Source organism: Balaenoptera physalus (assembly GCF_965194825.1).
Source record: "Balaenoptera physalus genome assembly, contig: HAP1_SCAFFOLD_387, whole genome shotgun sequence".
Lineage (NCBI taxonomy): Eukaryota > Metazoa > Chordata > Mammalia > Artiodactyla > Balaenopteridae > Balaenoptera > Balaenoptera physalus.
In genome coordinates this window covers 400,012-472,100 of record NW_028126298.1, presented here as the reverse complement: position 1 = coordinate 472,100, position 72,089 = coordinate 400,012, and the positions used below count along the sequence as shown (strand labels likewise).

Below are 72,089 nucleotides of genomic sequence, written 5' to 3'. Positions count from 1 at the left end.
GTTGTGAGTAATTTCAGGGACTTAGATAGCGAAAGTGTCAGTGCCGGAATTGGGAGTAATGTCAGGGCCTTAGTTACGGACAGTGTCAGTCCCTGAGTTGGGAGTAGTGTCAGGGACTAATTAGGGACAGTGTCAGTGCCTGAGTTGGCAGTAGTGTCAGGGCATTAGTAAGTGACAGTGTTAGTGCCTGAGTTGAGAATGGGGTCAGGGCCTTAGGTAGGGACAATGTCAGTGCCTGAGTTGGAAGTAGTGTCAGGGCCTTCTGGACGGTGTCATTGGCTGAGAAGGGAGTAGTTTCAGGGTCTTAGTTAGGGACAGTGTCAGGGCATGAGTTAAGAGTAGTGTCAAGGCATTAGATAGGGAGAGTGTCAGTGCCTGATTTGATAGTAGTTTCAGGACCTTACTTAGGGACGGCGTCAGTGCCTGAGTTGGGAGTATTGTGTGGGCCATATTTAGCGACACTCTTAGTGCCTGAGATGGGGGTATTGTCAGGGTCTTTGCTAGAGATTGTGTCAGGGACTGAGTTAAGAGTAGTGTCAAGTCCTTAGTTAGGGACAGTTTTAGTGCCTGAGTTGGGAGTAGTGTCAGGGTCTTAATTAGGGACAATGTTAGTGCCTTAGTTGGGAGTAGTGTCAGGGCCTTAATTAGGTAGAGTGCCTGTGCCTGAGTTGGGAGTAGTGTCAGAGCCTTAGTTAGGGACAGCGCCAGTGCCTTAGTTGGCAGTAGTGTCAGAGCCATAGTTACGGACAGTGGCAGTGCCTGAGTTGGGATTGGTGTCAGGGTGTTTAATATGGACAGTGTCAAGACCTGAGTTAAGAGTAGTGTCAAGGTTTTAATTTGGTAGAGTGTCAGTGCCTGAGTTGGGAGTATTGTCAGACCATTAGTTAGGGACAGCGTCAGTGCCTGTCTTGGGAGTATTGCCAGGTCCAATGTTATGGACAGTGTCAGGGCCTGAATAAGTAGTATTCTCAGGTCCTTAGGTAGGTACAGTGTCAGTGTCTGTGATAGGATTAGTGTCAGGGCCTGAGTTGTGAGTAGTTTCAAGACCTTAGTTAGGGACAGTGTCAGTGACTGAGTTGGGAGAAGTGTTATGGCCTTAGTTAGGGACAGCGTCAGTGACTGAGTTGGGTGTAGTGTCAGGGCCCTACTTGAGGATGGCGTCAATGCCTGAGTTGGGAGTAGTGTGAGGGCCGTAGTTAGGGACACTCTCAGTGTCTGAGTTGGATGTACTGTCAGGGCCTTTGTTAGGGACTGTGTCAGGGCCTGAGTTAAGAGTAGTGTCAAGTCCTTAGTAAGGGCAGTGTTAGTGCCTGAGTTGAGAGAAGTGTCAGGGCCTTAGATAGGGACAGTGTCAGTGCCTGGGTTGGGGGTAGTTTCAGGGCCTTAGTTAGGGACAGTGTCAGTGCCTCTGTTGGGAGTAGTTTCAGGGCCTTAGTTAGGGACAGTGTCAGTGCCTGAGTGGGGAGTAGTGTCAGGGCCTTATTTAGGGATAGTGTCAGGGTCTGAGTTGGGAGTAGTGCCAGTGCCTTAGTTAGGGATAGCGCCAGTGTCTGGGTTGGGAATAGTGTCAGGGCCTTAGTTACGGACAGTGTCAGTGCCTGAGTTGGGATTAGTGTCAGGGTCTTTATTATGGACAGTGTCAGGGCCTGAGTTAAGAGTAGTGTCAAGGCCTTAATTTGGTAGAGTGTCAGTGCCTGAGTTGGGAGTATTTTCAGACCCTTAGTTAGGGACAGCGTCAGTGCCTGACTTGGGAGTAGTGCCAGGGCCAAATTTACGGGCAGTGTCAGGGCCTGAGTAAGCAGTATTCTCAGGGCCTCAGTTAGGGACAGTGTCAGTGCCTGAGTTGGCAGTAGTGTCAGGGCATTAGGAAGTGACAGTGTTAGTGCTTGAGTTGAGAATAGGGTCAGGGCCTTAGGTAGGGACAATGTCAGTGCCTGAGTTGGAAGTAGTGTCAGGGCCTATGTTAGGGACAGTGTCAGGGCCTGAGTTAGAAGTAGTCTCAGGGCCTTAGTGAGGGACAGTGTCAGTGACTGTGTTAGGAATATTGTTAGGGCCAGATTTAGGAGTAGTGTGAGAGTGGTATTTAGGGACAGTGTCAGGGCCTGGGTTGTGAGTAGTGTAAGGGCCTAAGTTATCAACAGTGTCAGTGCCTGACTTGGGAGTAGTGTCATGGCCCTAGTTAGGGACAGCGTCATTGCCTGAGTTGGGAGTAATTTCAGTGCCTTAGTTAGGGACAGTGTCAGTGCCTGAGTTGGGAGTAGTGTCAGGGCCTTAATTAGGGATAGGGTCAGTGCTTGAGATGGGAGTAGTGCCAGTGCCTTTGTTAGGGACAGCGCCAGTACCTGGGTTGTAAGTAGTGTCAGGGCCTTAGTTATGGACAGTGTCAGTGCCTGAGTTGGGATTAGTGTCAGGGTCCTTAGTATGGACAGTGTCAGGGCCTGAGTTAAGAGTAGTGTCAAGGCCTTAAATTGGTAGTGTCAGTGTCTGCGTTGGGAGTAGTGTCAGACTCTTAGTTACGGACAGCGTCAATGCCTGAGTTGGGAGTAGTGCCAGGGCCTATGTTCTGCACAGCATCAGTGCCTGATTCGGGAGTAGTGCCAGTGCCTTAGTTAGAGACATCGCCAGTGCCTGAGTTGGCAGTAGTGTCAGGGCCATAGTTAGGGACGGTGTCAGTGGCTAAGATGGAAGTAGTGTCAGGGTCTTAGTTATGAACAGTGTCAGTGCCTGAGTTGGGATTAGTGTCAGGGTCTTTATAATGCACAGTGTCAGAGTCTGAGTTAAGAGTATTGTCAAGGCCTTAATTTTGTAGAGTGTCAGTGTCTGTGTTGGGACTAGTGTCAGACCCTTAGTTCGGCCCAGCGTCAGTGCCTGAGTTGTGTGTAGTGCCAGGGCCTAGTTTACTGACAGTCTCAGGGCCTGATTTAGGAGTAGTCTCAGGGCCTTAGTTAAGTACAGTGTCAGTGACTGTGTTAGGAATAGTGTCAGGCCCTGAGTTAGGAGTAGTCTGAGACCGGTAGTTAGGAACAGTTTCAGTGTCGGAGTTGGGAGTAATGTCAGTGCCTTAATTGGGGACAGTGTAAGTGCCTGAGTTGGCTATAGAGTCAGGGCCTAGTTAGAGACAGTGTCAGTGCCTGAGTTGGCAGTAGTGTTAGCGCATTAGTAAGGTACAGTGTTAGTGCATTAGTTGAGAGAATTTCAGTGCCTTAGGTATGGACAATGTCAGTGCCTGAGTTGGAAATAGTGTCAGGGCCATAGGGACAGTGTCAGTGGCTGAGATGGGATTAGTGTCAGGGTCTTAGTTATGGACAGTGTAAGGGTATGAGTTAAGAGTAGTTCCAAGGCCTTAGTTAGGGAGAGTGTCAGTGCCTGAGTTGGGAGTAGTATCAGGGCCTTAGTTAGGGACAGTGTCGGGGCCTGAGGTAGAAGTAGTCTCAGGTCCTTAGTTAGGGAGCATGTCAGTGCCTAATAAGGAGTAGTGTCAGGGCCTAATTTAGGGACAGCATCAGCGCCGGATTTGGGAGTAGTGTCAGGGCCTTACGTAGGGACTGCTTCAGTGCCTGAGTTGTGAGAAGTGTGAGGGTCGTAGTTAGGGCCACTGTCAGTGCCAGAGTTAGGGGTAGTGTCAGGGCTTTTGTTAGGGACTGTGGCAGGACCTGAGTAAAGAGTAGTGTCAAGTCATTAGTTAGGGACAGTGTTAGTGCCTGAGTTGAGAGTAGTGTCAGGGCCTTAGTTAGGGACAGTGTGAGTGCCTGAGTTGGGAGTAGTGTCAGGGCCTTAGTTAGGGACAGTGTGAGTTCCTGACTTAAGAGTACTTTCATGGCCTTATTTAGAAACAGTGTCATTGCCTGAGTTAGGAGTAGTGTCAAGGCCTTAGTTAGGGCAAATATCAGGGCCTATGTGAGGAGAAGTATCAGTGCCTGTGTTAGGTATATTATCAGCCCCTGAGCTAGGAGTAGTGTCATGGCCTTAGTTATGGACACTGTCAGTGCCTGAGTTGGGAGTAGTGTCAGGGTCTTAGTTAGGGACAGTTTCAGTGCCTGGGGTAGGAGTAGTGTCAGAGCCTTATTTTGGGACAGTGTCAGTGCCTGAGTTAGGAATAGTGTCAGAGGCTTTGTTAGGGACAGTGTCAGGGCCTGAGTTAAGTGTAGTGTCACAGCTTTAGTTAGGACCAGTGTCAGAGTCTTAGTTAAGACCAGCATCAGGGCCTATGATAGGAATCAGATCAGGGCCTGTGTTACGAGTTGTGTCAGGGCCTTAGTTAAGGACAGTGTCAGGGCCTGAGTCCTGACTTACTCCTTACTCTCCTCACTAAGGACTTTTGACACTACTGCTAATTCAGGCCCTGATAATGTCCCTAACTAAGGTCCTGACACATTCCCTGGCTAAGGTCCTCAACTTCTCCTAAGTCAGACCCTGATACTGTCCCTAACAATGGCCCTGACAGTACACCTAACTGAGGCCCTGACCTGATACCTAACAAAGGCTCTGTTGCTAGTCCAAACTAAAGCCCTATAATTGGTCCTAAATAAGGCCTAGACACTAATCCTAACTCAGTCCCTAAAAGTGTCCCTAACTAAGGCCCTGACAGTATGCCTAACTCAGGCAACCATACGATTCCTAACAATGGTTCTGATGCTAGTCAAAACTAAGGCCCTGAAATTGGTCCTAAATAAGGCCTTGACACTAATCCTAACTCAGGCCCTAGCACTGTCCCTAACTAGGTCTCTGACAGTACTCCTAACTCAGACCCTGACACTGTCCCTAAGCAAGGCCCTGACACTACTCCTAACTCAGTCCCTTACACTGTACCTAACAAAGTCTCTGATGCTAGGCCTAACTCAGGCCCTGAAACTGTCTGTAGCTGCCATTACTATCTAAAGTCCTGACATTATACTGAGCTAATATCCTCACCTATGTCTTTCCAAGGTCCTGAAACTGTCCCAAAGTAAGCCCTGACGCTGTCCCTAAGTGAAGACCTGAGGCTGTCCCTATCTCAGGCCCTGAAGCTTTCCTTAACTGAAGCCTTGAAGCTGTGACTAACTCAGGCCCTGATCATGTACCTAACGAAGACCTTAATGCTGATCCAGCAAAGACGCTGATGCTGCTCCCAAGTCATGCCCTGACAGTGTGCCCAGCTAAGGGCCTGACATTAGGCCTCATTCAGGCCCTGTCACTCTCCCTAAGTCAGGCCCTGATGCAGTCCCTACCTGAAGTCCTAACACTGGTTCTGAATAAGGCCCTGATATTCTGAGTAACAACGGTCTTCACACTAACCTTAGATCATTTCCTGACACGATTCCTAGCCTTTAACCTAAGCCTGTCCCGAGCTAATGTCTTACCTCTTATGCTAACTAAAGACCTTATGCCTTGCCTACCTCAGGCACTGAATTTAGTCCCAAGGCTGCTAGACTGTCCTTAACTAGGCTTCATGCCCTTATCGTCACAGTTCTCTGTGACCACTGTCATCACAATGCTACACGCCCTTATCATCACAATTCTCCATGACCCCTTTCATCACAATGCTCCATGGCCCTTGTCATCACAATGCTCCATGGCACTTGTCATCACAATGCTCCGTGAACCCTGTAATCACAATGCCCCATGGCCACTTTCATCACAATTCTACCTGACCCCTTTCATCACAATGCTCCATGACCATAGACATCACAAGGCTCCATGCCCTTATCATCACAAGGCTCCATGCCCTTATCATCACAAGGCTCCATGACCACGTTCATCGCAATGCTCCACGCACTTATCATCACATTGCTCCATGACCCCTTTCATCACAATGCTCCATGGCCCTTGTCATCACAATGCTCCATGACGGCTTTCACCAAAATGCTCCATGACCCCTGTCATCATAATGCTCCATGACCCTTATCATCAAAATGCTCCATGGCCCCTGTCATTCACAATGCCAAATGACGCCTGTCATCACAAAGATCCATGGCCCTTGTCATCACAATTCCCCATGACCACTGTCATCAGAATGCTCCATGACCCCTTTAATCACAATGCTCACAATTACCCCTGTAATCACAGTGCTCCATAACCCCTTTCATCACAATGCTCTATGCTCCAGTTCATCACAATGAGCCATGACCCCTTTCATCACAATGCTCCGTTACACCTGTCCCATGACCCCTTTCATCACAATGCATCACAATTACCCCTGTAATCACAGTGCTCCATAACCCATTTCATTACAGTGCTCCATGCCCCCTGTCATCACAATGATCCATGACCCCTGTCATCACAAGACTCAATTAATCCTTTCATCGCAAAGCTCTAAGCCCTTTGTCATCACAATGCTCCAGTACCCCTTTCATCACAATGTTCCATGCCCCATGTCACCAAAATACTCGATACCCCCTGTAATCAAAATGATCCATGACCACTTTCATTACAATGCTCCAGGCCCCCTGTCATCACAATGACCTATGACCCCTGTCATTACAATGCTCCAGGACATTTGTCATCATAATTCAACATGGCCCTTGTCATCACAATGCTCCATGCCCCCTTTCATCACAATGCTCCATTAACCCTTTCAACACAAGGCTCCATGGCCCTTATCATCAAAATTCTCCATGGCGCTTGTCATCACAATGCTCCATGCCCCTTGTCATCACAATGCCCCATGACCACTTTCATCACAATGCTCCATTACCCCTTTCATCACAATGCTCCATTACTACATTCAACATAATTCTCCATGCCCCCTTTCATCACAATGTTCCAGTGCCCCTATCATCATAAAGCTCCATGACACTTGTCACCGCAATGCTCCATAACCCCTCTCATCAAAATGCACCATGACCCCTTTCATCACAATGTTCCATGCCCCCTGTCATCACAATTGCCAATGACCCCTGTCATCACAATGCTCAATTGCTCTTGTCATCACAATGATCAATGACCCCTGTCACCGCAATGATCCATGACCCTTTTCATCGCAGTGCTCCATGACACCTGTCATCCCAATGCTTCATGGCCTTTGTTATCACAAATCTACATGACCCTTGTCACCACAAGTGTGATGACTGGTGTGATGGAGCATTTTGATGAAAGGGGTCATGGATCACTGCGTTGACAGGGGTCATGGAGCATTGTGATGATAGGGGCATGGAGCATTGTGATGAAAGGGGTTATGGAGCATTATGATGAAAAGTGCCATGGAGCATTGTGATGACAAGCGTCATGGAATATTGTGATGACAGTGGTCATGTAGCATTGTGAAGACAAGAGTTCTGGAGCATTGTGATGAGAAGGGCATGGAGCATTGTGGTTACAGGGACCATGGAGCATTGTGATGACAATGGCAGGGACCATTGTGATGACAAGGGGTATAGAGCATTGTGATGAAAGTGGTACTGGAGCATTTTGATGAAAGGGGTCATGGATCCTTGTGTATACAGGGTTCATGGAACTTTGTGATGACAAGGAGAATGGTGCATTGTGATGACAGTGGTCATGGAGCATTGTGATGACAAGGGCATGCAGCATTGTGATGACAGGCGTCATGGATCATCATGATGAAAAGAGCCATGGAGCATTGTGATGACAAGGGCCATGTAGCATTGTGATGACACGGGCATGTAGCATTGTAATTCCAGGGGCCGTGGAGCATTGTGATAACAAGGGAATGGAGCATCGTGATGACAAGTGTCACGGAGCATTGTGATGAAAGGGGTCCTGGAGCATATTGATGAAAGTGGTCATGGGGCATTGTGATGAGAAGCGGCATGGAGCGTTGTGATGACGTGGGTCATGGAGCATTGAGATGACAGGGGTAATGGAGCATTTTGTTGACAGGGATCATGGAATATTGTGATAACAGGGATCATGGGGCATTGTGATGAAAGGGGTCATGCAGCGCTGTGCGTAATGGGGCCATTTAACATTGTGTTTACCAATGCCATGGAGCATTGTGATGACAGTGGTCATGGAGCGTTGTGAAGACAAGAGTTTCGGAGCATTGTGATGAGAAGGGCCATGGAGCATTTTGATGACAGGTGTCATGGAGCATTGTGATGTAAGGGGTTATAGAGCATTGTGATGAAAGGTGTCGTGGAGCACTTTGATTACAGGAGCCATGGAGCATTTTGATGACAAAGGCCATGGAGAATTGTGATGAATGGGGTTAAAGATCATTGCAATGACATGGGTCATACAGCATTGTGATGAAAGGGGCATGGAGCATTGTGAAGACAATGTTTATGGAACATTGTGATAAAAGGGGTAATGGAGCACTGTGATGAAAGTTGTTATGGAGCATTGTGATTAAAAGCGCCATGGAGAATATTGAAGACAAGGGCCATGGAGCATTGTGATTAAATGGGTTATGGAGCTTTGTGATGAAAAACGCCATGGAGAATATTGAAGACGAGTCATGGAGTGTTGTGACGACAAGTGCATATAGCGTTGTGATTACAGAGGCCAAGGAGCATTTGATGACAAGGCCATGGAGCACTGTGATGACAAATGGCATGGAGCATTGTGATGAAAGAGGTATTGAAGACTTGTGAGGAAATGGGTCATGGATCATTGTGATTACAGGGGCCTTAGGGCATTGTGATGACTAGTGCCATGGAACATTGTGTTGACAGGGGTCATGGAGCATTGTGATGAAAGGTGTGGTGGATCGTTGTGATAAAAGGGTCATGGAGCTTTGTTATAATAAGGGTATGGAGCATGGTTATGACTATGGTCATGGAGCATTGAGATGAAAGTTGTCATGGGGCATTTTGATGACAAGGTTCACGGAGCTTTGCAATGAAAGGGGCCTTGGAGCATTGTGATGAGAGCCGTCATGTAGCACTGTAATTACAGGGGACATGGATCATTTTGTTGAAAAAGACCATGGAGCTTTTTGATGACAGGCATCATGGAACATTGTGATGAAAGGGCTCATGTGGCATTGTGACGACAAGAGCCATGGAGCATTGTGATGAAAGTGGTCACAGCAATTGTGATGAAAAGCACCAGAGAGCATTGTGATAACAAGGGTCATGGTGCATTGTGATGAAAGAAGTCCTGGAGCATTGTGATGAAAAACACCATAGAGCATTGCGATGACAAGTGTCCTGTAACCTTCTCATGACACGATTCATGGAGCACTGTGATGACAAGGGCCATTGCAAATTGTGATGACAGGTGTCATGAGGGATTGTGATGACAGTGGTCATCTACCATTGTGATGAAAAGTATCATGGAATATTGTGATGACAGGGGTCATGGAGCATTGTGATGAAAGTGGTCATGGATCATTGTGATGACAAGTATCCTGGACCATTGTGATGACACGTTTCTTGGAGCATTGTGATGACAAGGGCCATGGCGAATTGTGATGACAGGTGTCATGGGGCATTGAGATGACAGTGGTCATGGAGCATTCTGATGAAAATGGTCATGGAGCAGCGTGAATTATAGGGTCCATGGAGCACTGTGAATAAAAAGGCCATGGAGCATTGAGATGACAGGGTTCATGGAGCACTGTGATGAAAGTTGTCCTGGAGCATTGTGATGACAAGGGCTTGGAGCATTGTGATTACAAGGGCCAGGGAGCATTGTGATGAAATGGGCAGGGTACACTGTGATGACAGGGGTCATTGAGAATTGTAATGACAACTGTCATGGAACATTGTGATGACAGGGGTCATGGAGCATTGTGATGAAAGTGGTCATGAATCATTGTGATGACAAGTGTCCTGGACCATTGTGATGACACGGTTCTTGGAGCATTGTGATAACAAGGGCCATGGCGAATTGTGATGACAGGTGTCAGGGTGCACTGAGATGACAGTGGTCATGGAGCATTGTGATGAAAGTGGTCATGGAGCAGCGTGATTATAGGGGCCATGGAGCATTGTGAAAAAAAGGCCATGGAGCATTGAGATGACACGGGTCATGGAGCACTGTGATGAAAGTTGTCCTGGAGCATTGTGATGAAAAGCACCATGGACCAATGTGATGCCAAGAGCCATGGAGCATTGTGATGACAAGTGCCATGGCGAAATTTGATGCCAGTTGTCATGGGGCATTGTGATGACAGTGGTCATCTAGCATTGTGATGAAAGGGGCCATGGAGCATTGTGATGATAAGTGTGATGGAGCATTGCTATGACATGGGCATGGAGCATTATGATGACAAAAGTTCTGGAGCATTATAATGACAAGGGCAGGGAACATTGTGATGACAGAGGTATTGGAGCATTGTGATGACAACTGTCATGGAACATTGTGATGACAGGTGTCATGGAACATTGTGATGACAAGGGCAGGGAACATTCTGATGAAAGGGATCATGGAGCAATGTGATTACAGGGGCCATGGAGCATTGTGAAGAAAGTGGTCATGGATCATTGTGAGGACAAGTGTCCTGGAACATTGTGATGACACGGTTCATGGACCATTTTGATGACAAGGGCCATGGCAAATTGTCATGACAGGTGTCATGGAGCATTGCGATGACAGTGGTCATCTAGAATTGTGATGAAATTTCCATGGAGCACTGTGATGACAGGGGCCATGGAGCTTTGTGATGACAAAGGCCATGGAACATTTTGATGACAAGAGTCAGGGAGCATTGTGATGACACAGGCATGGAACACTATGATGACAAGAGTTCTGGAGTATTGTGATGACAGGGGCATGGAGCATTCTGTTCACACGGGCCAAGGAGCATTGTGATTACAAAGTTATGGAGCATTGTGATTGAAGGGGATATGGAGAATTGTGATGACATTGACAGGGAACATTGTTATGACACGGTTCATAGATCATTGTGATGACAAGGGCCATGGTGAATTGTGAAGAGAGGAGTCATGGGGCATTGTGATGACAAGGGTCATCTAAAATTTTGATGAATGGTATGATGGAGCACTGTGATGACAGGGGCCATGGAGCATTGTGATGACAAAGGCCATGTAGCTTTGTGATGACAAGTGTCATGGAACATTGTGATGACACGGGCATTTAGCATTATGATGACAAAAGTTCTGGAGCATTGTGATAACAAGGGCATGGAGCATTGTTATTACAGGGACCATGAAGCATTGTGATGACAAGGGCAGGGAATATTGTGATGACAAGGGTCATAGAGCATTATGATGACAACTGTCATGGAACATTGTGATGACAGGGGTCATGGAAAATTTTGATGATAGGGGCCATGGAGCATTGTGATAATGTGCGTCATGGGGCATTGTGATGACAGTTGTCATGGAGCATTGTGATGAAAAAGATCATGAAGCAATGTGATTACAGGGGCCATGGAGCACTGTGAATACATAGGCCATGGAGGTTTGTGATGAAAGGGGTCATGGATCATTTTGATGAATGTGGTCATGGATCATTCTGATGACAAGTGTCCTGGAACATTGTGATGACATGGTTCATGGAGCATTGTGATGACAAGGGCCATGGCGAATTCTGATGACAGGTGTCATGGGGCATTGTGATGACTGTGGTCATTTACAATTGTGATGAAAGGAATCATGGAGCATTGTGATGACAAAGACCATGGAACATTCTGTAGGCAACTGTCATGGAGCATTGTGAAGGCACGGGCATGGAGCATTATGATGAAAAGTGTTCTGGAGAATTTTGATGACAAGGGCATGGAGCATTGTGATGACAGTGGCCATGGAGCATCATGATGATAAGGGCATGGAGCATTGTGATGACAGCGGTCACAGAGAATTGTGATGACTGGGATCATGCAGAATTGTAATGACAAGGGTCATGGAGCATTGTGATGACAGGTGTCATGGAGCATTGTAATGACAAGCGCCATGGAGCATTGTGATGACAGGGCTCATGGGGAATTGTGATTACAGGTGGCATTGGGCATTGTGATGACAGGGGGCATGTAGCACTGTAATGAAAGTTGCCTTGGAGCATTGTGATGAAAAGCACGATGGAGCATTGTGATGACAAGGGTCATGGAGAATTGTGATTATATGGGTCAAGGAACATTGTGATAACAAGAATTCTAGAGCATTGCGATGAAAAAGGCATGGAGCTTTGTGAATACAGGGGACATGGAGCATTGTGATGACATGGGCAGGGAACATTGTGAGGACAGGGGTCATGGATCATTGTGATGAAAAGTTCATGGAACATTGGGAACACGGGGTCATGGAGCATTGTGATGAAAGGGGCCATGGAGCATTGTGATGACAGGCGTCATGGAACATTGTGATGAAAAGAGTTCGGGAGCATTGTGATGACAAGGGCATGGAGCATTGTGATTACAAAGGCCATGGAGCATTGTGATGACAATGGCATGGAGCATTGTAATGACAAGTTTCATCGAGCATTGTGATGACAGTGGTCATGGAGCATTGTGATGAAAAAAGCCATGGAACATTGTGATGAAATTGGTCCTGGAGCATTGTGATGACAGCAGTCACGGAGACTTGTGATGACAGGGATCATGCAGCATTGTGATGACAAGGGCATGGAGTTTTGTGATGACAGGGTTCCTGGAGCATTGTGATTCCACGGGCATGGAGCATTGGGATGAGAAGAGATCTGGAGCATTGTGATGACAAGGACATGGAGCATTTTTATTACTGGGGCCAAGGAGCATTGTGCTGACCAGGACATGGTGCATTGTGATGAAAAATGGCATGGAGCATTGTGATGAAAGGGGTACTGGAGCATTGTGAGGAAAAGGTTCATGGATCATTGTGATGACAAAGGTCATGGAGCTATGTGATGAAAAGGGCCATGGAGCATTGTGATGACAGGTTTCATGGAGCATTTTGATGATAGGGTTTAACGGGCATTGTGATGACTGGGGGCATTGGGCATTGGGATGATAGGGGGCATGAAGCACTAGGATGAAAGTTATCCTGGAGCATTGTGATGAAAAGCCTCACAGAGCATAGTGCTGACAAGAGCCATGGAACATTTTGATGACAAAGTTCATGGAGAAATGTGATGACATGTGTCACGGAGCCTTGTGATGTCATGGTCATGGATCATTGTGATGACAAGAATTCGGGAGTATTGTGATGAAAAGGGCATGGAACACCTTGATTACAGGGGCCATGGAGCATTGTGAATACAACGGCCATGGAGCATTGAGATGACAGGGATCATGGAGACTGGTGATAACAGTGGTCATGGATTATTGTGATGACAAGTGTCCTGGAACCTTGTGATGACACGGTTCACAGAGCATTGTGATGACAAAGGCCATGGAGCATTGTGATGACAAGGGCCACAGAGAATTGTTATGAAAATGGTACTGGAGCACTGAGATGAAAGGCGACATGGACCATTGTGATTACAGGGATCATGGAAAACTGTGATGACAGGGGTCATGGAGTATGGTGAAGACAAGTGCCATGAGGTATTGTGATGAAAGGGGTCATGGAGCATTGAGATAAAAGGGGTAATGGGACATTGGGATGACAAGGGCCATGGAGCATTTTGGTGAAAGTGGTCAAGGGTCATTGCGATGACAGTGGTGATGGGTCATTGTGATGATGGGGTCATGGAGCATTGTGATGAAAGTGGTCATGGATCATTGTGAATAAAAGCACCATGGAGCATTGTGATGATAATGGTCATGGACCATTGTGACGAATGGGGTCATGGAGCATTGTGATGAAAATCTCTATGGAGCATTGTGATGTCAAGGGACATGGAGCATTGTGATTAAATGAGTTATGGAGCGCTGTGATGAAAGTGGTCATGGAGCATTGTGATTAAAAGCGCCATGGAGCATTGTGAAGACAAGAGTCCTGGAGCATTGTGATGACAGGGGCATGGAGAATTGTGTTGACAAGAGCTCTGGAGCATTGTGATGACAAGTGCATGGAGCATTGTGATTAGAGGATTCACTGATCATTGGGAGACAGTGGTCGATGAGCATTCTGATGTTAGACGCATGGATCATTGTGATGACAATGGTCATGTAGCATTGTGATGACAAGGGAATGGAGCATTGTATTGAAATGATTACTAGAGCATTTTGATGAAAAGGCCATGGTGAATTGTGATTACAGGGGCCATGGAGCATTGTGATGACAACTGCATTCAGCATTGTGATGAAAAGGGAAGTGAAGCATTGTGATGAAATGTGTACTGGAGCATTGTGAGGAAAGGTGTCATGGATCATTGTGATTACAGCGATCATAGAGCATTGTGATGACAGGTGTCACGGAGCATTGTGATGAAAGGGGTTATGGATCATTGCGATGACAAGGGTCATGGAACATTGTGATGAAAGTGGTCATGGATCATTGTGAATAACAGCGCTATGGATCATTGTGATGACAAGGGCATGTAGCATTGTGATGACAAGTGGAATGGAGCATTGTGATGAAAGAGGTATTGGACCATTGTTAGGAAAGGGGTCATGGATAATTTTAATGACAGGGGTCATGGAGCATTGTGATGAAAGTGGCCATGGAGCTTTGTGATGAAAGGGGTCATGGAGCATTGTGATGAAAGTAGTCATGCAGCACTGTTTTAAAAAGCGCTATTGAGCATTGTGATAACAAGGGACGTGGAGCATGGTGATCTAATGGGTTATGGAGCGTTGTGATGAAACTGGTCATGGAGCATTGTGTTGAAATGGGACATGGATCATTGCGATGACAGGGGTTATGGAGCATTGTGAAGATAGGGCCATGCAGCTTTGTGATGACAATGGTCGTGAAACATTGTGATGAAAGTGGTCATGGAGCATTTTGAATAACAGCACTAGGGAGCATTGTGATGACAAGGGCATGGAGCATTGTGATGACAAATGGAATGGAGCACTGTGATGAAAGAGGTGTTGGAGCATTGTGAGGAAAGGGGTCATGGAGCATTGTGATTACAGGGGTCATGGAGCATTGTGATGACACAGGCATGGAGCACTGGGATGATAAGTGCATGGATCATTGTGGTTAAAAGGGCCATGGAACATTTGATGACAAGGGCATGGACCATTGTGATGACCAGGGGCATGGAGCATTGTGATGAAAGTAGTACTGGAGCACTGTGATGAAAGGGGTCATGGATCATTGTGATTACAGGGATTATTGAACATTGTGATGACAATGGTCATGGAGCATTGTGATGACAAGAGTCATGGGGCATTGTGATGAAAGGGGGTCATGGATCATTGTGATGACAAGGGCCATGGAGCATTGTGATGACAGTGGTCATAGAGCATTGTGAGGACAAGGGAATGGAGCACTGTGATTACATGAGTTCTGGAGTATTTTGGTGAAAAGGGCATGGAGAATTGTGATTACAGGGGCCATCGAGCATTGTGAGGAGAACTGCATTGAGCATTGTGATGACAAGGGATGTGGAGCATTGTGAGGAAAGGTGTCATGGATCATTGTGTTTACAGCGATCATGGAGCATTGTGATGACAGGGGTCATGGAGCATTGTGATGACAAGGGCCACCTAGCATTGTGATTACAGGGTTCATGGGGCATTGTGATGAGTGGTGTCATGGAGCATTGTGATGAAACGGTCATGGAGCACTGTGATTGCAGGGGCCATGGAACATTGTGATTACAAAAGATATGGAACATTGTGATGACAGGTGTCATGGAGCATTGTGATGAAAGGGGTCATGGATCATTGCGATGGCAGGAGTCATGGAGCTTTGTGATGATAGGGACATGGCGAATTGTGATGACAATGGTCATGAAGCATTGTGATGAAAGTGGTCATGGAGCATTGTGAATAACAGCACTATGGAGAATTGTGATGACATGGGCCGTGGACCATTGTGATCAAATTGATTATGGAGTGTTGTAATGAAAGTGGTCATGGAACATTGTGATGAAAGTGGCACTGGAGCATTGTGATGAAAAGCGTGATGGAACATTGTGATAACAAGGGCCATGGAGCATTGTGATGACACTGGTCATGGAGCATTGTGATGACAACTGAATGGAGCATTGTGATGACATGTGGTCTGGAGCATTTTGATGACAAGACTATGGAGAATTGTGATTACAGGGGCCATGGAGCATTGTGATGACAGCTGCATTGAACATTTTGATGACAAGGGGTGTGGAGCATTGTGATAAAAGGCGTACTGGAGCATAGTGAAGAAAGGTGTCATGGATCATTGTGATTACAGCGATCATGGAGCATTGTGATGACAGTGGTCATGGAGCATTGTGATGATAAGGGCCATGGATCATTGTGGTTACAGTGGTCATGGGGCATTGTGACGAGTTGGGGTCATGGAGCATTGTGAAGAAATGGATCATGTAGCATTGTGATGACAAGCCACGTGGAGCATTGTGATGAAAGGCGTACTGGAGCACTGTGATGAAATGGGACAGGTGGCATTGTGATGGCAAGTTCCATGGAGCATTGTGATGTAAGAGGTTATGGAGCACTGTAATTTGTAAAAGAGCATTGCAATGAAAATCATCAAGGAACTTTGTGATGACACGGGACATAGAGAATTGTGATGACAAAGGCCATAGACTATTGTGATGACAGGGATCATGGTGCATTGTTTTGAGAGGGTCAAGGAGCATTGTGATGAAAATATTCATTGAGCATTGTGATGAAAAGCGCCATGGAGCATTGTGATGAGAAGAGTCCTGGAACATTGTGATGACATTTTCATGGAGCATTGTGATGACATGGGCATGGAGAATTGCAATGACAAGAGTTCTGGAGCATTGTGATGAGAAGGGCATGGAGCATTTGCATTACAGGGGCCATGGAGTACGTGATGACAAAGGCAAGGACCATTCTGACAACAAGGGGCATGTAGCATTATGATGAAAGTGGTACTGCAGCATTGTGATGAAAGGGGTCATGGATCATTGTGATTACAGGGATCATGGAGCATTGTGATGACAAGGGTCAGGGATCATTGTGAAGACAGGGGTCGTGGAGCTTTGTGATGACAAGGGCCATGGAGCATTGTGATGACAGGGGTCATGGGGCATTGTGATGACATGGGGCATGGAGCATTGTGATGAATGTGGTCATGGAGCATTGTGATGAAAAACGCCATGGAGCATTGTGATGACAACTGGTATGGAGCATTGTGATGACAGGGATCATCGGGCATTGTGATGACAGGGGTCATGGAGCACTGTGATTATAGGGGCCATGGAGCATTGTGATGACAAGCGCCATGGAGCATTTGATGACAGGGGGCATTGGGCATTTTGATGAAAGTGGTCATGGAGCACTGTGATTACAGGTACCATGGAGCATTGTGATGGCAAGTGTATTCAGCATTATGATGACAGGGGTCATGGAGCATTGTGATGAAAAGAGTCATGGATCATTGCGATGACAGGGGTTATGGAGCATTGTGATGAAAATTGGCATGGAGCATTGTGATGAAAGGCGTCCTAGAGCATTGTGAGGAAAGGTGTCATGGATCATTGTGAGTACAGCGATCATGGAGCATTGTGATGACAAGGGTCATGGAACGTTTTGATGACAAGTCATTGGAGCATTTTGATTACAAGGGTCATGGAGCATCGTGATGAAAGTGGTCATGGAGCATTGTGATGTAAGTGGTCTTGGAGCATTGTGATGAACGTGGTCATGGAGCATTGTGAGTAAAGGGATCATGGAGTATTGTGATGACAGGGGTCATAGAGCATTGTGATGAGAAGTGTCCTGCAGCATTGTGATGAGAAGTGCCCTGGAGCATTGTGATGAGAAGTGCCATGGAGCATTGTGATGACAGGTGGCTTTGGGCATTGTGATGAAAATTGTCCTTGAGCATTGTGATGAAAGTGGTCATGGATCATTGGGAGTACAGGGATCATGGAGCATTGTGATGACAGGGGGCATGGAACATTGAGATAAAACGGATCATTGGTCATTGTGATGACAAGGGCCATGGCGCATTGTGATTAAAGGGATCATGTGGCATTGTGATGACAACTGGCATGGAGCATTGTGATGAAAGGCATCCTGGAGCATTGTGAGGAAAGGTGTCATGGATCATTGTGATTACAACGATCATGGAGCATTGTGATGACAGGGTTCATGGAGCTCTGTGATGACAAGTCCATGGAGAATTTTGATTACAGGGGTCTTGGGACATTGTGATGAGTGGGGTCATGGAGCACTGTGATGAAAATGGTCATGCAGCACTGTGATTACAGGGCCTATGGAGCATTGTAATGAAAGGGGTTATGGATCATTGTGATGACAGGGGTCATGGAGCATTGTGATGATAAAGCCATGGAGAACTGTGATGAGAATGGTCATGAAGCACTGTGATTAAAGTGGTCATGGAGCATTGTGTTTAAAGGGATCATGGGGTATTGTGATGAGAGGGGTACTGGAGCATTGTGAGTAAACGGGCCATTGAGCATTGTGATGACAAGTACATGGAGCGTTGTGATGACATGGGCCATGGAGCATTTGATGACAAGGTCATGAACAGTTGTGATGACACGGGGCATGGAGCATTGTGCTAAAAGGCGTCCTGGAGCATTGTGAGTAAAGGTGTCATGGATCACTGTGATTACAGCGATCATGGAGCATTGTGATGACAGGGGTCACGGGGCATTGTGATAAATGTGGTCATGGAGCATTGTGATTAATGTGGTCATGGGGCATTGTGATGACATGGCTCATGGAGCATTTTGATTACTGTGGAGCATTCAGCACATTGGTCCATGACCCCTTTCATCAGAATGCTCAATGGCTCTTGTCATCACAATAACCCATGGCCCCTTTCATCACAATGCTCCATGATCCTTGTAATCACAATGATCCATGACCTGTTTCATCACAATGCCCTATGACCCCTTTAATCAAAATGCTCCATGGCCCTTGTCATCACAATGCTCCAAGATCATTGTCAACACAATTCTCCATGCCCTTTTCATTTCAGTGCCCCATGGCCCCTGTAATCACAGAGCTCCAGGACTCCTTTCATCACAGTGTCCATGACCCTTTTCATCACAATGCTCCATGACCCCTCTCACCACAATGCTCCATGCCCCATCTCATCAAAATATTCCATGCACCCTTTCAACACAATGCTCCATGGCCACTCTAATCACAATGCTCCAAGACCCCTATAATCACAATGCTCCATGCCATTTTTCATCACAATGTTCCATGCCCCTTGTCATCACAATGCTCCATTACCCTTGTGATCACAATGCTCCATGCCCTTGTCATCACAATCCTTCTTGACCCCTGTCATCCCAATGCTCCATGGTGCTTGTCATCACAATGATCCAGAGCCTTAGTGCCTGAGTTGGGAGTAGTATCATTGCCTCAGTAAGGGACAGTGTCAGAGCATGAGTTGGGAGTAGTATCAGGGCCTTAGTGAGGGACAGTGTCAGGGACTGAGTTAGGAGTAGTCTCAGGGCTTTAGTTAGGGAGAGTGTCAGTGCCTGAATTAGGAGTAGTGTCAGGGCCTAAGTTACGGTCAGTGTCAGGGCAAGAGTTAGGAGTAGTATCAGGGCCTTAGTTAGGGACAGTGTCAGTGCCTGTGTTTGCAGTAGTGTCAGGGCATTAGTAAGGGACAGTGTCAGTGCCTGAGTTGTGAATAATTTCAGGGCCTTAGATAGGGACAGTGTCAGTGCCTGAGTTGGGATTAGAGTCAGTGTCTTTGTTAGTGACAACGTCAGGTCGTGAGTTAGGAGTAATCTCAGGACCTTAGTTATGGGCAGTGTCAGTGACTGTGATAGGAATAGTGTCAGGGTTTGGGTTAGGAGTAGTGTGAGAGTGGTAGTTAGGGACAGTGTCATGGCCTGACTTGTGAGTAGTGTCAGGGACATAGTTAGTGACAATTTCAGTGCCAGATTTGGGAGTAATGTCAGGGCCGTAGATCTGGACAGTGTCAGTCCCTGAGTTGGGAGTAGTGTCAGGGACTAGTTAGGGACAGTGTCAGTGCCTATGTAGGGAGTAGTCTCACTGCCTTATTTAGTGAAAGTGTCAGTGCCTGTGTTGGTAGTTGTGTCAGGGCCTTAAAAGGGACAGTTTCAGTGCCTGTGTTGGGAGTAGTGTCAGAGCCTTTGTAAGGGACAGCGCCAGTGCCTGAGTTCGGTGTAGTGCCAGGACCATAGGTAGGGACAGTGTCAGTGCCTGAGTTGTGATTAGTGTCAGGGTCTTTATTATGGACAGTGTCAGGGCCTGAGTTATGAGTAGTATCAAGGCCTTAATTTGGAAGAGTGTCAGTGTCTCATTGGGAGCAGTGTCAGACCCTTAGTTAGGGACACCGTCAGTGCCTGATTTGGGAGTAGTGCCAGGGCCTAAGTTACAGACAGTGGTAGGGCCTGAGTTAGGAGTAGTCTGAGAGCGGTAGTTAGGAACAGTGTCAGGGTCTGAGTTGTGAGTAGTTTCAGGGCCTTAGTTAGCGGAAGTGTCAGTGCCGGTGTTGGGTGTAATGTCAGGGCCTTAGTTAGGGACAGTGTCAGTGCCTGAGATGGCCGTAGTGTTAGGGCTTAGATAGGGACAGTGTCTGTGCCTGACTTGAGAATAGGGTCAGGGCCTTAGGTAGTGACAATATCAGTTCCTGAGTGGGAAGTAGTGTCAGGGCCTTAGGGACAGTGTCAGTGGCTGAGATGGGAGTAGTGTCAGAATCTTAGTTAGGGAGAGTGTCAGTGCCTGAGTTGGGAATAGTGTCAGGGCCTTAGTTAGGGACAGTGTTAGGGCCTGAGGTAGAAATAGTCTCAGGGCCTTAGTTAAGGAGTGGGTTAGTGCCTAAGTAAGGAGTAGTGTCAGGGCCTACGTTAGGGACAGTGTCAGTGCCTGAGTTAGGAGTAGTGTGAGGGCCTTAGTTAGGGAAAGTGTCAGTGCCTGGATTGGGAGTAGTGCAGAGCCTTAGTTAGGGACAATGTCAGTGCCTGGGTAGGGAGTAGTGTCAGGGCCTTAGTTAGGGACAGTGTTAGTGCCTGAGTTGGTTCTATTGTCGGGGCATTAGTTAGGGACAGTGTCAGTGCCTGAGTTGGGAGTATTGTCAGAGACTTAGTCAGGTACGGCATCAGTGCCTGATTTGGGAGTTTTGTGAGTGCCGGAGTTAGGGACACTCTCAGTGCCTGAGTTTGTGGTAGTGTCAGGGCCTTTGTTAGGGACTGTTTCAGGGCCTGAGTTAAGGGTACTGACAGGTCCTTAGTTAGGGACAGTGTCAGTGCCTGAGTTGGGAGTACTCTCAGGGCGTATTTAGGGACGGTCTCAGTGCCTATTTTGGGAGTAGTATCAGGTCCTTAGTTAGGGACAGTGTCAGGGCCTGAGGTAGAAGTAGTCTCAGGGCCTTAGTTATGGAGCATGTCAATGCCTAAATAAGGAGCAGTTTAAGGGCCTATGTTAGGGACAGTGTCAGAGGCTGAGTTAGGAGTAGTGTTAAGGCCTTAGTTACGGACAGCATCAGTGCCTGAGTTGGGAGTAGTATCAGGGCCTTACTTAGGGACGGCGTCAGTGCCTGAGTTGGGAGTAGTGTGAGGGCCGTTGTTAGGGAAACTCTCAGTGCCTGACTTAGGAGTAGAGTCAGGGCCTAGTTAGGGACAGTGTCAATGCCTATGTAGGGAGTAGTCTCACTGTCTTATTTAGCAAAAGTGTCAATGCCTGTGTTGGTAGTTGTTTCAGGGCCTTAAAAGGGGCAGTGTCAGTGCTTGAGTTGGGAGTAGCGTCAGGGCCTTATTTAGGGACAGTGTCATTGGCTGAGATGGGATTAGTGTCAGGGTCTTTATTAGGGACAATGTCAGGGCCTCAGTTGGCAGCAGTGTCAGGGCCTTAATTAGGGAGAGTGTCAGTGCCTGTGTTGGGAGTAGTGTCAGAGCCTTTGTTAGGGACAGCACCAGTGCCTGAGTTGGGTGTAGTGTCAGGGCCATAGTTAGGGACAGTGTCAGTGGCTGAGATGGGAGTAGTGTCACGCCCTTAGCTATGAACAGTGTCAGTGTCTGAGTTGGGATTAGTGTCAGGGTCTTTATTATGGACAGTGTCAGGGGCTGATTTAAGAGTAGTGTCAAGGCCTTAATTTGGGAGAGTGTCAGTGTCTCATTGGGAGCAGTGCCCGACCTTCAGTTATGGACACCATCAGTGCCTGAATTGGGATTAGCAGCAGGGACTAAGTTACAGACAGTGTTAAGGCCAGAATTAGGAGTAGTCTCAGGACCTTAGTTAGGAACAGTGTCAGTGACTGTGTTAAGAATAGTGTCAGTGCCTGAGTTAGGGGTAGTCTGAGACCGGTAGTTAGGAACAGTGTCAGGCCTGAGTTGTGAGTAGTTTCAGGCCCTTAGTTAGGGACAGTGTCAGTGCCTGAGTTGGGAGTACTGTCAGGGCCTTAGTTAGGGAGAGTGTCAGTGTCTGATTTGGGAGTAGTGTCAGGGCCTTAGTTAGAGACAGTCTCAGCGCCTCTGTTGGGAGTAGTGTCAGGGCCTTTGTAAGGAACTATATTAGTGCCTGTGTTCGGAGTAATGTCAGGACATTAGTAAGGGACAGTGTCAGTGCCTCAGTTACAAGTAGTGTCAGGGCTGTAGTTAGGAGTAGCATCAGTGCCTTCGTTAGGTATTGTATCAGCGCCTCAGTTAGGAATACTTTCAGAGCCTTATTTAGGGACCTTTTCAGTGCCTGAGTTAGGAGTAATGTCAGGGCCTTCCTTAGGTATTGTATCAGCGCCTGATTTAGGAATAGTATCTGGGACTTAGTTAGGGATATTGCCAGGGCTTGATTTATCATTAGTGTTAGAGCATGAGTTATGAATAGTGTCAGGGCTTTAGTTAATGACAGTGCCAGTTCTGAGGTATGAGTAGAGTCAGGGCCTATGTTAGGGACTGGGTCTGTGCTGAGATCGGAGTAGTACCAGGGACTTAGTTAGAGACAGTGTCAGGGACTGTGTTACGAGTAGTGTCAGTGCCTTAGTTGAGGACAGTGTCAGGGCCTGAGTCCTGACATACTCCTTACTCTCCTCACTAAGGACTTTTGACACTACTGCTAATTCAGGCCCTGATAATGTCCCTAACTAAGACCCTGACACTTTCCCTGGCTAAGGTCGTGAAATTCTCCTAAGTCAGGCCCTGATACTGTCCCTAACAATGGCCCTGGAACTAAACCTAACTTAGGCCTCGACATGGTACCTAACAAAGGCTCGGTTGCTATTCCAAACTAAAGCCCTAAAATTGGTCCTAAATAAGGTCTTGACACTAATCCTAACTCAGGCCCTAACACTGTTCCTAACTAAGGCCCTGACAGTTCACCTAACTCAGGCCCTTATACGATTCCTAACAATGTCTCTGATGCTAGTCCAAACTAAGGCCCTGAAATTGGCCCTAAATAAGGCCTTGACACTAATCCTAACTCAGGCCCTAGCACTGTCCCTAACTAGGTCTCAGACAGTACACCTAAATCAGACCCTGACACAGTCCCTAAGCAAGGCCCTGACACTACTCCTAACTTAGTCCCCTACACTGTACCTAGCAAAATCTCTGATGCTAGGCCCAACTCAGGCCCTGAAACTCTCTGTAACTAAGGCCCTGCTGCCATCACTATCAAAAGTCCTGACATTATCCTGAGCTAATATCCTGACCTATGTCTTTCCAAGGTCCTGAAACTGTCCCAAAGTAAGCCCTGATGCTGTCCCTAAGTGAAGACCTGAGGCTGTCCCTAACTCAGGCCCTGAAGCTTTCCTTAACTGAAGCCTTGAAGCTGTGATTAACTCAGGCCCTGATCATGTATTTCACGAAGACCTTAATGCTGATTCAGCAAAGACGCAGATGCTGCTCCAAAGTCATGCCCTGACAGTGTGCCCAGCTAAGGGCCTGATGCTAAGCATCACTCAGGCCCTGTCGCTCTCCCTAAGTCAGGTTCAGACACTTTCACTAACTACGGCCCTGACTCTACTCCTAACTCAGTCCCGTACATTGTACCTAACAAAGGCTCTGATGCTAGTCGTAACTCAGGGTCTGACACTGTCTCTAACTAAGGGCTGCTGCCATCAATATCTAAAGTCCTGACATTATCCTGAGCTAATATCTTGACCCATGTTTTACCAAGGTCCTAAAACTTTCCCGAAGTAAGCTCTGACGCTGTCCCTAAGTGAGGCCCTGAAGCTTTCCCTACATAACTCAGGCCTTGATGCTGTGACTAACTCAGACCCTGATCATGTCTTTAACTAAGACCCTAAGGCTGATCCAACAGAGGCGCTGATTCTGTTCCTAAGTCATGCCCTGACAGTGTCCTCAGCTAAGGGCCTGACTCTAGGCCTCACTCAGGCCCTGTCGCTCTCCCTAAGTCAGGCTCTGATGCTGTCCCTACCTGAAGCCCTGACACTGGTTCTAAATAAGGATCTGATACTCTCAGTAACTAAGGTTTTGACACTATGCTTAGGTCCTTTCCTGACACTATCCCTAGACCATAACCTGACCCTGTCCCTAGCAAATGTCGTGCCTCTTATGATAACTACAGCCCTGCTGCTGTCCTTAACTAAGGGCCTAAAATTACTCTCGAGGCTGTGACCCTGTCCGTACCTAAGGCCTCGATGTTCGTCCTAATTCAGGGCCTGACACTGTCCCTAACTAAGGCCCTGCTGCCGTCAATATCTAACGTCCTGACACTATCCTGAGCTAATTTCTTGACCCATCTCTTACCAAGGTCCTGAAACTGTCCCTAAGGAAGCCCTGATGCTGTCTCTAAGTGAGGCCTTGAGGCTGTCCCTAACAGAGGCCCTGATAATATCTTTAACATAGCCCCTGAGGTTGATCCTACCGTGGCTCTTATGCTGCTCCTAAGTCATGCCCTGACACTGTCTCTAGCTAAGGCCCTGATGCTAGGCCTCACTCAGACCCTGTCGCTCTCCCTAAGTCAGGCTCTGATGCTGTCCCTACCTGAAGCCCTGACACTGGTTCTAAATAAGGACCTGATACCCTCAGTAATTAAGGTTTTGACACTATGTCTGGGTCATTGCCTGACACTATCCTTAGACCGTAACCTGACACTGTCCCTAGCAAATGTCGTGCCTCTTATGCTAACTAAAGCCCTGCTGCTGTCCTTAACTAAGGGCCTGAAATTAGTCTTGAGGCTGTGACCCTGTCCCTACCTAAGGCCTCGATGTTCGTCCTAAGTCAGGGCCTGAAACTGTCCCTAACTAAGGCCCTGCTGCCGTCAATATCTAAAGTCCTGACACTATCCTGAGCTAATTTCTTGACCCATCTCTTTCCAAGGTACTGAAACTTTCCCTAAGGAAGACCTGATGCTGTCCCTAAGTGGGCCTTGAGGCTGTCCCTAACAGAGGCCCTGATAATATCTTTAACATAGCCCCTGAGGCTGAACCTACCGTGGATCTTAAATGCTCCTAAGTCATGCCCTGACACTGTCCCTAGCTAAGGCCCTGCTGCCGTCAATACCTGAAGTCCTAACACTATCCTGAGCTAATTTCTTGACCCATCTTTTACCAAGGTCCTGAAACTGTCCCTAAGGAAGCCCTGATGCTGTCCCTAAGTGAGGCCTTGATGCTGTCCCTAACAGAGGCCCTGATAATATCTTTAACATAACCCCTTAGGCTGATCCTACCGTGGCTCTTACGCTGCTCCTAAGTCATGCCCTGACACTGTTCCTAGCTAAGGCCCTGACACTACACCTAACTCAGTCACTGACACTATACCTAACAAAGGCTCTGATGCTAGTCCTAACTTAGGCCCTGACACTGCCTCTAACTAAGGCCCTGCTGCCGTCAATATCTGAACACCTGATATTATCCTGAGCTAATAGCCTGACCCATGTCTTACCAAGGTCCTGAAACTTTCCCAAAGTAAGCCCTGACGCTGTCCCTAAGTGAGGCCTTGAGGCTATCCCTAACGGAGGCCCTGATAATAGCTTTAACCAAGACCCGAATGCTGATCCTACAGAGGCCTTTATGCTGCTCCTAAGTCATGCCCTGATACTGCCCCTTACTCAGGCCCTAAAGATAGGCCTCACTTCGGCCCTGTTGCTGTACCTTAGTTAGGCTCTGATGCTGTCCATACATCAAGCCCTGGCACTGGTCCTGATTAAGGTGCTCACGCTGCTGCTAACTAAGGCCCCGATGCTCTCAATAACTAAGGTCTTCTCGTTATCCCTTGGTCATTTCCTTTCACTGTCTCTGGCCTGGAACCTGACTCTGTCCCGAGATAATCTCCTGCACCTTATGCTAACTGAAACCCTAATGCTCTCCCTAACTAAGGTCCTGACTACTCCTAACTAAGGCCATGGCACTGTCTCTAACAAAGGCCCAGAATCTGTCCCTAATATAGGCCCTGCTGCCAGCAATAACTAACGTCCTGACACTCTCCTGAGCTAATATCCTGACCCATTTCTAACCAAGGTCCTGACACTGTCCCTAAGAAAGCCCTGTTGCTGTCTTTAAGTGAAGACCTGAGGCTGTCTGTAACTCAGGCCCTGAAGCTTTCCCTAACTGAGGCCTTGACGCTGTGACTAACTAGGGCTCCGGTCATGTCTTTAACTAAGAACCTAAAGCTGATCCAACAAAGGCACTGATGCTGCTCCTAAGTCATTCCCTGACAGTGTCCCCAGCTAAGGGCCTGACATTAGGCCTCACTCAGTCCCTGTCACTCTCCCTAAGTCAGGCCCTGATGCTGTCCCTACCTGAAGCCTTAACACTGGTTCTGAATAAGGCCCTGATATTCTCAGTAACAGAGGTCTTCACGCTATCCTTAGGTCATTTCCTGACACAATTCCTAGCCTTTTCTCTAACCCTGTCCCGAGCTAATGTCCTACCTCTTATGCTAAATAAAGACGTTATGCTGTGCGTACCTCAGGCACGGAATTTAGTCCAAGGCTGAAAGACTGTCCCAAACTAGGCTCCATGCCCTTATCGACACAATGTTCTGTGACCACTGTCATCAAAATGTTCCAAGCCCTTATCATCACAATGATCCATGATGCCTTTCATCACAATGCTCCCTCGTGCTTTTCATCACAATACTCCATGAACCCTTTAATCACAAGGCTTCATGCCCTTGTCATCACAATGCTCCATGGCCCTTGAAATCACAGCACTCTATGAATCCTGTTATCAAAATGATCCATCACCCATTTCATCAAAATGCTCCTTGACACCTGTCATCACAGTGCTCTATGGCCTTTGTCATCACCATGCTCCATGGGCCCTGTAATCACAGTGCTCCAGTACACTTTCCATCACAATGCTCCATTATCCTTGACACCACAATGCCCTGTAAACCCTGTCATCAGAATGATCTGTGACCCCTTTCATCACAATATTCCATGACCCCTGCCATCCCAATGCTCCAAGACACCTGTGATCACAATGCTCCATGGCCCTTGTCATCAAAATGCCCCATGGCACCTTTCATCAAAATGCTCCCTGAACCCTTTCATCACAATACTCCATGACCCCTTTTGTCACAATATTCCATGAGGCCTGTCATCCCAATGTTCCAGGACCCCTGTCATAACAATGCCCCATGGCGCTTTTCATCACAATGTTCCATGACCACTGTCATCACAATGGTCCATGTCCCCTTTCATCACAATGCTCCATGGCCCTTGTCATCAAAATGGCCCATGTCCCCTTTCATCACAATGCTCCCTAACACATTTCATCACAATGCTACATAACCATTGTCATCATAAGGCTCCATGACCCTTCTAATCAAGATGATCCATGATCCCTTTCATCACAATGCTCCTTGATCATTGTCATCACATTGCTCTATGTCCTTACCATCACAATGCTCCATGGCCCCTGTAATCACCGTTCTCCATAACCCCTTTTATCACAATGATCTATGACACTTGCCATCACAGTGCTACAGGACCCGTGACATCACAATGCTCCATGGCCCTTGTCACCACAATGCTCCATGACACTTTCATCACGATGCTCCATGTCCCTTGTCATCACAATGATCCATGGCACTTGTCATAACAATGCGCCATGATCCCTGTTATCACAATGCTCCATGACCACATTCTTCACAATACTCCATGACCCCTTTCATAACATTGCTCGAAGGCCCTGGTCATCACAATGCTCCATGGTGCTTTTCTTCACAATCCTCCATTATCCTTGTAATCACAATGATCCATGACCCCTTTCATCACAATGCCTCATGACCCCTTTCATCACAATGCTGCAGGACCACTTTCATCACAATGCTCCATAAACACTGACTTCACAATGATCCATGACCCAATTCATCACAATGTTCCACGCCCTTGTCATCACAATTCCCCTTGGCCCCTTTCATCACAATGGTACCCGAGCCCTTTCATCACAATGATCTGTGACCGCTGTCATCACAATGATCCATTGGCTTTGTCATCACAGCGCTCCTTGGCTCTTGTCGTAACAATGCTCCATGATACCTGTCATCACAATGATCGATGATTCCTTTCATCACAATGATCCATGGCGCTTGTCAAAACAATGCTCCTTGATCCCTGTAATCACAATGATCCATGACCCCTTTCATCACAATGCTCTATTACTCCATTAATCGCAATGATCCATGGCGAATGTCATCATAGTGCTCCATAACCCTTGTCATCACAATGCTCCAGGCCATTGTCATCACAATGTTTCATGACCCCTTTCAACATACAGCTCCATGATGCCTGTAATCACAATGCTCCATGACCACTTTCATCACAATGCTCCATGACCACTTTAATCACAACGCTCCATGACCACTTTCATCACAATGCTCCATGACCACTTTAATCACAACGCTCCATGACCACTTTCATCACAATGCCCCATGAACCCTGTAATCACAATGCTCCATGGACTTTGTCATCACAATTCTCCATGACCCCTGTGACCACAATTCTCCATGGTCCTTGTCATCACAATGCTCCATTACCCTTGTCATCACAATGCTCCATGCCCTTGTCATCACAATTCTCCATGACCCTTGTCATCACAATGCTCCATGCCCTTGTCATCACAATTCTCCATGACCCTTGTCATCACAATGATCAGGCCTTAGTGCCTGAGTTTGGAGTAGTATCATTGCCTCAGTTATGGACAGTGTCAGTGTCTGACTTGGGTGTATTATCAGGGACATAGTTAGGGACATTGTCAGAGCCTGAGTTGGGAGTAGTATCAGGGTCTTAGTTAGGGAGAGTGTCAGTGCCTGAATTAGGAGTAGTGTCAGGGCCTAAATTACAGACAGTGTAAGGGCATGAGTTAGGCGCAGTCTCAGGGCCTTAGTTAGGGACAATGTCAGTGTCTGTGTTGGCAGTAGTGTCAGGGTACTAGTAAGGGACAGTGTCAGACCCTGAGTTGTGAAGAGTTTCAGGGCCTTAGATAGGGAAAGTGTCAGTGCCTGAGTTGGGATTAGTGACAGGGTCTTTCTTAGGGACCATGTCAGGGCGTGAGTTATTAGTAATTTCAGGGCCTTAGTTAGGGACACTGTCAGTGACTGTGTTAGGAATAGGGTCAGGGCCTGCGTTAGGAATAGTGTGAGAGCGGTAGTTAGGGACAGTGTCAGATCCTGATTTGTGACTAGTGTCAGGGGTATAGTTAACGACAGTTTCAGTGCCTGATTTGGGAGTAATGTCAGCGCCTTAGTTCTGGACAGTGTCATTGCCTATGTATGGAGTAGTTTCACTGCCTTATTTAGCGAAAGTGTCACTGCCTGTGTTGGTAGTTGTGTCAGGGCCTTAGTAAGGGACAGTGTCAGTGCCTGAGTTGGGAGTAGAGTCAGGACCTTAGTTAGGGACAGTGCCAGTGACTGAGATAGGAATAGTGACAGGGCTTGAGTTGGAGTAGTGTGAGAGCAGTAGTTAGGGACAGTGTCAGTGTCTGAGTCGGGAGTAGTGCCAGGTCCTTGTTAGGGACAATGTCAGTGCCTGAGTTGGGAGTAGTGTCAGGGTCTTAGTTATAGACAGTGTCAGTGCCTGAGTTAGGAATAGTGTAAGGGCCTTTCTTAGTTATCGTGTCAGGGCCTGAGTAGGGAGTAGTGTCACGGCCTTAGTTAGGGACAAAGTCAGGGCCTGAGTAAAGAGTATGCTCAGGGCGTTAGTTAGGGACAGTGTCAGTGACTGTGTTAGGAATAGTTTTAGGGCCTGATTTAGGAGTAGTGTGAGAGCAGTATTTAGGAACAGTGTCAGGGCCTGTGTTGTGAGTAGTGTAAGGGCCTAAGGTAGAGACAGTGTCAGTGCCTGAGTTGGGAGTAATGTCAGGGCCTTAGTTAGGCACAGTGTCGGTGCCTGAGGTGGGAGTAGTATCAGGGCCTAGTTACGGACAGTGTCAGTGCCTATGTTGGGAGTATTTTCACTGACTTAGTTAGGGACAGTGTCAGTGCCTGATTTGGGAGTAGAATCAGTGACTTAGTTAGGGACAGTGTCAGGGCCTGAATTGGGAGTAGTCTCTGGACCTTAGTTAGGAACAGTGTCAGTGACTGATATGGGAGTAGTGTCAGGGTCTTAGTTAAGGACAGTGTCAGGGCGTGAGTTAAGTATTGTGTCAAAGCCTTAGTTACGGAGAATGTCAGTTCTTGAGTTAAGAGTAGTGTAAGGGCCTTAGTTAGGGACAGTGGCAGTGCCTGAGTTGTGAGACGTGTTATGGCCTTAGTTAAGGACAGAGTCAGTGCTTGAGTTGGGAGTAATGCCAGGGCCTAAGTCACGGACAGTGTCAGGGCCTGAGTTAGGAGTAGTCTCAGGGCCTTATTTAGGGACAGTGTCAGTGACGGTGTTAGGAAGAGTGTCAGGGCCTGAGTTAGGAGTAGTCTGAGACCGGTAGTTAGGAACAGTGTCAGGGCCTGAGTTGTGAGTAGTTTCAGGGCCTTAGTTAGCGAAAGTGTCAGTGCCGGAGTTGGGAGTAATGTCAGTGCCTTAGTTAGGGACAGTGTCAGTGTCTGAGTTGGGAGTAGTATCAGGGCCTAGTTAGGGACAGTGTCAGAGCTTGAGTGGCAGTACTGTCAGGACATTAGTAAGGGACAGTTTGAGTGCCTGAGTTGGGAAGAGAGTCAGAGCTTTAGTTAGGGACAGCATCATTGTCTGAGTTGGTTCTATTCTCTGGGCCTTAGTTAGGGACAGTGTCAGTGCCTTATTTGGGAGTAGTGTTATGGCCTTAGTTAGGGACAGTGTCAATGCCTGTGTTGTGAGTAGTGTCAGAGCCTTACTTAGGGATAGCGTCATTGCCTGAGTTGGGAGTAGTGTCAGGGCCTTAGTTAGGGACCATGTCAGGTCCTGAGGTAGAAGTAGTCTCAGGGCCTTAGTACGGGAGCGTGTCAGTGCCTAAGTAAGGAGTAGTGTCAGGGCCTAAGTTAGGGACAGTGTCAGAGCCTGAGTTAGGAGTAGTGTGAGGGCCTTAGTTAGGGAGAGTGTCAGTGCCTGGGTTGGGAGTAGTGTCAGGGCCTTAGTTAGGATCAGTTTCAGTGCCTGCGTTGGTTCTATTGTCTGGGCATTAGTTAGGGAAATTGTCAGTGCCTGAGTTTAGAGTAGTGTTATGGCCTTAGTTAGGGACAGCGTCAGTGCCTGAGTTGGTAGTAGTGTCAGAGCCTTAGTTAAGGACAACTTCAGTACCTTATTTGGGAGTAGTGTCAGGGCCTTATTTAGGGACGACATCAGTGCCTGAGTTGGGAGTAGTGTGCGGGCCATAGTTAGGGACACTGTCAGTGCCTGAGTTGGGAGTAGAGTCAGGATATTAGAAAGGGACAGTGTCAGTGCCTGAGTTTGGAGTAGTGTCAGGGCCGTAGTTAGGGACAATGTCAGTGGCTTAGTTGGGAGTAGTGTCAGGGCCTTAGTTATGGACAGTGTCAGTGACTGTGTTAGGAATAGTGTTAGGGCCTGATTTAAGAGTAGTGTGAGTGCAGTATTTAGGGGCAGTGTCAGGGCCTGTGTTGTGAGTAGTGTAAGGGCCTAAGATAGAGACAGTGTCAGTGCTTGAGTTGGGAGTAATATCTGGGCCTTAGTTAGGGACAGTATCAGTGCCTGAGGTGGGAGGAGTGTCAGGGCATTAGTAAGGGACACTGACATTGCCTGAGTTGGGAGTAGTTTCAGTGCCTTAATTAGTGACAGTGTCAGTGCTTGAGTTGGGAGTAGCGTCAGGGCCTTAGTTAGGGACAGTGTCAGTGCCTGAGTTTGGAATAGTGCCACTCCCTTAGTTAGGGACAGCGCCAGTGCCTGAGCTGGGAGTAGTATCAGTGCCTTAGTTAGGGACATTGTCAGGGCCTGAATTGGGAGTAGTTTCTGGGCCTTAGTTAGGAACAGAGTCAGTGACTTATTTGGGAGTAGTGTCAGGGTCTTCGTTAAGTAAAGTGTCAGGGCATGAGTTAAGTACTGTGTCAAAGCCTTAGTTACAGAAAGTGTCAGTTCTTGTGTTAAGAGTAGTGTAATGGCCTTAGTTAGTGACAGTTACAGTGCCTGAGTTAGGAGTGTAGTCACGGCCTTATTTAGGTTAGTGCCATTGCCTGGGTTAGGAGTAGTGTCAGGGCCTTAGTTAGGGTCAGTGTCAGTGCCTCAGTTGGGAATCGTGTCAGGGCATTAATTAGGGAGATTGTCAGCGCCTGAGTTGGGAGTAGTGTCAGAACCTTAGTTAGGGACAGTGCCAGTGCCTGAGTTTGGAGTAGTGCCACTCCCTTAGTTAGGGACAGCGCCAGTGCCTGAGTTGTGAGTAGTGTCAGGGCCATAGTTAGGGACGGTGTCAGTAGCTGAGATGGTGGTAGTGTCAGGGCCTTAGTTACGGACAGTGTCAGTGCCTAAATTGTGATTACTGTCAGGGTCTTTATTATGGAGAGTGTCAGGGCCTGAGTTAAGAGTAGTGGCAAGGCCTTAATTTGGGAGAGTGTCAGTGTCTCAGTTGGGAGTACTGTAAGACCGTTAGTTAGGGACAGCATCAGTGTCTGAGTTGGGAGTAATGCCAGAGCCTAAGTTATGGACAGTGTCAGGGCCTGAGTTAGGAGTAGTCTCAGGGCCTTAGTTAGGGACAGTGTCAGGGACTGTGTTAGGAGCATTGTGATGACAGGGGTCAGGGTGCATTGTGATGACAGGGTGCATTGGGCATTGTGATGACAGGGGGCATGGAGCACTGTGATGAAATTTGTCCTGGAGCATTGTGATGAAAAGCATCATGGAGCATTGTGATGACAAGATCCATGGTACACTGTGCTTACAGGGATCATGGAGCATTTTGATGATAGGGGCCTTGGAGCATTGTGGTGACACGCGTCATGGGGCATTGTAATGACAGTGGTCATGGTGCATTGTGATGAATGTTGTAATGGATCATTGTGATGACAAGTTTCCTAGTACCTTGTGATGACATGGTTCATGGAGCATTGGGATGACAAGGGATCATCGAGCAATGTGATTACAGTGGCCTTGGAGCATTGTTAATACATAGGCCATGGATTATTGTGATTACAGTGGTCATGGAGCATTGTGAGGAATGTGGTCATGGATCATTGTGATGACAAGTGTCCTGTAACCTTCTCATGACATGTTTCATGGAGCATTGTGATGACAAGGGCCATGGCGAATTGTGATGACAGGTGTTATGGGGGATTGTGATGACAGAGGTCATCTGGCATTGTGATGAAAGGTATCCAGGAGCACTGTGATTACAGGTGCCATGGAGCATTGTGATGAAAAAGACCATGGAGCATTGTGATGAAAAGTGTCATGGAGCACTGTGATGACAAGGGCATGGAGAATTGTGATGACAAGGGTCATCAAGAATTGTGATGACAGTGGCCATGGAGCATTGTGATGACAAGTGCCATGGCCAATCGTGATGACAGGTTTCATGGGGCATTGTGATGACAGTGGTCATATACAATTGTGATGAAAGGGGTAATGGATCATTGCGATGACAGGGGTGATGGAGCATAGTGATGATAAAGCCATGGAGCATTTTGATGACAAGAGCAATGGAGCATTGTGATGAAAGGGGTCATGGAGCATTGTGTTGATAGGGGTCAAGGAGCATTGTGATGAAAGTGGTCATGTATCATTGCGATGACAGGTGTCATGGAGCATTGTCAGGATAAGGGCATGGAGCATTGTAATGACGGGGGCATGGCACATTGTGATCAAATGGGGCATGAAGCATTGGGAAGACAGGGCTCATGGAGCATTGTGATAACAAGGGTCATGAATCATTGTGATGAAAGGGGTCATGCAACATTGTCATGAAAAGGGCATGGAGACTTGTGATGACAATGGTCATGGTGTATTTTGTTGAATGGGGTCATGTAGCTTTGTAATGAAAGTGGTATTGGGGCATTGTGATGAAATTGGTCATGGATCATAGTGATTACAGAGTTCATTGAGGATTGTGATGACAAGGGTCATGGAGCATTGTGAGGATAAGGGATTGGAGCATTGTGATGACAAGAGTAATGGAGCATTGTGAAGACAGGGGTCATGGAGCATTGTGATGAAAAGGGCCATGGAGCATTTTGATGTCAGTGGACATGGAGCATTGTGATGAAAGGGGTCATGAGTCATTGTGTTGAAAGGGGTCATGGATCATTGTGATTACAAGGATAATGGAGGATTTTGAAGAAAAGCGCCATGGAGCATTTTGGTGACAAGGGCATTGGAGCATTGTGATGAAAGGGGTCATGGAGCATTGTGATGAATGTGGTCAAGGAGGATTGTGATGACAGAGATCATTGCACATTGTTACGACAAGCGCCATGGATCATTGTGATGACAAGGACCATGGAACATGATGGTGACAAGTGTCATGGGGCATTGTGATGAAAGTGTCATGGAGCATTGTGGTGACAGGGGCTTTGGAGCATTGTGATGACAGGGGGCATGGAAAAATGTAATGAAAGGGGGCATGGAGCATTGTGATTACAGGGGACAAGGAACATTGTGATGACATGGGCAGGGAACATTTTGATGAGAGGGGTCATGGAACATTCTGATGACAAGAATTCTGGAGCATTGTGATGAAAAGGTCATGGAGCATTGTGATTACAGGGGATATGGAGCATTGTGATGATATGAGCAGGGACATTGTCAAGAGAGGGTTCATGGAGAATTGTGATTACAAGTGTCATGGAACATTTTGCTGACAGGGATCATGGAACTTTATTATGAGAGTGGCCTTGTAGCATTGTGATGTCTGGTGTCATGGGGCATTGTCATGACAGTGGACATGGAGCATTGTGATGACAGGCGTCATGGGGCATTGTGATGACAAGGGTCATGGAGCATTGTGATGAAAGATATCATGGAGCAATGTGATTACAGGGGACATGGAGCATTGTGAATACATACGCCATGGAGCATTTTGATGACAGGGGTCATTGAGCAGTGTGAAGAATGTGGTCATGGATCATTTTAATGATAAGTGTCCTGGAACATTGTGATGGCACGGTTCATGGAGCATTGTGATGACAAGGGCTATGGCGAATTGTGAAGAGAGGTGTCATGGGGCATTCTGATGACTGTGGTCTTCTAAAATTGTGACAATAGGTATCATGGGGCACTGTGATGACAAGAGCCATGGAGCATTGTGATGGCAAAGGCTATGAACGTTGTGATGACAACAGTTCTGGAGCATTGTGATGACAAGGGCATGGAGTATTGTGATTACAAGGTTCATGGAGCTTTGTGATGACAACGGCATGGAGTATTGTGAGGAGAGGGGTCATGTTACATTGTGATGAAAAGGGTCCTGGAGCATTGTGGTGACAGCGGTCACGGAGAATTGTGATGAGAGGGATCATGCAGCATTGAGATGTCAAGGGTCATGGAGCATTTTGATGACAGGGATCATGGATCATTGTGATGGCAAGGTTCATGAAGCATTGTGATGACAAGGGCATGGAGCATTGTGATGACAGGGTTCCTGGAGCATTGTGTTTACACGGGCATAGAGCATTGGGCCGAGAAGAGATCAGGAGCATTGTGATGACAAGTGCATGGAGCATTTTGATTACAGGGGCCAAGGAGCATTGTGCTGAAAAGGTCATGGTGCATTGTGATGACAAGTGGCATGGAGCATTGTGATGAAAGGCGTACTGGAACATTGTGAGGAAAGGGGTCATGGATCATAGTGATGATAAGGGTCATGGAGCTATGTGATGACAGGTGCCATGGAGCATTGTGATGACAGGGTTCATGAGGCATTGTGATGACAAGGGTTAAGGGGCATTGTGATGAGAGGGATCAGGGAGTTATGTGATGACAGGGGACATGGAATATTTGATGACAGTGTTCATGGAGCATTGTGATGACAGGGGTTAAGGGACATTGTGATGACAGGCGGCATTGGGCATTGTGATGACAGGGGGCATAGAGCACTGTGAAGAAATTTTTTGGGGCATTGTGATGAAAAGCACCAAGGAGCCTAGTGATGACAAGAGCAATGGAGATTTGTGATGAAAAAGACCATGCAGAATTTAGATGACATGGGTAATGGAGCATTGTGATGTCACTGTCATGGAACATTGTGATGAAAAGAATTCTGGAGCATTGTGATGAAAAGGACATGGAGCATTGTGATTACAGGGGCCATGGAGCCTTGTGATGACAAGGGCAGGGAATATTGTGATGATAGTGTTCATAGAGCATTGTGATGACAGGCGTCATGGGGCATTGTGATGAAAGTGGTCAAGGAGCATTGTGATGAAAGGGATCATGGAGCAATGTGATTACAGGGGCCAGGGAGCATTGCGAATACTTAGGCCTTGGAACATTGTGATGAGAGTGGTCATGGAGCATTGTGCTGAAAGTGGTCATGGACAATTTTGATGACAAGTGTCCTGGAACATTGTGATGAAACGGTTCATGGAGCATTATGATGACAAGGGCAATGGCGAATTGTGATGACAGGCGTAATGGGGCATTGTGATGACAGTGGTCACCTAGCATTGTGACGATGAGGGCATGGAGCCTAGTTAGGGACAGTCTAGAAGCCTTGGGAATAAATTCAGTTCCTGAGGTAGGCACAGCATAAGGTCTTTTGTTAGCATAAGAGATAGGACATTAGCTCGGGACAGGCTTAAGGTAAAGGCTACGAATCGTGTCAGGAAATGACCTAAGGATAGTGTGAAGACTTTGTTAATGGGTATATCAAGGCCTTATTCAGAACCAGTGTTAAGGCTTCAGGTAGGGACAGCATCGGTGCCTGACTTAGGGAGAGCTACAGGGCCTGAGTGAGACCTAATGTCAGGCCCTTAGCTGGGGACACTGTCAGGGAATGACTTAGGAGCAGCATCAGTGCCTTTGTTGGATCAGCTTAGGCTCTTAGTTAAAGACATGACCAGAGCCTTACTTAGTCACAGCGTCAAGGCCTCAGTTAGGGAAAGCTTCAGGGCCTGAGTTACAGACAGCCTCAGGTCTTCACTTAAAGACAGCAACAATGCTTTCTTAGGGAAGGTGTCAGGACCTTGGTTAGAAATGGGTCAGGATATTACTTTAGGAGAGTGTCAGGATTTTAGTTATTGTTGGCAGCAGGGCCTATATTAGGGACAGATTCTGGGCCTTTGTTAGAGACAGTGTCATGGCCTTAGTTAGGAGTAGTCAGGGCCTTATTTAGGGAGAGCATTATGGTTTCAGTTAGCATAAGATGCAGGAGATTATCTTGGGACAGAGTCAGGTTCCAGGCCAGAGATAGTGAAAGGAAATCACCAAGGGATAACGAGAAGACCTTAATTATTGAGAGCATCAGGGCCTTAGTTAGCAGCAGCATGAGGGCCTTAAACAGGACCTGTGCCAGGGCTTGATGTACGGACAGCATCAGAGCCTAACTAAGGTACAGCAACAGGGCCTAAGTGAGGCCTATCTTTAGGGCCTGAGTAAGGGACAGTATCAGGGCATGACTTAGGAGCAGCATAAAGGCCTCTGTAAGATCAGCATTAGGGTCTTCATTAAAGATATTATCAGGGCCTCTGTTATGGGCAGCCTCAAGGCCTCACTTAGGGAGAGCGTCAGGGCTTACTTTCGGAAAGTTTCAAGACCTTGGTAAGACATGGGTCAGGATATTAGCTCAGGATAATATCAGGTGTTCAGATATTGATGGCAGCAGGGTCTTAGTTAGAGGCAGTGTCAGGGCCTAAGTTAGGACTAGCATCAGAGCCTTTGTTAGGTACAGTGTCAGTACTGAGTTAGGTGTAGTGTCAGGGCCTTAGTTAGGGACAGGGTCAGGGCCTGCGTTAGGGACAGTGTCAGGGTCTGCTTTAGGACGAGGCTCCAGGCCTCAGTTAGGGACAGGTTCACGGCCTCGGACCTAAATTCAGGTCCTCATTTAGGGACAGAATCAGGGATTTAGCTAGCATAAGGGGATCTACAGCTGAAAGCAACCTGAACACCACCACAAGCAGATGCACAAGTGAACCATGCACGCTCCTATGAAGGAATATTCCACAGCAGTTGAGTATATTTTGTTTAAAGTTAGTAACACTACAAAAATTATGTTTTGAAGAAAACTATATTCAGAAGATGAAAGAATCTCGTTCTAAAGAATCTCTTTAGCTAATGTCGACATTAGCTAAAGAGAAGGTTAAGTTAAGGTCTAGGGATAGTGTCAGGAAATGACCTAGGGATAGTTTCAAAACATTAGTTACTTAGAGCATCAGGGCCAAATTTAGGACCAGTGAGTGTCAGGGCTTCAGGTAGGGACAGCGTCAGAGCCTGACTTAGGGAGTGGGACAGGGCCTGAGTGAGGCCTAGCGTCAGGGCCTTAGCTAGAGACAGTGTCAGGGCATGACTTAGGAGCAGCATAAGAGCCACGGTAGGATCAGCCTCAGGGGCTATGTTAAAGATATTATCAGGGCCTCTGTTAGGGACAGCCTCAAGGCCTCACTTAGGGACAGCATCAGGGCTTCCTTAGGGACAGTTTCAGGACCTTGGTAACAGATGGGTCAAGAAATTAGCTCAGGATAGTGTCAGGACTTTAGATAATGACGGCAGCAGGGCCTTAGTTAGGGACAGTGTCAGGCCCTGACTGAGGACGAACATCGAGGCCTTAGGTAGGGACAAGGTCACAGCCTCAAGACTAATTTCAGGGCCTTAGTTGAGGACAGCATCAGGGCTTTAGTTAGCATAAGAGGCAGGACATTTGCTAGGGACAGGGTCAGGTTACGGCCTAGGGATAGTGTTAAGAAAGGATCTAGGCATAGTGTCAAAATCTTAGTTACTGAGAGTATCAGGTCCTTATTTAGAATCAGTGTCAGGGCTTCAGGTAGGGACTGCATCAGAGCCTCACTTAGGGATAGCGACAGGGCCTGAGTGAGGCCTAGCATCAGGCCCTTAGATGAGGACAATGTCAGGGCATGACTTAGGAACAGAATCAGCGCCTCTGTTGGATCAGCCTTAGAATCTTAGTTACAGACATGATCAGGGCCTGACTTAGTCACAGCGGCAAGGCCTCAGTTAGGGAAAGCTTCAGGGCCTGAGTTAGGGACAGCCTCAGTTCTTAACTTAGGGACAGCGACAGGGCTTTCTTAGGGACAGTGTCAGGACCTTGGTTAGAAATATGTCAGGATATTAACTCAGGCTAGTGTCCAGTTTTTAGTTATTGCTGACAGCAGGGCCTATATTAGGGGCAAATTCTGAGCCTTACTTAGAGACAGTGTCAGGGCCTGAGTTAGGACTAGCATCAGAGCCTTTGTAAAGCACAGTGTCAGGGACTGAGTTAGATGTAGTGTCAGGGCTTTAGTTAGGGACAGTGTCAGCACCTCAGTTAGGATGAGCCTCCAAGCCTCAGTTAAGGACAGGTTGACGGCCTCGGGACTAATTTCAGGCTCTTAGTTAGAGACAGCATCAGGGATTTAGTTAGCATAAGAGGCTCAACAATAGCTAAAGACAAGTTTAGGTTAAGATCTAGGGATAGTGTCAGGAAGTGACCTAGGGATAGTGTCAATTCCATAGCTAATTAGAGCATCAGTGCCTAATTTAGGCCCAGTGTCAGGGTTTTAGGTAGGGACAGAGTGTTAGCCTGAATTAGGGAGAGTGACAGGGCCTGAGTGATGTCTAGAGTCTGGGCCTTAGCTACGGACAGCGTCAGGGCATGACATAGGATCAGCATAAGGGTCTCTGTAAGATCAGCATTAGTGTCTTAGTTAAAGACTTTATCAGGACCTCTGTGAGGGACAGCCTCAGGGCCTCACTTAGGGACAGTGTCATGGCTAACTTTGGGAGAGGTTCAGGACCTTGGTAAGACATGGGTCAGGATATTAGCTCAGGATAATGTCAGGACTTTAGATATTGATGGTAGCAGGGCCTAAGTTAGGGACAGTGTCAAGGCGTTAGTTAGGAGTGGCGGGCCTCTGATAGGTCCAGTGTCAGGTCCTCAGTTAACAATAGTGTTAGGGCCTTAGTTAGGGACAGTGTCAGGGCCGGATGTAGGGCGAGCATCTAGGCCTTAGTTCGGGACAGTTTCATGGTCTTGGGACTAAATTCAGTCCCTGAGGTAGCCACAGCCTAAGGGCTTCAGTTAGCATAAGAGGCAGGACATTAGCTAGTGACAGTGTCAGTTTAACATCTAGGGATAGTGTCGGGAAATGACCTAAGGATAGTGTGAAGACCTTTGTTACTGAGACTCTCAGGGCCTTATTCAGAACCAGTGTAAGGGCTTCAGATAGGGACAGCATCAGAGCCTGACTTAGGGAGAGCGATAGGGTCTCAGTGAGGCCTAGCATCTGACCCTTAAATGGGGACACTGTCAGGGCATGACTTAGGAACAGCATCAGGGCCTCTGTTGGATCAGCCTTAGGGTCTTAGTTAAAGACATGATCAGGGTCTGAGTTAGTCACAGTATCAAGGCCTGAGTTAGGGAAAGCTTCAGGGCCTCACTTAGGAACAGCGTCAGGGCTTACTTTGGGACAGTTTCAGGACCTTGGTAAAACATGGGTCAGGTTATTAGCTGCAGATAATGTCAGGACTTCAGATATTGATGGCAGCATCCCTTAGTTAGAGACAGTGTCAGGCCCTGAGTTAGGACTAGCAGCGGTGCCTTTGTTAGGTACAATGTACAGGAGTGAGTTAGGAGTAGAGTCAGGGCCTTAGTTAGTGACAGTGTCAGGGCCTGACTTAGGGAGAGCGACAGGGCCTGAGTGAGGCTTAGCGTCAGTCCCTTAGCTGGGCACACTGTCAGGGCATGACTTTGGAGCAGCATCAGCGTCTTTGCTGGATCAGCATTAAGGTCTTCGTTAGGTACATGATCAGGGCCTGAATTAGTCACAGCTTCAAGGCTTCAGTTAAGGAAAGCTTCAGGGCCTGAGTTAGGGACAGCCTCAGGTCTTCACTTAGGGACAGCGTCAGGGCTTACTTTGGGACAGTTTCAGGACCTTGGAAAGACATAGGTCAGGATATTAGCTCAGGATAATGTCAGGACTTTTGATAGTGATGGCAGCAGGGCCTTAGTTACAGACAGTTTCAGGGCCTGAGTTAGGCCTAGCATCAGAGACTTTGTTAGGTACAGTGTAAGGGACTGTGTTAGGAGTAGTGTCAGGGCCTTGCTTAGGGACAGTGTCAGGGTCTGATTTAGGTGCCCTGTCTGAGACCTAGTTAGGGACAGTGCTAGGGCCTGAGTTAGGATTAGTGTCAAGGCCTTATTTAGGACCAATTTTAGGGCTTTAGTTTGGACTAGCAACAAAGCCTTTGTTAGGTATCATGTCGGGGCCTCAGTTAGGTGTAGTGTCAGGGCCATTGTTAGGGACATTATCAGGGCCTGACTTAGGAGAAGTTCAGGGCCTTAGCCAGGGAAAGTGTCAGGGCCTTAGTTAGGGACATTATCAGCGCCTGAATTAGCAGTAGTGTCAAAAGTCCTTAGTGAGGAGGGTAAGGAGTAAGTCAGGACTCAGGCCCTGACACTGTCCTTAACTAAGGTCCTGACACTACTCGTAAAACAGGCCCTGATCTGATTCCTATCATAGGCCCTGATGCTGGTCTTAACCAAGGCTGTGATACTGGTCCAAACTAAAACTGTGACACCACTCTTCACTCAGGCCCTGACACTGTCCCTAACAATGCCTCTGACACTGCTCCAAACTCAGGCCCTAACACTGTCTCTAAATAAGGCCCTGATACTACTCCGAACTCAGCACTGATACTGTCACTAACATAGGCCCTGATTCTACTCCTAACTCAGGAACTGACACTGTCACTAACAAAGGCCCTGACATTACTCCCAACTCAGACAGTGAACGTGTCCCTAACTAATGCCCTGACATTACTCCCCACTCCGGCAATTACACTATCCATAATAAAGACCCAGACACTAATCCCATCTCAGGCAATGACACTGTTCCTAACTAAAATCCCGACACTACTCCCAACCCCGGCACTGACGGTGTCCCTAACTAAGGTTCTGATACTACTCCGCACTCCGGCACTGACACTCTCCCTAACTAAGGCCTTTTCACTACTCTTAACTCAGTCCCAGAAACTGTCCCTAACAAAGACCATGACACTAATACCTACTAAGCCACTGAAACTGTCCCTAACTACGGCCCTGACACTACTTCCAACTAAGCCACTGACACTGTCCCTAACTAGGCCCTGACACTACTCCTAACTCTGGCACTGACACTGTCTCTTACTAATGTCCTAACACTACTCCCAACTCAGACACTGACATTGTTCCTAGCAAAGGACCTGACAGTATTCCCACATAGGCACTGAGACTGTCCCTAAATACGCCCTAACATAACTCCCAACTCAGGCAATGACACTGTCTCTAACTAAAGCACTGAGGCTACTCCTATCTCAGCCCTGAAATTGTCGCTAACTAAGGCCCTGACTCTACGCCCAACTCAGGCACTAACAGTGTCCCTAACAAAGGCCCTCACACTACTCCTAACTCAGGCTCTGACACTGTCCCTATTTTAGGCTCTGACACTACTCTTTACTTAGGCACTGACACGCTCCCTAACAAAGGCCCTGAGACTTCTTCTACCTCAGGCCCTGATGCTGTCCCTAACTAAGGCAGTGATACTATTCCCAACTCAGGCACTGACACTCTCCCTAACTAAGACCCTGTCACTACTCCCATCTCAGCAACTGACACTGTCCGTAAGTCCCTGACACTACTTCCAACTCAGGCACTGACATTGTCCTTACTTAAGGCCCTGACCCTATTCTCAACACAGGCACTAACACTGTCCCTTACTAATTACCTGACACTACTGCCAACTCAGCCACTGACACTGTCCCTACTAGGCCCTGACAGTACTCCCAATGCAGGCACTGACACTGTCCCTAACTAAGGTCCTGGCATTACTCCCAACTCCGACACTGACACTTTCGCTAACTAAGGCCCTGAAACAATGCACAACTCAGGCCCTTACACTATTCCTAACTACCGGTCTCGGTCTACTCCTAACTCAGGCCCTGACACTATTCTTAACACAGTCACTGACACTGTCCCTAACTAAGGCCCTGAGACTACTCCTACCTCAGGCCCTGACACTGTCCCTAAATTAGTCCCTGGCACAACTCCCAACTCAGGCACTGACGCTGTCCCTAATTACGTCTCTGACACTACGCCCAACTCAGGCACTGACACTGTCCCTAACGAAGGCCCTGACACTAGTCTTAACTCAGGCACTGACACTACCCTAAATAAGGCCCTGACACCTTTCCTTACTCAGGCACTGTCACTTTCACTAACTAAGGCCATTTAACTACTCTTAACGCAAGAACTGATGCTCTCCTTAAGTGGACTTGACTCAATACTTAATTCAGGCCCTGACACTGTCCCTAACGAAGGCTCTGACACTATTCCCAACTCAGGCACTGACACTGTCCCTGACTAAGGCCCTGACACTACTCCCATCTCAGGCACTGAGAGTGTGCCTAACTAAGGCTCTGACACTACTCCCAACACAGGCACTGACGCTATCCCTAACTAAGGCCCTGACATTCCTCCCAACTCAAGCACTAACACTCTCCCTACCTAAGGCCATGAGACTACTCTAACCTCAGGCCCTGAAACTGTCCCTTAAATAGACCCTGACACTACTCCCAACTCCAGCACTGAAACTCTCCCTAACTAAGGCCTTAACACTACTCTTAGCTAAGGCCCTGACACTGTCCCTAACAAAGACCCTGACACTACTCCCAACTCAGGCACTGACACTGTCTCAAACTAAGGCCCTGACGCTACTCCCAAATCAGACAATGACCCTGTCCATAATAAAGACCCTGACACTAATCCCAACTCAGGCACTGACACTGTTCCTAACTAAAGCCCTGACACTACTCCAAACTCAGGCAATGACGCTGTCCCTAACAAAGACCCTGACACTATTCCCAAGTCAGGCACTTATGCTGTCCCTAACTAAAGCCCTGACTCTCTTCCCAAATCAGGCACTGATGCTGTCCCTAACTAAGGCTCTGATACTACTCTCAACTCAGGCACTGACACTTTCCCTAACTAAGGCCTTGACACTACTCTTAACTCAGGCCCTGACAGTGTCCGTAACAAACACCCTGGAACTAATCCCAACTAAGCCACTGACACTGTCCTTAACGGCGGCCCTGACCCTACTCCTAACTCAGGCACTGACACTGTCCCTTACTAACGTCCTGACACTACTCCCAACTCAGGTACTGACTTTGTTCCTAACAAAGGCCCTGACACTACTCCCAACATAGGCACTGAGACTGTTCTTAAATATGCCCTGACAATACTCCCAACTCAGTCAATGACACTGTCCTTAACCAAAGCCCTGAGACTACTCCTAACTCAGCCCTGAAATTGTCCTTAACTAAGGCGCTGACACTACTCCCAACTCAGGCACTGACAGTGTCCCTAACAACGGCCCTCACACTACTCCCAACTCAGGCAGTGGCATTCAGGCACTGACACTGTCCCTAACTAAGGCCCTCACAGTACTCCTAATTCAGGCTCTGACATTGTCCCTAACTTCGGCCCTTACACTACTCCTTACTTAGGCACTAACACGCTCCTTAACTAAGGCCCTGAGAATACTTCTACCTCAGGTCCTGACACTGTCCCTAACTAAGGCCTTCACACTACTCTTAACTCATGCCCTGACACTGGCCCTAACAAAGACCCTGACACTATTGTCAACTCAGGCACTGACACTCTCCCTAACTAAGACCCTGACACTACTCCCATCTCAGCCACTGACACTGTCCATAAGTCCCTGAAACCACTTCCAACTCAGGCACTGACATTGTCCCTATTTAAGGCCGTGACCCTATTCTCAACTCAGGCACTAACACTGTCCCTTACTCATGCCCTGACACTACTGCTAACTCAACCACTGACACTGTCTCTAACTAGGCCCTGACAATACTCCCAACGCAGGCACTGACACTGGCCCTAACTAAGGCCCTGAAACTACTCACAACTCAGGCCCTGTCACTGTTCCAAACCACCGGTGTCGGTCTACTCCTAACTCATGCCCTGACACTCTTTCTAACAAAGTCACTGAAACTGTCCCTAACTAAGACTCTGAGACTACTCCTAACTCAGGCCCTGACACTGTCCATAATAAAGACCCTGACACTAATCCCAACTCAGGCACTGACATTGTGCATGACTAAGGCCCTGACACTATTCCCAACTCAGGAACTGGCGCTGCCCATAACTAAGGCCGTTACACTACTCTTAACTCAAGAAATGACTCTCTCCTTAACTAAGGCTTTGACAGAATATTTAACTCATGTCCTGACTCTGTCCTTAACTAAGACCCTGACACTACTCCCAACTCAGGCACTGACATTGTCCCTTACTAAGACCCTGACACAACTACCAACACAGGCACTGACACTTTCGCTAAAAAGGCAGTGAAAGTACTCCCTACATAGGCAATGACACTGTCCCTTATTAGGCCCTGACACTACTCCCAACTCAGGCACAGACACTGTCCCTAACTACCGCTCTCACACTACTCCTAACCCAGGCCCTGACACTATTCCTAGCAGAGTCACTGATACTGTCCCTAACTAAGGCCCTGAGATTACTCCTAACTCACGCCCTGACATTGTCCCTAACAAAGACCCTGACACTATTCCCAACTCAGGCACTGACACTGCCCCTATCTAAAGCCCTGAAACTATTCACAACTCAGGCACTGACACTGTCCCTTACTAATGCCCTGACTTTACTGCCAACACACTCACTGACACTGTCCCTAACTAAGGTCCTGAGACTACTCCTACCTCAGGCCCTGACACTGTCCCTAACTAAGGCGCTGAGACTACTCCCAACTCAGGCACTGACACTGTCCGTAACTGAGGCAATGATACTACTCCCAACTCAGGCACTAAGGCTCTGGATCATTGTGATGACAAGCACCATGGAGCATTGTGATGACAAGGGTCATAGAGCATTGAGATGACAGGGGGCATGGAACATTGTAATGAAAGGGGGCATGGAACATTGTGATGAGAAAGGCATGGAGCATTGTGATGAAAGTGGTCATGGCACATTGTGAAGAAAAGCGCCATGGGGCATTGTGATGACAGGGGTCCTGGAATATTGTGATGAAAGGGGTCATGGAGCATTGTGATGAAATGAGTCATGGAACATTGTGATGGGTCATGGAGCATTGTGATGAAAGGGGTCATGGGTCATTGCGATGACAGGTGTCATGGAGCATTGTTAGGATAAGGGCATGGAACATTGTCATGACATGGGGCATGGCACGTTGTGATGAAAGGGGGCATGGAGCATTGTGAAGACAGGGCTCATGGAACATTGTGATGACAAGGTTCATGGAGCATTGTGATGAAAGGGGTCATGGAACATTGTGATGATAAGGGCATGGAGACTTGTGATGACAATGGTCATGGTGTATTGTGATGAAAGGGGTAAAGTAGCTTTGTGATGAATGTGGTATTGGGGCATTGTGATGAAAAGGGTCATGGATCATTGTGATTACAGAGTTCATAGAGGATTGTGATGACAAGGACCATGGAGCACTGTGCTGAAAGGGGTCATGGAACATTGTGATTACAGGGATCATGGAGGATTGTGAGGATATGGGCATGGAGCATTGTGATGACATGGGTCATGGAGCATTGTGATGACAAGTGTCATGGAGATTTCTGATGACAAGGGCCATGGAGCCTTGTGAGGAAAGGTGTCAAGGAGCATTTTGTTGAATGTGGTCATGGAGCATGGTTATGACAAGGTCCATGGAGCATTGTGCTGACAAGGCCATGGAACATTGTGATGACAAGGGTCACGGAGGAATGTGATAAAATGGGTCATGGGGCATTGGGATGACAAGTGCCATGGAGCATTGTCATGAAAGGGTCAAGGAGCTTTGTGATGAATGTCGTCATGGAGCACTGAGATCAAAAGCGCTAGGGAGCATTTTGATGACAATGTCCATGGAACATTGTAAGGACAGGAGTCATGTAGCATTGTGATGACAGGGGTCATGGAGCACTGTGATTGCAAGTGTCATGGATCATTGTGATGAAAGGGGTCATGGAGAACGGTGATTACAGGGGCCATGGAGCATTGTGATGCTAAGGGCATGTAGCAATGGGATGACAATGATCAAGGATCATTGTGATGAAAGGGATCATGGATCATCTATATTAGAGGCATCATGGAGCATTGTGATGACAATTGTCATGAAGCATTGTGATGAAAGGGGTCAGGGAGCATTGTGATGAAAGTGGTCATGGAAAATTGTGAGGAAAATCGCCATGGGGCATTGTGATGACAGGGGTCCTGGAACTTTGGGATGACAGGGTTCATGGAATATTGTGATGAAAGGGGTAATGGAGCATTGTGATGAAATGGGTCATGGAACATTGTGATGGGTCATGGAGCATTCTGATGAGAGGGGTCATGGAACACTGTGATGACAAGGGCCATGGAGCATTGTGATGTCAGTGGTCATGGAGCATTGTGATGATAAGGGCATGGAGTTTTGTGATGACAATACTCATTGAGCATTTTGATGAAAGTGGTCATGGAGCATTGTGATGAAGGGGTCATGAGGCATTGTGATGAAAAGGCCCTTGGAACATTGTGATGAAAAGGGCCTTGGAGCATTTTGATGAAAGGGGTCATGGAAGATTGTGATGAATGTGGTCATGGAGCACTGTGATGACAGGGATCATGGCGCTTTGTTATGGCAAGCGCAATGGATCATTGTGAAGTCAGGGTTCATGGAGCATTGTGATGACAAGGGCCATGGAGCATTGTGATGTCAGTGGTCATGGAGCATTGTGATGATAAGGGCATGGAGCTTTGTGATGACAATGCTCATTGAGCATTTTGATGAAAGTGTCATGGAGCATTGTGGTGACAGGGGGCATGGAACATTGTTATGAAAGGGGGCATGGAGAATTGTGATGACAGAGGTCATGGAGCTCTGTGATGGCAAGTGTCATAGATCATTGTGATGAAAGGGTTCATGGAGAATGGTGATTACAGGGGCCATGGAGCAAAGTAATGACAATGATCAAGGAGCATTGTGATAAAAGGGATCATGGATCATCTTGATTAGAGGGATCATGGAGCCTTGTGATGACAATGGTCATGGAGCATTGTGATGAAAGATGTGAGGGAGCATTGTGATGAAAGGGGCCATGGGCCATTTTGATGACAAGGGCCATGGATCATTGTGATGAAAGGGGACATGGAGCATTGTGTTGAAAGTAGTCATGGAACATTGTGATGACAGGGATCCTGGATTATTGTGATGACAAACACCATGGAACATTATGATGACAAGTGTCATGGAGCATTGTGATGACAAGGGACTGGAGTATTGTAAAGATTACTGTCATGAAGAATTTTAATGGCAAGGGCCATGGAGCATTGTGATGACAGGGGGCATGAAGCATTGTGATGACAAGTTCATGGAGCATTGTGAGACAAGTGTCATGGAGCATTTTGATGAGAGGGGGTATGGAACATTTTGATGACAATGGCATGTAGCATTGCCATGACAAGGGTCATGGAGCCTTGTGATGACAAGGGTCATGGAGCATTGTCAGGAAAGTGGTCAGGGAACATTACGATGGAAGGGGTCATGGGGCATTGTGATGAAAGTGTTCATGGGGCATTGTGATAACAAGGACCATGGAGCATTGTGATGAAAGGGGTCATGGAGCATTGTGATTACAGGGATCATGGAAGATTGTGAGGATATGGGGGTGGAGCATTGTGATGACATGGGTCATGGAGCATTGTGTTGACAAGCGTCATGGAGATTTGTGATGACAAGGGCCATGGAGCCTTGTGAGGAAATGTGTAAAGGAGCATTGTGATGAATGTGGTCATGGAGCACGGTTATGACATGGGCCATGGAGCATTGTGCTGACAAGGGTCATGGAGCATTGTGCTGACAAGGGCCATGGAACATTGTGATGACAAGGGTCACTGAGCATTGTGATAAAAGGGGTCATGGGGCATTGTGATGACAAGTGCCATGGAGCGTTGTTATGAAAGGGGTCAAGGAGCTTTCTGATGAAAGTCGTCATGGAGCATTGTGATGAAAAGCGCTAGGGAGAATTTTGATGACAAGGTCCATGGAGCATTGTGAGGACAGGAGTCATGGAGCATTGTGATGACAGGGGTCATGTGTCATTGTGATGAAATGGGGCATGGAGCATTGCACTGAAAGTGGTACTGGGGCATTGTGATGAAAGAGGTCATGGATCATTGTGATTAAAGGGATCATGGAGCATTGTGATGACAATGGTCATGGAGCATTGTGATGAAAGGTGTCAGGGACATGTTTATTCCAAAGGCCATGGAGCATGGTGATGACAAGGGTCATGGATAATTGTGATGTAAGGGGTCATGGAACATTGTGATGATAAGGGCACGGAGACTTGTGATGACAATGGTCATGGTGTATTGTGATGAAAGGGGTCATGTAGCTTTGTGATGAAAGTGGTATTGGGGCATTGTGATGAAATTGGTCATGGATCATTGTGATTACAGAGGTCATGGAGGATTGTGATGACAAGGGTCATGGAGCATTGTGAGGATAAGGGCTTGGAGCAATGTGATGACAAGAATAATGGAGCATTGCGAAGACAGGGGTCATGGAACTTTGTGATTGCAAGGGTCATGGAATTTTGTGATGAATTCGGTCATGGATCATTGTGAAGTCAGGGGTCATGGAGCATTGTGAGGACAAGGGCCATGGAGCCTTGTGATGTCAGTGGTCATGGAGCATTGTGATGAAAATTGTCATGGAGCATTGTGATGAAAGGGGTCATGGAGCATTGTGATTACAGGGATCATGGAGGACTGTGAGGATATGGGCGTGGAGCATTGTGATGACATGTGTCATGGAGCATTGTGATGACAAGCGTCATGGAGATTTGTGATGACAAGGGCCATGGAGCCTTGTGAGGAAAGGTTTAAAGGAGCATTGTGATGAATGTGGTCATGGAGCACGGTTATGACAAGGGCCATGGAGCATTTTGCTGACAAGGGCCATGGAACATTGTGATGACACGGGTCTAGGAGCATTGTGATAAAATGGGTCATGGGGCATTGTGATGACAATTGCCATGGAGCATTGTTATGAAATGGGTCAAGGAGCTTTCTGATTAAAATCATCATGGAGCATTGTGATGAAAAGCGCAAAGGAGCATTTTGATGACAAGGTCCATGGAGCATTATGATGACAGGGGTCATGTGTCATTGTGATGAAATGGGGCATGGAGCATTGCGATGAAAGTGGTATTGGAGAATTGTGATGAAAGAGGTCATGGATCATTGTGATAAAAGGGATCATGGAGCATTGTGATGAAAGGTGTCATGGACATGTTTATTCCAAAGACCATGGAGCATTGTGATGACAAGGGTCAAGGAGCACTGTGATGGAAGGGGTAATGGATCATTGCAATGACAGGGGTGATGGAGCATTCTGATGATATGCCCATGGAGCATTGTGATGACACGAGCCATGGAGCATTGTGATAAATGGGGTCATGGGGCATTGTGATGACAAGGGTCATGGATCATTGCGATGAAAGGGGTCATGGAACATTGTGATGATAAGGGCATGGAGACTTGTGGTGATAATGGTCATGGTGTATTGTGATGAAAGGGGTCATGTAGCTTTGTGATGATAGTGGTATTGGGGCATTGTGATGAAATTGGTCATGGATCATTGTGATTACAGAGTTCATGGAGGATTGTGATGACAAGGGTCATGGAGCATTGTGATGATAAGGGCTTGGAGCATTGTGATGACAAGAGTAATGGAGGATTGTGAACACAGGGGTCATGGAGCATTGTGATGACAAGGATCATGGAATTTTGTGATGAATTCAGTCATGGATCATTGTGAAGTCAGGGGTCATGGAGCATTGTGATGACAATGGCCATGGAGCATTGTGATGTCAAGGGCCATGGAGCCTTGTGATGTCAGTTGTCATGGAGCATTTTGATGAAAGTGGTCATGGAGCATTGTGATGAAAGGGGTCATGAAGCATTGTGATGAAAGGGGTCATGGATCATTGTGATTACAGGTATAATGGAGGATTGTGAAGAAAAGCGCCATGGAGCATTGTGATGACAAAGGCCTTCGAGCATTGTGATGAAAGTGATCATGGAGCATTGTGATGAATGTGGTCATGGAGCATAGTGATGACAGGGATCATGGCGCATTGTTATGACAAGTGCCATTGATCATTGTGATGAGAAGGGACCTGGAGCATTGTCGTGACAAGTGCCATGGAGCATCGTGATGAAAGTGTCATGGAGCATTTTGATGACAGGGGCCATGGAGCATTGTGATGACAGGGGGCATGGAGCATTGTGATGAAAGTGTTCATGGCACATTGTGATGAAAAGTGCCATGGGGCATTGTGATGACAGGGGTCCTAGAACATTGGGATGACAGGGGTCATGGAATATTGTGATGAAAGGAGTCATGGAGCCTTGTGATGAAATGGGTCATGGAACATTGTGACGGGTCATGGAGCATTCTGATGAGAGGGATCATGGAGCATTGTGATGAAAGGGGTCATGGGTCATTGCGATGACAGGTGTCATGGAGCATTGTCAGGATAAGGGTACGGAGAATTGAAATGACACGGGGCATGGCACATTGTGATGAAAGGGGGCATGGAGCATTGTGAAGACAAGGCTCATGGAGCATTGTAATGAAAAGTGCTATGGAGCATTTTGATGACAATGTCCATGGAGCATTGTGAGGGCAGGAGTCATGGAGCATTGTGATGACAGGAGTCATGTGTCATTGTGATGAAATGGGGCATGGAGCATTGCGATGAAAGTGGCATTGGAGCATTGTGATGAAAGAGGTCATGGATCATTGTGATAAACGGGATCATGTTGCATTGTGATGACAATGGACATGGAGCATTGTGATGGAAGGGGTCATGGACATGGTTATTCCAAAGGCCATGGAGCATTGTGATGACAAGGGTCAGGGAGCACTGTGATGAAAGGGGTAATGGATCATTGCAATAACAAGGTTGATGGAGGATTGTGATGATAAGGCCATGGAGCATTGTGATGAAAGGGGTCATGGAGCATTGTGATGAAAGGGGTCATGGATCATTGCAATGACAGGTGTCATGGAGCATTGTCAGGATAAGGGCATGGAGCATTGTAATGACATGGGGCATGGCACATTGTGATGAAAGGGGTCATGGAGCATTGTGAAGACAGGGCTCATGGAGCATTGTGATGACAAGGGTCATGGATCATTGTGATGAAAGGGGTCATGGAACTTTGTGATGTTAAGGGCATGGGGACTTGTGATGACAAAGGTCATGGTGTATTGTGATGTAAGGGGTCAAGTAGCTTGGTGATGAAAGTGGTATTGGGGCATTGTGATGAAAGGGGTCATGGATCACTGTGATTACAGAGTTCATGGAGGATTGTGATGACAAGGACCATGGAGCACTGTGCTGAAAGGGGTCATGGAACATTGTGATTACAGGGATCATGGAGGATTGTGAGGATATGGTCGTGGAGCATTGTGATGACATGGGTCATGGAGCATTGTGACGACAAGCGTCATGGAGATTTCTGATGACAAGGCCATGGAGCCTTGTGAGGAAAGATGTCAAGGAGCATTTTGTTGAATGTGGTCATGGAGCATGGTTATGACAAGGGCCATGGAGCATTGTGCTGACAAGGCCATGGAGCATTGTCATGAAAGGGTCAAGGAGCTTTGCAATGAATGTCGTCATGGAGCATTGAGATCAAAAGTGCTAGGGAGCATTTTGATGACAATGTCCATGGAGCATTGTAAGGACAGGAGTCATGGAGCATTGTGATGACAGGGGGCATGGTACATTGTTATGAAAGGTGGCATGGAGCATTGTGATGACAGGGGTCATGAAGCACTGTGATGGTAAGTGTCATGGATCATTGTGATGAAAGCGGTCATGGAACATTGTGATGATAAGGGCATGGAGACTTGTGATGAAAATGGTCATGGTGTATTGTGATGAAATGTGTCATGTAGCTTTGCGATGAATGTGGTATTGGGTCATTGTGATGAAATTGGTCATGGATCATTGTGATTACAGAGTTCATGGAGGACTGTGATGACAAGGGCCATGGAGCCTTGAGATGTCAGTGGTCATGCAGCATTGTGATGAAAGTGGTGATGGATCATTGTGATGAAAGGGGTCATGGAGCATTGTGTTGAAATGGTTGATGGGGCATTGTGATGAAAGTGGTCATGGGGCATTGTGATGAAAGTGGTCATGGAGCATTGTGATGACATGGCTCATGGAGCATTTTGATTACTGTGGAGCATTCAGCACATTGGTCCATGACCCCTTTCATCAGAATGTTCCATGGCTCTTGTCATCACAATACCCCATGGCGCCTTTCATCACAATGCTCCCTGACGTCTTTCATCACAATGCTCCATGACCATTGTCATCACAATGCTCCATGATCCCTGTAATCACAGTGATCCATGACCCATTTCATCACAATGCCCTATGACCCCTTTAATCAAAATGCTCCATGGCCCTTGTCAACACAATGCTCCATGATCATTGTCATCACATTGCTCCATGCCCTTTTCATTACAGTGCTCCATGGCCCTTAAAATCACAGAGCTCCATGACCACTTTCATCAAAATGTCCATGACCCTTGTCATCATAGTGCTCCATGACCCCTCTCACCACAATGCTCTAGGCCCCATGTCATCAAAATGTTCCATGCACCCTGTCATCACAATGCTCCATGGCCACTCTAATCACAATGCTCCAAGACCCCTATAATCACAATGCTCCATGCCACTTGTCATCACAATGTTCCATGGCCCTTGGCATCACAATGCTCCCTGGCACATGTCATCACAAAAATGCATGACCACTTTCAGCACAATGCTCCATGACCCCTTTCATCACACTTCTCCATGACAATTGTCATCACAATGCTCCCTGACCCCTCTCATTACAATGATCCATGATTCCTTTCATCATAATTCTCCATTACCCATTTCATCACAATGTTTCATGGCGCTTGTCAACACAATGCTCCTTGATCCCGGTAATCACAATGATCCATGACCACTTTCATCACAATGCTCCATTACCCCATTGATCACAATGCTCCATGGCCCTTGTCATCACAATGCTCCATGACCACTGTCATCAAAATGCTCCATGACACTTGTCTTCACAATGCTCCATGATCCCTGCCATCACAATAATCCATGTCCACTTTCAAAACAATTCTCCAGTACCCAATTTATCACAATGCTCCATGCCCTCTGTCACCACAATGCTCCATAACCCCTGTCATCACAATGCTCTATGCACTTTTCATCACAATGCTCCAAAACACTTGTCATCAGAATGGTCCATGCCCATGTCATCACAATGCTCCATGACCCCTGTCATCACAACGCTCCATGACACTTGTCATCACACTTCTACATGGCCCCTGTCATTCACAATGCTATATGACCACTGTCATCACAATGCCCCATGGCCTTTGTCATCACAATGCCCATGACCCCTGTCATCACAATGACCCATGACCCTTTTCATCACAATATTCCATGACCCCTGTCATCACAATGATCCATGACCCTTGTCATCACAATGCTCCCTGGCACATTTCATCACAAACATCAATGACCATTTTCATCACAATTCTCCATGGCCCCTGTCATCACAATGCCCCATGACCCCTTTCCTCACAATACTCCAAGATGCCTTTCATGACAATGCTCCATGACACCTGTCATCACAATGCACCATGGCCTTTGTCATTACAATGTTCCATGGCCCCTGTAATCACAGTGCTCCATGACACCTTTCATCACAATTCTCCATTACCCCTGTCATCACAATTCCCCATGACCACTGACATCATAATGCTCCATGGCCCCTTCATCACAATATCCCATGACCCAATTCATCACCATGTTCCATGACCCCTGCCATCACAATGATCCATGATCCCTGTCATCACAATGATCCAGGACCCCTTTCATCACAATGATCCAGGACCCCTTTCAACACAATTCTGAAGTGCTCCTCTCATCACAATGCTCCATGCACTCTGTCATCACAAGGCCCCATGACCACTATCATCACAATGCCCCATGACCCTTGTCATCACAATGCTCCAGACCCTTTTCATCACAGTGTTCCATGGCTCTTGTCATCACAATGATCTAGGACCCCTGTAATCACAGTGCTCCATTACACTTTTATCGCAATGATCCATGTCCCCTGTCACCACAATGCCCTATTACCGCTGTCATCACAAAGGTCCATTACCTCTTTCATCATAATGATCCATGATCCCTGTAATCACAATGATCCATGAACCCTTTAATCACAACGTTGCTGTATCCATTTCATCACAATGCCCATGCCACCTGTCACCACAATGCTCCATGACCCCTGTCATCACAATGCTCCATGGCGCTTGTCATCATATTGCTCCATGGTCCCAGTCATCACAATGCTCCACGACCCTTGTAAACTCAAAGTTCCATGGCCATTGTCATCACAAAGCTCCAGGACCTTGTCATCACAATGCACCATGAAAACATTCATCACAATACCCCATGACTGCTGTCATCACAATGCTCCATGGCCCTTTTCCTCACACTGCTCCATGACCCCTGTCATGACAGGGCTCCATGACCCTTGACATCACAATGCTCCATAACCCCTTTCATCACAATGCTCCATGACCACTTTCATCACAATGCTCTATGGCCCTTGTCATCACAATGCTCAATGGCACTTGTCATCACAATCCTCCATGAAACCTCTAATTATAATGATCCATGTCACTTTTCATCACAATGCCCCATGACCCCTTTAATCACAATGATCTATGACCCCTTTCATTGCAATGCTCCATGACCATTGCAATAAAGGCTCCATGCCTATCATCACAATGCTCCATGACACCTGTAATCACAATGCTCCATGGTCCTTTACATCACAATGCCCCATGACCATTTTCATCACAATTCTCCCTGACCACTTTCATCACAATGCTCCATGACTCTTGTCATCTAAATGCTCCATGACCCACGTCATCACAATGCTCCATGACACTTTTCTCACAATGCTCCATGACCTTGTAATCACAAAGCTCCATGCCCCCTGTCATCACAATGCTCCATGGCCCTTGCCATTACAATGTTCCTTGACTCTTATCTTTACAACACTCCAGGCCCTTGTCATCACAATTGTCCATGACACATGTCACCATAATGTTCCATAGCGTTTGTCATCACAATGATCCAGGACCCCTGTAATCACAGTGGTCCAGTATACTTTTCATCACAATGCTCCATGACCCCTGACACCACAATGTCCTGTAAACCCTGTCATCAGAATGATCCATGACGCCTTTCATCACAATATTCCATGACCCTTGCCATCCCAATGCTCCAGGACACCTGTAATCACAATATTCCATGACGCCTGTCATCCCAATGTTCCAGGACCCCTGTCGTCACAATGCCCCATGGCGATTTTCATCACAATATTCCATGACCACATTCATCACAGTGGTCCATGTCCCCTCTCATCACAAATCTCCATGGCCTTTGTCATCAAAATGGCCCATGGTCCCTTTCATCACAATGCTCCCTGACACATTTCATCACACTGCTCCAGGATCATTGTCATCACAATGCTCCATGACCCCTCTAATCAAGATGATCCATGATCCCTTTCATCACAATGCTCCCTGATCATTGTCATCACATTGCTCTATGTCCTTATCATCACAATGCTCCATGGCCCCTGTAATCACCATTCTCCATGACCCCTTTTATCACAATGATACATGGCAATTGCCATCACAGTGCTACATGACCCCTGACATCACAATGCTCCATGACCCCATTCATAACAATGTTCCATGCCCCCTGTCATCACAATGCTCCATGGCCCCTGTCACCACAATGCTCCATGAAAATTTCATCACGATGCTTCATGGCAATTGTTACGGCAATGCTCCATGGTCCCTGTCATCACAATGCTCCATGACCTCTTTCTTCACAATGCTCCATAACCCCTCTCATCAGAATGCTCCATGACCCCTGTCATTACAATGCTCCATGACCCCTTTCATCAAAATGCTCCATAGCCTTTGTCATCAAAATGCTCCATGACCCTTGTCATCACAATGTTCCATGACCCCTGTCATCACAATGCTCCATGACTCGTGTCATCACAGTACTCCATGCCCCCTTTCATAACAATATTCCATGTCCCATGTCATCACAATGCTCCATGCCCTTGTCATCACAATGCTCCATGGTGCTTGTCATCCCAATGGTCCAAAGCCTTAGTGCCTGAGTTGGGAGTAGTATCATTGCCTCAGTTAGGGACACTGCCAGTGCCTGAGTTGGGAGAAGTATCAGGGCCTTAGTTAGGGACATTGTCAGGGCCTGAGGTAGGAGTAGTCTTAGGGCCTTAGTTAGGTACAGCATCAGTGACTGAGTTGGGAGTAGTGTCAGGGCCTAAGTTACGGACAGTGTCAGGGCATGAGTTAGGAGTACTCTCAGGGCCTCAGTTACGGACAGTGTCAGTGCCTGTGTTGGCAGTAGTGTCACGGCATTAGTAAGGGACTGTGTCAGTGCCTGAGTTGGGATAAAAGTCAGGGCCTTTGTTAGGGACAACGTCAGGGCGTGAGTTAAGAGTAATCTCAGGACCTTAGTTACGGACAGTGTCAGCGATCGTGTTAGGAATAGTGTCAGGGCCTGGGTTAGGAGTAGTGTGAGAGCGGTAGTTAGGGATGGACAGTGTCAGGGCCTGAGTTGTGAGTACTGTCAGGGACATAGTTAGTGACAGTTTCAGTTCCAGAATTGGGCGTAATGTCAAGGCAGTAGTTCTGGACAGTGTCAGTGCCTGAGTTGGGAGTAGTGTCAGGGCCCAGTTAGGGATGGTGTCAGTGCCTATGTAAGGAGTAGTCTCACTGCCTTATTTAGCGAAAGTGTCAGTGCCTGTGTTGGTAGTTGTGTCAGGGCCTTAAAAGGGACAGTGTCAGTGCCAGAGTTGGGAATAGTGTCAGGACGTTATTTAGGGACAGTGTCAGTGACTGAGATGAGATTAGTGTCAGGGCCTTTATTAGGAACAATGTCAGGGCCTGAGGTGGGAGTAGTGTCAGGGCCTTAAATATGGAGAGTGTCAGCACCTGTGTTGGGAGTAGTGTCAGGGTCTTTATTATGGACAGTGTCAGGGCCTGAGTTAAGAGTAGTGTCAAGGCCTTAATTTGGAAGAGTGTCAGTGTCTCATTGTGAGTAGTGTCAGACCCTTAATTAGGGACAGCGTCAGTGCCTGATTTGGGAGTATTGCGAGGGCCTAAGTTACGGACAGTGTTAGGGCTTGAGTTAGGAGTAGTCTCAGGACTTTAGTTAGGAACAGTGTCAGTGAATGTGTTAGGAATAGTGTCAGTGCTTGAGTTAGGAGCAATCTGACACCGGTAGTTAGGAACAGTGTCAGAGCCTGAGTTGTTAGTAGTTTCAGGGCCTTAGTTAGCGAATGTGTCTGTGCCGGGATTGGGAGTAATGTCAGGGATATAGTTAGGGACTGTGTCAGTGCCTGAGTTGGCCGTAGTGTCTGGGCTTAGATAGGGACAGTGTCAGTGCCTGACTTGAGAATAGGGTCAGGGCCTTAAGTAGTGACAATGTCAGTGCCTGATTTGGAAGTAGTGTCAGAGCCTTAGGGACAGTGTCAGTGGATGAGACGGGAGTATTGTCAGGGTCTTAGTTAAGGAGAGTGTCAGTGCCTGAGTTGGGAATAGTGTCAGGGTCTTTGTTAGGGACAGTGTCACGCATGAGTTAAGAGTAGTGTCAAGGCCTTAGTTAGGAACAGTGTCAGTGCCTGAGTTGAGACTAGTATCAGGTCCTTAGTTAGGGACAGTGTCAGGGCCTGAGGTAGAAGTAGACTCTGGGCCTTAGTTAAGGGGTGTGTCAGTGCCTAAATAAGGAGTAGTGTAGGGCCTAAGTTACGGACAGTGTCAGAGCCTGAGTTAGGAGTAGCGTGAGGGCCTTAGTTAGGGACAGTGTCAGTGCCTGGGTTGGGAGTAATGTCAGGGCCTTAGTTAGGGACAGTGTCAGTGCCTGAGTTGGTTCTATTGTCTGGGCCTTAGTTAATCAAAGTGTCAGTGCCTGAGTTGGGAGTAGTGTCAGAGCCTTACTTAGGGACAGCGCCAGTGCCTGAGTTGGGAGTAGTGTCAGGGCCTTATTTAGGGACAGTGTCAGTGCCTGAGTTGGTTCTATTGTCTGGGCCTTAATTTGGGACAGTGTCAGTGCCTGAGTTGGGAGTAGTGTTATGGCTGTAGTAAGGACAGCGTCATTGCCTGAGTTGGGAGTAGTGTCAGAGCCTTAGATAGGGATGGCTTCAGTGCCTGAGTTGGGACTTGTGTGAGGGACATAGTTAGGGACAATGTAAGTGCCTGAGTTGGGGGTAGTGTCAGGACCTTTGTTAGGGACTGTGTCAGGGCCTGAGTTAAAAGTAGTGACAGGTCCTTAGTTAGGGACAGTGCTAGTGCCTGAGTTGAGAGTAGTGTCAGGACCTTAGTTAGGGACAGTGTCAGTGCCTGAGTTTGGAATAGTGTCAGGGCCTTAGTTATGGACAATATCAGGGCGTGAGATAGGAGTAGTCTCAGGGCTTTAGTTAGGAACAGTGTCAGTGCCTGTGTTGGAAGTACTCTCAGCGTGTATTTAGGGATAGTCTCAGTTCCTATGTTGTGAGTACTATCAGGGCCTTAGTTAGGGACAGTGTCAGGGCCTGAGGTAGAAATAGTCTCAGGGCTTACGTTAGGGAGCATGTCAGTGCCTAAGTAGGGAGTCGTGTGAGGGCCTAAGTTAGGGACAGTGTCAGAGGCTGAGTTAGGAGTAGTGTGAGGGCCTTATTTAGGGACAGTGTCAGTGCCTGAGTTGGGAGTAGTGTTATGGCCTTAGTTAGGGCAGCATATGTGCCTGAGTTGGGAGTAGTGTCAGAGTCTTAGTTAGGGACAGCGTCAGTGCCTGAGTTGAGAGTAGTGTCAGGGCCTTACTTAGGGACGGCGTCAGTGCCTGAGTTGGGAATAGTGTGAGGGCCGTTGTTAGCGACACTCTGAGTAAGGAGTAGTGTCAGGGCCTTAGTTATGGACACTTGAAGTGCCTGAGTTGGCAGTAGTGTCAGGGCCTTAGTTAGGAGTAACATCAGTGCCTTCGTTAGGTATTGTATCAGCACCTCAGTTAGGAATAGTTTCATGGCCTTATTTAGGGACAGTGTCAGTGCCTGAGTTAGGAATTGCGTCGGGCTTAGTTAGGAACTTTTTCAGGGTCAGAGTTAGGAGTAATGTCCGGGCCTTCCTTAGGTACTGTATCAGCGCCTGATTTAGGAATAGTGTCAGGGCCTAAGTTAAGGACATTGCCAGGGCATGATTTAGGAGTAGTGTTAGGGCGTGAGTTATGAATAGTGTCAAGGCTTTAGTTAATGACAGTGTCACTTCCTGAGTTAGGAGTAGAGTCAGGGCCTAAGTTAGGGACTGTGTCACTGCTGAGTTCAGAGTAGTATCAGGGCCTTAATTAGAGACAGTGTCAGGGCCTGAGTTAGGAGTATTGTCAGGGCCTTAGTTAGGGACAGTGTCAGTGCCTGAGTTAGGAATAGTGTCAGAGGTTTGTAAGTGACAGTGTCAGGGACTGAGTTAAGAGTAGTGTCACAGTTTTAGTTAGGGCCAGTGTCAGGGCCTTAGTTAAGATTACCCTCATGGCCTATAATAGGAATCAGATCAGGGCCTGTGTTACTAGTAGTGTCAGGGACTTAGTTAAAGACAGTGTCAGGGCCTGATTCCTAACTTACTCCTTACTCGCCTCACTAAGGACTTTTGACACTACTGCTAATTCCGGCATTGATAATGTCACTAACTAAGGCCCTGACACTTTCCCTGGCTAAGGCCCTGCGCTTCTCCTAAGTCAGGCCCTGATAATATCCCTAACAATGGCCCTGACACTACACCTAACTGAGGCCCCGACATGATACCTAACAAAGGCTTTGTTGCTACTACAAACAAAAGCCCTAAAATTGGTCCTAAATAAGGCCTTGACACTAATCCTAACTCAGGCCCTAACACTGTCCCTAACTAAGACCCTGACAGTAGGCCTAACTGAGGCCCTCATACCATTCCTAACAATGGCTCTGATGCTAGTCCAAACTAAGGCCCTGAAATTGGTCCTAAATAAGGCCTTGACACTAATCCTAACTCAGGCCCTAGCACTGTCCCTAACTAGGTCTCAGACAGTACACCTAAATCAGACCCTGACACTGTCCCTAAGCAAGGCCCTGACACTACTCGTAACACAGTCTCTTACACTGTAACTAACAAAGTCTCTGATGCTAGGCCTAACTCAGGCCCTGAAACTGTCTGTAACTAAGGCCCTGCTGCCATCAGTATCTAAAGTCCTGACATTATCCTGAGCTAATATCCTGACCTATGTCTTTCGAAGGTCCTGACACTGTCCCAAAGTAAGCCCTGATGCTGTCCCTAACTCAGGCCCTGAAGCTTTCCCTAACTGAGGCCTTGACGCTGCGACTAACTCAGGCCCTGATCATGTCTGTAACTAAGATGCTAAGGGTGATCCAACAGAGGCGCTGATGCTCTTCCTAAGTCATGCCCTGAGAGTGTCCTCAGCTAAGGGCCTCATGCTTGGCCTCACTCAGCCCCTGTCGCTCTCCCTAAGTCAGGCTCTGATGCTGTCTCTACCTGAAGCCCTGACACTGGTTCTAAATAAGGACCTGATACTCTCAGTAACTAAGGTTTCGACACTATGCCTAGGTCCTTTCCTGACACTATCCCTAGACCGTAACCTGACCCTGTCCCTAGCAAATGTCAGGCCTCTTATGCTAACTAAAACCCTGTTGCTGTCCTTAATTAAGGCCCTGAATTTAGTCTCGAGGCTGTGACCATGTCCCTACCTAAGGCCTCGATGTTCGTCCTAAGTCACGGCCTGACACTGTCCCTAGCTAAGGCCCTGACGCTAGGCCTCACTCAGGCCCTGTCGCTCTCCCTAAGTCAGGCTCTGTCGCTGTCCCTACCCAAAGCCCTGACACTCACAGGTCCTAAATTAGGCCCTGATGCTCTAAGTAACTAAGGTCTTGACACTACCCCTAGGTCATTTCCTGACACTGTCCCTAGACCTTAACCTAACTTTCTCTTTAGTTAATGTTGAGATTAGCTAAAGAGATTCTTTAGAATGAGATTCTTTCATCTTCTGAATATAGTTTTCTTAAAAACATAATTTTTATAGTGTTACTAACTTTAAACAAAATGTACTCAACTGCTGTGCCATATTCTTTCATAGGAACGTGCATGGTTCACTTCTGCATCTGCTTGTGGTGGTGTTCAAGTTGCTTTCAACTGTAGATCCTCTTATGGTAGCTAAATCCCTGATTCTGTCCCTAAATGAGGCCCTGAATTTAGGTCCGAGGCCGTGAACCTGTCCCTAACAGAGGCCTGGAGGCTCGTTCTAACGCAGGCCGTGACACTGTCCCTAACTAAGGCCCTGACACTACACCTAACTCAGTCATTGACATTATACCTTACAAAGGTTCTGATGCTAGTCCTAACTTAGGCCCTGACACTGCCTCTAACTAAGGCCCTGCTGCCGTCAATATCTGAACACCTGATATTATCCTGAGCTAATAGCCTGACCCATGTCTTACCAAGGTCCTATAACTTTCCCAAAGTAAGCCCTAACGCTCTCCCTAAGTGAGGCCCTGAGCCTGTCCCTAAGAGAGGTCCTGGTAATAGCTTTAACGAAGACCCTAATGCTGACCCTACAGAGGCCTTTATGCTGCTCCTAAGTCATACCCTGATACTGTCCCTTCCTCAGGTCTTAAAGATAGGCCTCACTTAGGCCCTGTTGCTGTACCTTAGTTTGGCTCTGACGCTGTCCATACATCAAGCCCTGGTAATGGTCCTGAGGCCCTCACGCTGCTGCTAATTAAGGTCCTGATGCTCTCAATATCTAAGGTCTTCTCGTTATCCCTTGGACATTTCCTTTCACTATCTCTGGCTTGGAACCTGACTCTGTCCCGAGATAATCTCCTGCATCTTATGCTAACTGAAACCCTAATGCTCTCCCTAACTAAGGCCCTGACTACTCCTAACAAAGGCCATGACACTGTCTCTAACAAAGGCCTGGAATCTGTCCCTAATATAGGCCCTGCTACCAGCAATAACTAAAGTCCTGACACTCTCCTGAGCTAATATCCTGACCCATTTCTAACCAAGGTCCTGACACTGTCCCTATGAAAGCCCTGTCACTGTCTTTAAGTGAAGACCTGAGGCTGTCCATAACTCAGGCCCTGAAGCTTTCCCTAACTGAGGCCTTGACGCTGTGACTATCTAGGGCTCCGGTCATGTCTTTAACTAAGAGCCTAAAGCTGATCCAACAAAGGCACTGATGTTGCTCCTAAGTCACTCCCTGACAGTGTCCCCAGCTAAGGGCCTGACATTAGGCCTCACTCAGTCCCTGTCGCTCTCCCTAAGTCAAGCCACGATGTTGTCCCTACCTGAAGCCTTAACACTGGTTCTGAATAAGGCCCTGATATTCTCAGTAACAAAGGTCTTCACACTATCCTTAGGTCATTTCCTGACATGATTTCTAGCCTTTTCCCTAACCCTGTCCCGAGCCAATGTCCTACCTCTTATGCTAACTAAAGACCTTATACTGTGCTTATCTCAGGCACTGAATTTACTCCCAAGGCCGCTAGACTGTCCCTAACTAGGCTCCATGCCCTTATCGTCACAATGTTCCATGACCACTATCATCACAATGCTCCACGCCCTTATCATCACAATGATCCATGACTTCTTTCATCACAATGCTCCATGGTCTTTGTCATCACAATTCTACATGACCCCTTTCATCACAAAGCACCATGAACACTGTCATGACATTGGTCCATGGCACTTGTCATCACAATGCTACCTCATGCTTTTCATCACAATACTCCATGAAAAATTTCATCAAAATGCTCCATGACCTCTTTCTTCACAATGTTACATGACCCTTGTCCTCACAATGCCACATGACCCTTTTCATCACAATGCTCCATGACCACTTTCATCACAATGCTCCATGACCATTGTGATTACAATGCTCCATGCCCATGTCATCACAAAGCTCCATGGCCCCTGAAATCACAGTGCTCTCTGACTCCTGTCATCGCAATGATCCATGACCCATTTCATCACAATGCTCCTTGACACCTGTCATCAGAATGCTCAATGACCCCTTTCATCACAATGCTCCATGACTCCTGTCAACACAATGCTCCATGGCCCTGTCACCACAATGATCCATGACACATTCATCACGATGCTCCATGGCACTTGTCACAGCAATGCTCCATGGCCCTTTTCATCTCAATGATCCATGGCGCTTGTCATAACAATGCGCCATGATCCCTCTCATCACACTGCTCCATGACCATATTCATCACAATGCTCCATGACCCCTTCCATCACAATACACCATGACAATTATCACCAATGTCTATGACCGTATCATCACAATGTTCCATGATATCTTTCATCACGATGCTCCATGGCACTTGTCACAGCAATGCTCCATGGCCCTTTTCATCTCAATGATCCATGGCGCTTGTCATAACAATGCGCCATGATCCCTCTCATCACATTGCTCCATGACCATATTCATCACAATGCTCCATGACCCCTTCCATCACAATACACCATGACAATTATCACCAATGTCTATGACCGTATCATCACAATGTTCCATGATATCTTTCATCACAATGATCCATGACACTTGTCATCAAAATGCTCCATGAGCCCAGTTTTCACAATGCTCCATGCCCCCTTTCATCAAAATGTGCCATGTCCCTTGTCATTACAATGTTCCATGCCCTTACACTGACAATCCTCCATGACACCTGTCATCACAATGATCCCTAACCCCTTTCATCACAATGCTCCATGATCCTTGTCATCACAATGTTCCATGGCCATTGTCAGCACAGTGATCCATGCCCCTTGTCATAACAGTGCTCCATAACCACATTTATCACAATGCTCCTTGACACCTTTCCTCACAATGCTCCCTGGCCCTTGTCACCACAAATCTCCATGACGCTTGTCATCAAAATACTCCATAACCCATGTCATCAGAATGCTCCACGCCCTTATCTTCACAATCCTCCGAGATCCCTGTAATCACAATGCTCCATGACCCCTTCCATCACAATGCTCCAAGGTACTTTTCATCACAATGCCCCATGGTACTTTTCATCACAATGCCCCATGACCATTTTCACAAGAGTGCTCCATGACCCCTTTCATCACAATGCTCCCTGACTACTTTCATTACAATGCTCCATGACCCTTGTCATCAAAATACTCCATGACCCATGTCATCACAGTGCTACATGCCATTGTCATCAAAATGCTCCATGACACTTTTCTCACAATGCTCCATGACCTTGTCATCACAATGCTCCATGCCCCCTGTCATCACAATGCTCCATGGCCCTTGCCATTACAATGCTCCATGACACTTATCTTTACAATACTCCAGGCCCTTGTCATCACAATTCTCCATGACACATGTCACCATAATATTTCATAGCGTTTGTCACCACAATGATCCAGGACTCCTGTAATCACAGTGCTGCAGTACAATTTTCATCACAATGCTCCATGCCCACTGTCATCACAATGCCCCATGGCGCTTTCCTCACAATGTTCCATGACCACTTTCATCACAATGGTCCATGTCACCTTTCATCACAAATCTCCATGGCCCTTGTCATCAAAATGGCCCATGGCCCCTTTCATCACAATGCTCCCTGACGCATTTCATCACAATGCTCCAGGATCATTGTCATCACAATGCTCCATGACCCCTCTCATCAAGATGATCCATGATCTCTTTCATCACAATGCTCCTTGATCATTGTCATCACATTGCTCTATGTCCTTATCATCACAATGGTCCATGGCCCCTGTAATCACCGTTCTCCATGACCCCTTTTATCACAATGATCCATGACACTTGCCATCACAGTTCTACCTGACCCTTGACATCACAATGCTCCATGACCCCATTCATAACAATGTTCCATGCCCCCTGTCATCACAGTGCTCCATGGCACTTGTCATAACAATGCGTCATGATCCCTGTCATCACAATGCTCCATGTCCACATTCATCACTATACTCCATGACCCTTTTCATCACATTGCTCGAAGGCCCTGGTCATCACAATGCTCCATTGTGTTTTTCTTCACAATCCTCCATTATCCCTGTAATCACAATGATCCATGACCCCTTTCATCACAATTCCTCATGACCCCTTTCATCACAATGCTTCTTGACACCTGTCATCACAATGCTCCATGACACCGGTCATCACAATTTGCCATGGCCCTTGTCATCACAATGCTCCATGAAACGTGTCATCACAATATTCCAGGGCACTTGTCATCACTATGAGCCTTGACCACTTTCATCACAATGCTCCATGGCCTATATATTCACAATTCTCCATGGGCCCTGAAATCACATTGCTCCATGATCCCTTTCATCACAATGCTCCATGACCACTCTCAACACAATGTCCCATGACGCCTGTCATCACAATGATCCATGGCCCCTTTCATCACTATGCTCCATGATCCCTGTCATGACAATGTTCTAAACACTTGTTATCACAATGCTCCATGCCCTTTTCATCACAATGCTACAGAATTCTTGTCATCACAATATTCCATGACGGTGTCATCACAATGCTCCCTGACCCCTGTCATCACAATGCTCCATCGCTCTTGTCATCACAATGCTCCATGGTGCTTTTCATCACAATGCTCCAGGACAACGTTCATCACAGTGCTCCATGTACCCTGTCTTCACAATGGCCAATGCACCCTGTCATCACAATGCCTTGTGACCCCTGTCAACATAATGCTCCATGGCCCTTTTCATCACAAATCTCCATTACCCTTGTCATCACAATGATCCATGACAGCTTTCCTCACAATGCTCCAGTTCCCCATTGATCACAATGCTCCATGCCACTTGTCATCACAATGACCATGCACATTTCCACACAATGCACCTTGGCCCCTGTAATCAAAATGCTTCAGGCACTGTTCATCACAATGCTCCAGATCTCTTCTCTTCGCAATGCTCCATGCCCGTGTCAACACAATGCTCCATGAACCCTGTCATCACAATGCTCGATGGCCCATGTCATCACAATGCTCCATGCCCTTGTCATCACAATGCTGCATGATCCCTGTCATCACAATTCTCCATGACACTTGTCATCACAATGCTCCAGAACACTTGTCATCACAATGCTGCATGATCCCTGTCATCACAATTTTCCATAACCACTGTCATCACATGGCTCCAGGACCATATTCATCACAATGCTCCATGCCCCTTGAAATCACATTCCCCCATGACCCCTGTCATCACAATGCTCGAAGGCTCTTGGCATCACAATGCTCCATGCCATTGTCATCACAATTCTCCATGGCCCCTGTAATCACAATGCTCCAACCCATTGTCATCACAATGCTCCCGATCTCTTGTCACCACAATGCTCCATGCCCGTGTCAACACAATGCTTCATGACACCTGTCATCACAATGCTCGAAGACCCATATCGTCACAATGCTCCATGCCCCATGTCATCACAATATTCCCTGCCATTGCCCTCACAATAACCTATGGCCACTGTAATCACAATGCTCCATGCCCTTGTCATCACAGTGCTCCAGAACTCTTGTCATCATAATGCTCCATGCCGGGTCATTACAATACTCCATGACAATTGTCATCAAAATGTTCCATGGCCTTTATCATCACAGTGCTCCATGATACCTTTCATCACAATTCTAGATGACCACGGTCATCAGAATGCCCTATGACACCTGTCATCAAAGTTCGCCATGGCCCTTGTAATCACAATGCTCCATGAACAGTGTCATCACTGTGTTCCAAGACACTTGCCATCACAATGATCCATGACCACTTTCATCACAATACTCCATGGCCTATGTATTCAAAATGCTCCATGGACTCTGTAATCACATTGCTCCATGATCCTTTTCATCACAATGCTCCATTACAACTGTCATCACAATGCCGCATGACACCTGTCATCACAATGTTCCATAACAGTTGTCATCACAATGCTTTAGAACTCTTGTCTTCATAGTCCTCCATGCCCGTTTCATCACAATGCTCCATGACACTTGTCATCACAATACTCCATGGCCTTTGTCATCACAATGTTCCATGGTCCCTGTCATCACAGTGCTCCATGAATCCTTTCTTCATAATTCTAGATGACCACTGTCATCACAATTCGCCATGGCACCTGTCATCACAATGCTCCATGGCCTATGTATTCACAATTTTCCATGGCCCCTGAAATCACATTGCTCCATGATCCCTTTCATCACAATGCTGCATGCCCCCTGTCATCAAAATGCACCGTGACACCTGTCATCACAATGCTCCATGGCCTTTATCATCACAATGCTCCATGACCCCTGTCATCACAATGCTCAATGACCCTTGTCATCACAATGCTCCATAGCCCCTGTAATCACAATGCTCCATGCCATTCTCATCACAATGCTCCAGACCTCTTGTCATCATAAGGCTCTATGCCCTTGTCCTCACAATGCTACATGACACGTGTCAGCCCAATGTTCCTTGGCCTTTAACATCACAATGCTCCATGGCCCCTGTCATCCCAGTGCTCCAGTATAACATTCATCACAATGCTAGATGACCACTGTCATCACAATGCCCAATGACACCTGTCATCATAATTCGCCATGGCCCTTGACATCACAATGCTCCATGAACCGTGTCATCACAAGATTCCAGGACACTTGTCATCACAATGATCCTTGACCTCTTTCATCACAATGCTCCATAACCACTGTCATCACAAAGTTCCATGGGCCCTGTAATCACATTGCTCCATTATCCCTTTCATCACAATGCTCCACGACCCTTCTCATCACAATGATCCCAGCCCTTGTCATCACAATGCTCCATGACCCTTCTCATCACAATGTTCCCTGCACTTTTCATCACAATGCTCCATGGACCCTGTAATCACAATGCTCCATGCCCTTGTCATCACAATTCTCCAGAACACTTGTAATCATAATGCCCATTGCCCATGTCATCACAATGCTCTATGACACTTTTCATCAGAATCCTCCACGGCCTTTGTCATCAAAATGCTCCAAGTCCCCTTTTATCACAGTGTTCAATGATACCTTTCATCACACAGCTAGATTACCACTGTCATCACTATGCCCCATGACACCTGGCATCACAATTCTCCATTGCCCTTTTCATCATAATCCTCCATGAAACGAGTCATCACAAGGTTCCAGGACACTTAACATCACAATGATCCTTGACCATTTTCATCACAATGCTCCATGGCACCTGTTATCTCAATGCTCCATGGCCTATGTATTCACAATGCTCCATGGCCCCTGTAATCACGGTTTTCCATGACCCCTTTCATCACAATCCTCCATGACCACTGTCATCACAACGCCCCATGAAGCCTGTCATCACGATGCTCCAAGGCCACTATCATCACAATGCTCCATGATCCCTGTCATCCTAATGTTCCCTGCCCATGTCATCACAGTGCTCCTTGCCCCTTTTAATCACAATGCCACATACCCTTGTCATCACAATGCTCCATGGCCCCTGTAAACACAATGCTCCAGGCCCTTGCCATTACAATACTCCAGAACTCTTTTCATCATAATGCTCCTTGCCCGTGTCATCACAATGTTCCAGGACACTTGTCACCACAATGTTCCATGGCCTTTGTCATCACAATGCTCCATGGCCCCTCTAATCACAGTGCTCCATGATACCTTTCATCACAATTCTAGATGACCACTGTCATCACAATGCCCCGTGACACATGTCATCACAATTGGCCAGGGCCCTTGACATCACAATGCTTGATGAACCATGTCATCACAATGTTCATGGACAATTGTCATCACAATGCTCCATGACAACTTACATCACAATGCTCCTTGACCCTTGTCATTTCATTGCTCCATGGCCCCTCTAATCACATTGCTCCATGATCCCCTTCATCACAATGCTCCATGACCCCTGTCATCACAATGCTCGAAGAACCTTGTCATCACAATGTTCCATACCGTTGTCATCACAATGCTCCATGGTCCCTATAATCACAATGCTCCATGTGCTTGTCATCACAGTGCTCCAGAATTCATATCATCAAAATGTTCCATGGCCTTTGGCATCACAATGCTCCATGACCCCTGTCATCACAATGCTTGATGAACCTTGTCATCACAATGGTCCATGAACAGTGTCATCACAATTATCCATCACCCCTGTCATCTCAATGCTCCATGACCTTTGTATTCACAATGCTCCATGTCCCTTATAATTGCGGGGCTCCATGACCACTGTCATCACAATGTTCCCTGGTATATTTCATCACAATTCTAGATGACCACTGTCATCACAGTGCTCCACGGTCCCTGTCATCAGAGTCCTCCATGATACCTTTCATCACAATTCTACATGACCACTGTCATCACAATGCCCCATGACACCTGACATCACAATGCTCCATGATAACTTACATCACAATGCTCCTTGACCCCTGTCATTTCATTGCTCCATGGCCTATGCATTCACAATGCTCCATGGTCCCTGTAATCACATTGCTCCATGATCCTTTTCATCACAATATTCTATGACCACTCTCATCACAATACCCCATGACGCCTATCATCATAATGCTCCAAGGCCCCTCTCATCACAATGCTCCATGAACCCTGTCATCACAATGTTCCATGACACTTGTCATCACAGTGCTCCATGAACCCCTGTCATCACAATATTCACTGCCCATGTAATCACAAAGCTCCTGGTCCCCTGTAATCACAATGCTCCATACCCTTGTCATCACAATGCTCCAGAACTCTTGTCATCATAATGCTCCATGCCCGTGTCCTCACAATGCTCCATGACCACTTTCATCACAATGCTCCTTGTCCCCTGTCATCAAATTCCTCCATGGCCTATATATTCAGAATGCTCCATGGCCCCTGTAATCACATTGCTCCATGATCCTTTTCATCACAATGTTCTATGACCACTGTCATCACAAGGCCACATGACACCTGTCATCACAATGCTCTATGGACCCTGTCAGCACAATGTTCCATGACAGATATCATCACAATGATCCATGACCGCTGTCATCACAGTGTTCCCTTCCCGTGTCATCTCAATGCTCCCTGGCCCCTGTAATCACAATGCTCCATACCCTAGTCATCCCAATGCTCCAGATCATTCCTCATCATAATGCTCCATGCCCGTGTCATCACAGTGCTCCGTGATAACTTTCATCATAATGATAGATGACCACTGTCATCACAATGCTCCATGACACCTGTCCTCATAATTGGCCATGGCTCTTGTCATCACAATGCTCCAGGACACTTGTCTTCACAATGTTCCATGGCACATTTCATCACAATGCTCCATGACCACTTTCATCAAATTGCTCCATGATGCCTGTCATCACAATGCTCCATGGCCTTTGTCATCAAAATTCTACATGGCCCCTGTAATAACAGTGCTTCATGACAACTTTTATCACAATGCTCCATGACCACTCTCATCACAATGCCAGAAAAGACCTTTCATGACAATGCTCCATGGCCCTTGTCATCACAATATTCTAT

General features: G+C 47.1%; 1 long non-coding RNA gene across 1 annotated transcript; it reads left to right on the top strand.

Annotated features, from left to right (window-relative positions):
* Positions 1-12,729: 12,729 nt before the first annotated feature.
* LOC309653498 lies at positions 12,730-51,211 on the top strand. The gene is made up of 3 exons (XR_014259226.1): positions 12,730-12,758; positions 16,851-16,926; positions 51,138-51,211. It is a non-coding gene; the product is annotated as an uncharacterized lncRNA (long non-coding RNA).
* The last annotated feature ends 20,878 nt before the right edge of the window (positions 51,212-72,089 follow it).